Here is a 71,427-nt window from a genome sequence, read left to right as displayed (position 1 = left end):
GCTCTGCTTCCACCATATGAAGGACAATCAATTCTGGAACTAGGAGCTGGCATTGGTCGTTTTACTGGAGAATTAGCTAAGAAGGCTGGTCAGGTTCTAGCTCTGGACTTTATTGAAAGTGTGATAAAGAAGGTAATGGGATCCTAACTTGACAGACATCGTTGTACCATCCTCGTAAAATTGCAAAAGAATGAAGCTATTTATTATTTTATATATATATATATATATATTTTCTGTTTTTGCTTGTTCATGCCCCTTCCTTTCTTCTAGCATGGAGTGTTATGTGATCTTTAGTTTTCTACCTATGCAGAATGAAAACATCAATGGACATTTTAAAAATGTCAAGTTTATGTGTGCTGACGTGACATCCCCAGATTTAAATATTTCAGCAGAATCAATGGACTTGATATTCTCAAACTGGCTACTGATGTATCTCTCCGACAAAGAGGTGAATTTTTTTCTTTTTGTCAACCCATTTGTTTGAGGGTTTGATAGCATTACAATTTGATAAAGAAATAAGTTGAGTACGTAGTTGTTGAGATGTAATCATGAATGTTTTTTGAAAGAAAAATGATACAAGTATCTAATAGAAAGTGCTTAACCAACTTATGCATCCAATTGCAGCCGCACTCTGCACAGTTCTTATTACTAGTATTAGCTCTGCTTTAAATAAGAGGATGTGTCTGAGGCAGTAGACTAGGTAGATAAAATAGAAGAGGGGCCCCACTGTTTTTATCTTTGACCTCAGAAAAAAGTTAACATTACCCCTTCACCGAATATGCTTGTTCCTCCTCTTCTTTTTTTTTTTTCTTTTTTTTTTTTCCGTGGCTGGTTCGGCAGTTATTTATTCATGGTCAGCATCCAACATCAAAGCTTCCAATTTCTACTTGATCATTTTGTAATATGCTATAGTCTATGGTGCTATTCTTTGGCTTTCAGTTTGAAATCGTTAAAGTGGTGTGATACTGTTGGAATATAATAGCAATACTTCTTCTAATTCTATATTCCAGCATATAATTATGTATTAATGTTAAAACATGTTGTCTTAATGCATATAATTTATGTTTCGTTCCTTCTGCTTCACTTTTTACTTGCCTTTGCTTCACCTGTTGATGATTTTTTCCTTTTTCTACATAAATTTATCCTTTTCATTCATTGTAGGTTGAGAATCTTGTTGAAAGAATGGTAAAATGGTTGAAGGTTGGTGGATTTATATTCTTCAGAGAATCATGTTTCCATCAATCTGGAGATTGTAAGCGAAAGAACAACCCGACCCATTACCGGGAGCCTAGATATTATACAAAGGTTTCTACTTTATAACAAACCTTTTGTTTTGATATATGCTACTTTCAGGTTTGTCATAGTAAATTTGTTGCTGTTGGGCATATATATTAAAGTGACTAAAAAAGCTGCCTGTCAGAAACGGGTGATGACATTGCTGTAAAATAGTGACTATTTCCCATACTTTACATGTGGTGTTTAGATGGTCATAAAACAATCAAACTTATTTTGCTAGGTTAAACTTTAGTTGACTCTATTAAACTCAATTGGGGTAATTTTTCAGAGCGTATTCTTGACCTAACATGGCTCATTTTGAAGAAAATCTTGGTTCAAATTCCCTAATGTGTATTCCCTATTCATCTTGTTTCTTTTTGATTGCATCATTTTTCTGCATGTCTTTCCTGATTCATATTTTCGACTGCAGGTCTTCAAGGAATGCCATACGAACAATGGTTCTGGGAATTCCTATGAACTCTCTCTTATTGGCTGTAAATGCATTGGAGCTTATGTGAGGAACAAAAAAAACCAAAATCAGGTAATGCATTGGCTCTTCATCTTAATGTAGTTCTTTTCTTTTGTCTTGGTTTAAATGTTTGATTGAAGATGTAATTATGGAGTTTGTATGATGCAGATTTGCTGGATATGGCAGAAAGTCTGTTCCGAGGAAGATAGGGGATTCCAGCGTTTCTTGGATAATGTTCAGTATAAATGTAATGGCATACTGCGATATGAACGCGTCTTTGGACCGGGTTTTGTTAGCACAGGGGGGATTGGTACGTTATGATGTCCAAGTGCTTTCTAATTTGCTCGTATGATTCATATAATCTGAAAAGAATAAATAAGCAACAGTCTTGCAACTTCAGCTTGATATCAATTTGCACCATTAAATGTATCTTTTTGTTTTTATTTTGTGGTAAATTTTCTCCTTAGTAGTATGAACTCTCTCTGTTTAATTTTTTTTTTCTTTCTTGGTTTTCATAAGACAATCACTTTATACCAATTTAAGTATGGTTGTATTTGCTCAAATTGAAATTTGTGTCTTTGGGCAGAGACAACAAAAGAATTTGTTGCGAAGCTGGATCTTAAGCCTGGTCAGAAAGTCTTGGATGTGGGCTGCGGCATTGGTGGAGGTGACTTTTACATGGCTGATACCTTTGATGTTCATGTTCTTGGCATTGACCTCTCTATAAACATGGTTTCTTTTGCTCTGGAGCGAGCAATTGGTCTCAAATATTCAGTCGAATTTGAGGTTGCTGATTGCACCAAGAAAACATATGCGGACAATATGTTTGATGTGGTCTACAGCCGTGACACCATTCTCCACATTCAAGTAACCCACCTCTCTTTTTTGTTTGAGCTTTAAAATTGGATTATTCATATTCTATTTGTTTGTTAACTTTAATGGCTTTGTACTTGTCATCTGGTTTCCTAAAAAATTGAATTGAAATAATGAAAGTTCTTGAGAAATGCTTTCTCAACCATTCCAAGTATATGTAAATTTTTATTTTCCTTTCTTTATCCCCTAATTCCTTCTTTTTGTTTTGGCAAATAGTTTCTTCATTAACTAAGCTTGAACTATTTTCAGGACAAACCTGCATTGTTCAAATCTTTTCACAAATGGTTGAAGCCAGGAGGAAAAGTTCTTATTAGTGATTACTGCAAGAGCACTGGACCACCATCACCAGAATTTGCAGCATATATTCAGCAAAGAGGATATGATCTTCACAGTGTTGAAGCATATGGCCAGGTATTTTCATACATTTAAAAAAAAAAAAAAAACCTTCAATTACCTCTCTCTTCCTCTTGCATTTCCTGACACAAGCTCTATGCTTTAATTTGGTTAATCTATAGATGCTTGAGGATGCTGGTTTTGATGAGGTTGTTGCAGAGGATCGAACAAATCAGGTTTGTATTAGTCTATGTTTTCCTTGTTTGTGTCACATAAGTTTGTAATTAAGTGGTCTTCTTAATCTAAACAACTGGGATGTTTGTGTTCCAGTTTGTGAAAGTTTTGCAGAGGGAACTAAATGAAGTCGAGAAGGATAAGGAAGCATTCATCCAAAACTTCTCTGAAGTACGTTCGCTTCATCATTTTAATTTTTTTGTTGTTCTATGCACTCGTTTCTTTTTATTGATCCTTGTTTTTGTGGTCAATCTTCAGGAGGATTATAATGACATTGTTGGCGGTTGGAAAGCGAAGATGATCAGGAGTTCATCGGGCGAGCAGAGGTGGGGCCTGTTTATCGCGAAGAAAAAGTGATTCCCAACAACATTGTGTGTTCTGTTTGGTGCTTTTTTATGGTGCTTTAGGTTCAAGGAACTTGCGAGTAGAGTAAAATGGGAGCCCTTTCTACATTGGCTCTCTTGTGATAAAACACTAGTATATCTTAAGTAAAACTTGAGTTTGAGGTCATTATTGTTTTATGATGTTGTATTTTAAGTCCTGGTTGGATAGACAATAACCTTCTCTACTTATCATAAGTGTGGTTTGGTTATTCAATTAAAGCCTCACTATCATTAGGTGGCATTTTTTTTGTTGCTCTTGTTGTTAGTGTTTGTTTTTTTTTATTTTTCACAATGACATAGGTACGTGATTACATGAAGAACTTTTTTAAATTAAAAAAAAAAGAAGACAGACTGACCTTCGGTCGTCCTTATTTGTATCAATTGTCATATGTTGCAGGTTCAACCGCCCTTATTGGCTCTCCGTCCCCATTAAGAGTAAGCTAGATATAAATTTTGTTCTGAATCTTAAAAAAAAAAAAATGAAAATGAAAAAATTACAAAAAAATAAAATAAAATTCAATGTTTGATTCTATTAACAAATTAAATCAAACAATAAGCTAAATTGCTCTTTCTTCCTTAGTATACAAATGGATAGTTAAAAATTAGGATAAATTATAAACACATCTTCTGAAGTTTACTTAAAGGGGAATTGACGGTAAATCCTATTTTGTGAACTTATAATCCATAAGATCCTAAATATTTTTTTGGTGATTGAATGGTCCTTTAATTTGTTTGTTGATTATTTTGCCACTGCTAGTATTATTGGTTGATTGGCGTGGGTTTGTATATGTAAGGTGAATGGGTGTTTGTGTGTCACGTTGATCGGAAAAGCGCACTAATACCTTTTTAAATTTAGTAGGTTTGTAGCACGCGCAGAAATGAAACGTGGTTACGTCGTAGTGTTGTTTCGTACGTGATGTGAACACGCGAAATAAGGCACACTGAAATGGTTTCAAATTTCCGTTTTGGATTTTTCATAACCCGAAATCAGAACCAAAATCATGAGTTCCCATTTCCATAATTCAAGTTCATACAATCTTTTATTCCTAAACCTGGGAATTGCAAGGCTACAAGCTAAACACCAACAATCAAGATTAAACTCGCCAATTGAATCACAGACCATGTACTAAACTTCATCATTTTGTACTTTTCTGGATTTTTTTCTTTCCTATTCTTTCCTATATACAAATTTAGAATGATAAAATTCTTGTCATGATTCATGAACTAATGTAACGTCTTATTTTTGTAATTAAAAATAAATGCTAGGTTGAAATATCTATTAATTAATATTGTCCCCGTCGATTTCACTGCTTGCACCCAAAAACCCAGATTTCATCATCCTCTAAGATCTCTAATCTTGCTTCGACAGGTCCATCAGTCTAGACTTCGTCTTTGCATTCAACAACCCGACTATTCGGTGTACTGCGTCGGCAAAGTTGATATACCAGAATCCCTTCTAACATCGTTTACGTTGATTTTGTTTGCTTGGCCAGTCTATCTTCTGTGACAACCCGCCATTGCTGCTTCTAACGTGAACATCGTCAAGTCGGTGTACCGCGTCGGCAAAGTCGATCTGCCGAATTCCCTCCAAACATTGTTTACATCGATCTTATTTGTTCGCCGGTTTCCCTCCTAACATTGTTCACGTTGATCTACCATTTTTATTTTGTTTGCTTGGTCAGTCCATCTTCTATGACATTGTTCACGTTGATCTGCCAGATTCATAGTCCCCAACTCCGTCCATCTTCTGTGACATTATTCACGTTGATCTGCTGGATTCACAGTCCCAAACTCCGTCCAGTCCACTACCACTATGCTAAGACTGATTCACAGGAAACACTTCTGACCGACCAACCAAACTAGCGTTCTTCACACCACAACACTCAACGCCAAGTACAACCACACCACCTCTGATATAGATGGACTGTTGCACTATTGGCGTCAAACACAGGTATCAATGTTTCTCCATTCTCGTTCCACTGTCAGTGTGATAACAGCGACATTGATTTGTGCACTGGTGTGACTGTGTGGGAATGATGAGGGATGACTTTGTAATACAAAATTCCGGACATACCTGTGTTCAACGGTGGTGTCGACGTTAACTATTGCACTTCCTGACTATACCCCCTGAGAGGGAGATTAATGATATAGAGTTATGCCGGACAGATTTGGGCCGGACAGAGTTGTGCCGGACAGATTTGGGCCGGGCAAGTGTTGGGCCGAGGATGTGTGGCCCAGTTTGGAAAGAAGTTGCTCGGTTAAGGCAACGCTTGGTTGGATCGAGCTACATGTTTGACGGAGGCGAAGCAAGTCAAGTTAAGTGATCGACGCCCGGAAAGACGTGGTCAGCCGAGGTACCTGTTTGCTCGGCTTTGTCGAGATGTTTCCTAACCCGGTCCTTATTAAGCTTAGCTAGTGGAGTACTTGGACATGAAGCACAGCACGACCGTTGGCGGACAAGATGGTGCAGCTCAGCTGCCGAGCTCCCAATAGAGTGAACGGGCAGTTGAGATTAGGTGACACTCAGCAGGATTTGTGTTGACAGATGGGATAGCAGAGCCACATGTTGAGGGACCATTGGGAGCAGGTTTGGGACGTAGAAAGGTATATAAGCATGCCTGTGCCTCCCATACGTAGGGGACGAACACTTGGTAAGGAACTCCTACACTCAAACACTCTCTCTCTCCTCTCCCTAAGGTGTGTGCTAATTAGATCGTCGGAGGGGTTTTCCGGCCACACACCGCCGGGTAGCTCACCCTCATTGTGCTTTCAGGTGATCAGACAGAAACGGATCTAAGAAGAAAGGAGTACGGGCTTGCTGAAATCTTTGCTCCCCGCACAATTGGCGCCGTCTGTGGGAATCTTGTAGATAAAACCTTGTCTTCCACGCTCGTCTGACCACCGACTATGGCGAACAACGAAGAGTTTCCGTTGTCTGCCATAGACGGAGCAACCCCGGAGTTTACCCGACGGAGAGAAGGACCTCCCGCCATCCATCCAATGGCGGACTTGGAGACACCCACCGGAGGACAGTCGGGAGACGCGCGGGATAAGCGTGGGAGAAGTTATGGTCATTCATGAAGTCCGGACGGTCATCGGCGGCGGAGAAAATCACATGCCCGACGTTTGGAACACAAGTTGAGGGACCAAGACACTGTCATCCGGCGAATGGCGGTGGAGATGGAGGAGCTCAAGCGGCATGTCAAAGGGAAGGGTGTAGCTGGAGTGGGTGACCACAGTGAGCTCACCCCATCCCGCCGTTCAGGCGGTCAGAGTCAGCGACGCACTCCATCCATTTCTGTTACCAGAAGTTATCAGATTGGCCCTTACGTCCGGCGACGACGTCGAAGTATTCTCACTCCGCTCATTCAGAGGATTTGCGGGCGGTCTTAACGGAGCGGGCTTGCCGACGTGAAGCTCAGAGGATACCGGCGTTCCGGCAGCTATCCTACGGGGTTCACGCCAGCGAGGAGGTCGGAATGCCTCCACCCCGCCAAACAGCGCCGCTCCTAGTGGATTCAGATTTGGCCAGGCTAAGTGCCACCCCTTTTGCCCAGGAAATAGAAACAACACCGCTTCCAGCAGGCTTCCACCAGCCAAAGTTCACGCTTTACGACGGGAAAACTGATCCTTACATGCATGTGAGCCACTTCCGACAGGTTATGGCCGGACATAGGCGAAATGACGGACTTATGTGCCTGATCTTCCCGTCAAGTTTAGGCGAGCTGGGCTTGAAGTGGTTTGAGAGGTTGCTGGAAGGGAGCATACAACGGTGGCATCAGTTGGCCGAAGCCTTTGTGACGCGCTTCAAAACCAACACAAAAACACCAAAGGAAGTTGATCATTTACTGAGTGTCAAGATGGAACCGAGCGACACATTGAAGGCATACAACTCTAGGTATTGGGAGACCTTCAACGAGATCTTAGATTGCCCGGTCAACCTTGCAATCACTCAATATAAGCGTTGTCTCCCGGTCGGATATAGACTGCGGGACTCGCTTACCATGCACCAACCGACCTCCATGGTCCAGCTCATGCAGCGCATCAATGAGCACATCCGAGTCGAGGATGATGCGTCAGCATCTACTGTGAAGGCAACTCCGGTAGCAACAGACAAGAAGACAGCAGGCAAAGTGCACGCACTTGGGCAAGAGTCCAGCCGCTCAAGTGACCGCGCAGAGGAATCGGACCGTGGCTCGAATCGCAAAAACCGGGGTAGAGGACGTCGAAATGACCGGGATGACTACCCTCGAGATGACGTATCGGATACAAACAGACGGTTGAAGGCAAGGACTGGCATAACCACGGTCTTCAAGATTCCGATCTATCGCATCCTTAGTGAAATCCGAGACGAGGAGTATGTCCGGTTTCCTGCTAAGTTGGGCGATGGACAAAATGGCTACAATCCGCGGTATCGTTGCACGTTTCATCGGGAGTGAGGCCACCAGACATAGGATTGTTTGCCATTAAGGCAACACCTGGAAGAGCTAGTCGCGGCCGGGCACCTGGATCTTTACATTGATGGGGGCGTTACGGCAAATCAAGTTCCGGTTGATCCGCGGGGACCGGATGACCGAGATGCACCTCCTCAAGGGATTGTGAATGTCATCCACGGCATAGTGGAACCGGCGCGTGTTTGCGAGCTCCGTGGTATGATCAAGAAGGCAGAGCACATGAGGGAAGTTTTGTCAGTTCAGCCTGCGCTCAAGAGGGGGAAGACGGAAGTGAAAGAGGTGATCAGTTTCTCCTCCAGGGACTTGGAGCGCATTCAGACACCGCACAATGACGCCTTAGTAGTAACACTCCGCGTCAAAGATTTTGAAGTGAAACGGATCTTAATCGATCAGGAAAGCTCGGTTGAGATCATGTACTACGACGCTTTCCAACAGCTCAAGCTTCGAGATACGGATTTGGCCCCGGCGACATCGCCGTTGGTTGGTTTCAACTCACAACCGGAGTGGCCTTTGGGAAAGATTATCCTGCCAGTCAAAGCTGGGTCCGTGGTCAAACAGGTGGAGTTCTGGGTATTATAGGTACCATCTACTTACAATTTGATCCTTGGAAGGGGGTGGCTTCACGCTATGCAAGCCGTGGCATCGACTTTCCATCAAGTAATGAGATTCCCCTCGACTATGGGGCAATCGAGGAGATTTGGGGTGATCAGGTCATGTCAAAGCAGTACTTCGTGGCGGTCAACGAGAGCCGGGCCGCCAAAGGATTTGTTCAAATGATTGAAGGACCGGAGGACCAGAGTGTCTTGGATGATGTGGGCAGCAAGGCCGAAGACAAAGCTGTCGAGGAATTGGTGGAAATGCGAATTGATACAGAGCAGCCAGACAAGTTCTTCTTGCTCGGCTCAAGCCTTACAGCCACAGAACGGACCGAGATGGTTGAGTTTTTGATGGCCAACATAGAAGTTTTTGCATGGTCGCCTTACGATATGCCCGGCCTCGATCCTAGTTTTATTTGCCATCATCTTAATGTCTTCCTCGGAGCCAAGCCAGTCATTCAGCGAACAAGGAGATCGGCGTTACATCACGCCGAGGTAGTTGCGAAAGAGGTCAAGAATTTGCTGGAGGCACGAGCAATTCAGGAAGTACACTATCCTCGGTGGATCTCAAATACAGTGGTGGTACCGAAGAAGAATGGGAAGTGGCGAGTTTGCGTTGATTACAAGATCGTCAACCGAGCTTGTCCGAAAGATAGCTTTCCTTTGCCTAGAATCGACCAGCTTGTGGATTTGACGGCTGGACATAATAGGCTAAGTTTCTTGGATGCCTACCGCGGCTATCATCAGATTGCCATGCATGGCCCCGACTGAGAAATCACCTCGTTTACTACACCAAGGGGACTCTTTTGCTACCGAGTCATGCCTTTCGGTTTAAAGAACGCCGGGGCAACTTTTCAGAGGATGGTGACCAAGATGTTTGCTCCTTTGCTGGGCCGGACAATGGAGGCCTACATTGATGATATGGTGGTTAAAAGCCGGCATCAGGCAGATCATTTGTCCGACTTGGCCGAGATGTTCGCCATTCTCAAAAAGCACAAGCTACGCCTGAATGCGTCTAAGTGTGCCTTCGGCGTGGGATCCGGAAAATTTTTGGGATTCTTAGTCACGAACCGAGGTATCAAAGCAGACCCTACACAAATTCAAGCCGTGCAAAAGTTAAAACAACCTAGCTCGGCAAAAGATGTGCAGCATCTAGCCGGAATGGCCGCCGTGCTTAATCGATTTATAAGCCGGTCATCAGATCGCTGCCGCTCTTTCTTTCAGTCCTTAAAATCAAAGTTCTCCTGGGATGAAGAGTGTGATCGAGCTCTGGCCGAGCTCAAGGAGTATCTTTCTTCAGCGCCACTGTTGGTCACACCGGAGCCTGGAGAAGAACTTTATCTTTATTTGGCTGTATCACAACATGCAGTTAGTGCGGTGCTTGTCCGGGCTAAAGGAATCAAGCACCTCCCCATCTTCTATGTTAGCAAAACTTTGCTACCGGCAGAGTCGAGATACTTGCCGTTGGAGAAGCTTGCTTTGGCATTAATGATGGCTTCAAGAAAATTGGCGCACTATTTCCATGCACATACCGTCATCGTCTTGACCGAATTCCCCCTCAAAGCTTTATTCGAGCGGGCAGACTTCTCCGGTCGGATTCCAGCCGCGTACTGCCATCAAAGCCCAGACTTTGGCCGACTTTGTCGCCGAATTCTCAGCTGGAACTCATCCAGTATGCCCGGTCGATATTACCGTGGCAGATGATGAGGTACACGCAAGTGCAACCGAGATACAACCAGTTAGTGGAGGTAGCGACGCGGAGTTTGTGCGCACCACTGAAGCACCCTCAGTGTGTACGATTTTACCACCTGGTAATACGATGACGGAGTTGAATACCACCGACCAACCAGCTTTGCCTGGTCCCGCATCACCAAGGGCGGAAGAAATTGAACCACACAACTCAGAGCCTGAGGCCGGCATAATACCGCAACCTGGTGATTCGCCTACGGACTTGAGCATTGCGGATCAACATGTTGAGTCCGGTGTCAAATCATCAAGGGTGACTGAATTGGAACCGATCAACACAGAACTTGAAACCGCACAGCTGAGCAGTCGTGATCCCATCAACCTTCAAGCTTCTCAAGACCCCTCAGAATGCTGGAAGCTCTTTGTGGGGGGAAGATGTGGAAACTTTTTGTTGATGGAGCCTCGAACCGTCACGGAGCCGGGCTAGGTATAGTTTTAATATCCTCGGACGAGTTGATAATTGAACACTCTATCACCCTTGGCTTTCCAGCATCTAACAACGAGGCTGAGTACGAGACGCTTTTGGCCGGTCTCAAAAGCGCGCTTCAGATGCAAGCTTCCGAGCTAATGGTGTACAGTGATTCCCAGCTTGTGGTTAACCAGGTCGCTGGGATTTATGAAGCAAAGGATGACAGAATGGCAAAGTACCAAGCTTTGGTCAGGGAACATATCAAGCGATTTCAGGCAATCAGAGTTCAATAGATTGGCCGAGAAGAGAACAACCATGCTGATGAGCTAGCCGGCCTCGCTTCAATGGTTGATTGCGCATCTCCTAACCCCCTGACAATTGAATATCTTCCCCGGCCGAGTATTGAAGAAACCGGGCAGACGGAAGTACTCTGCGCCGAGCTAGGTCCTTCCTGGATGGACCCTATCGTCGTTTTCCTCAGAGAACGGACTCTTCCAACCGATAAGAAGGAAGCACACAAAGTGCGTGTAAAGTCAGAGCGGTTTTGGCTCTCTCCTTCAGGTGTCTTGTATAAAAAGTCTTTCCCCGGTCCATACCTAAGGTGTGTGCACCCAAGTAGCATGGAAGCCTTCTTGTATGAAATTCACGAAGGCATCTGTGGCAGTCACATAGGGGGCAAGTCCTTGGCCTACCGCGCTATTTCGCAAGGCTATTGGTGGCCGTGCATGCAAGCCGACGCCTAGAAATATGTTCGCAAGTGCGAGAAGTGCCAGAAGTTTGTGCACCAGCCGGCCAGAGAACTTCTTCCCCTAACCAGCCCTTGGTCTTTTGCAATGTGGGGATTAGACATAGTGGGGCCGCTCCCGACAGCTCCAGGCAACCGAAAGTTCTTCATCGCGGCAACCGACTACTTCACCAAGTGGGTTAAAGCCGAGCCTTTGGCAACAATCAAGGAGAAAGACGTGAAACAGTTCGTCTGGCAGAATGTAGTTACACGGTTCGGCGTCCCTAAAATTTTGATTTCTGACAACGGCACCCAGTTTGACGGTCGTCTATTCCGAGGGTTTTGTGAAGATTTGAAGATTGAATTCTACAACTCCACCCCGGCTTACCCACAGTCCAACGGTCAAGCCGAGGCGTCGAATAAGACCATTCTTGACGGACTGAAGAAACGGCTGGAAAAGGCGAAGGGGAAGTGGGCTGAGGAACTCCCCAGCGTCCTCTGGGCATACCGAACAACCCCTCGAAGGTTGACTGGGGAAACACCGTTTGCTTTGGCTTATGGCATGGAGGCGGTCATTCCATTGGAAGTTGGAATGCCCACTCTCAGAAGTGAAAGTTTTGAGCCCGAGCTGAATGCCGAGGCCATTGCTCTGGAGTTGGATCTAGTGGAAAAACGCCGGGAAAAGGCTCTTATCCATGTGGCCGCCTACTAGCAAGAGCTCTCCAGGAAGTACAACAAGACGGTGCACCCCAGACCGTTCAAGGTGGGTGATTGGATCTTGAGGAAAGTTATGGGTAACACCCTGGTGCCAGGTGAAGGCAAACTAGGGGCAAATTGGGAAGGACCCTACAAGATCACCGGTCTGGCGGGCAAGGGGGCTTACCACTTGGAGGATCTAGAGGGAAGAGCAATACCCCGGCCATGGAATGCGGCCAACCTGAAACTGTATTATTTCTAAGCTTTTGCTTTCTTTTCTTGTGCAAAGGAATTTTTTGGCTTGCACTTCAGAATGTAATTCTTTTTGTCAATATATAGAAGTAATTTTGCTTTAGCACTTGGACTGTTGTTTTAATGTAAAAACTGAGATGTTTTACTCCGTCTTGAAGAGTTGGTGTTTTGTCCAACTTAGGCCACCCCAACCGAGATGATTTACTCCGGTTGGAAAGGTTGGTGATTTGTTCAAAATTAGTTATTCCCGACCGAGATGGTTTATTCCGGTTGAAGAAGTTGGTATTTTGTACAACTTAATTATTTCTAGCCGAGATGATCTACTCCGGCTAAAAGGCGTTGCTGTTTTGTTCGACGTAATTAACCCAACCGAGATGAGTTACTCCGGTTGGAAGAGCTGGTGTTTTGCCCAACTTAGGATTCCCAACCAAGATGATTTTCTCCGGTTGGAAGAGTTGGTGTTTTGTCCAACTTCGGATTCCCAACCGAGATGATTTACTCCGGTTGGAAGAGTTGGTGTTTTGCCCAACTTAGGATTCCCAACCGAGTTGATTTATTTCGGTTGAAAAAGTTGGTGAGTTCAACTTGGGTGTTATGTTCAATTTTACAATTTATATCGAGATGTTTTGCTGAAAAAGGAATTGATGACGATCGTCCCAACACTTGATGAAATCAAAGCTTTTCATTGATAAAAAGTTAATACAAAAGGTGGGGAACTTAGCCCGGTTACATTCACAGAAACAGAAAAAAGAAACCTAAGCTAGGGGGAGAGATCAGGAAATTCCTCATCAGCCTCCAGGTTGACCGTGGCAGTTGGGTCTTGGACACCGGTCCCAGTCTGGCCGGCTTGCTCCTGTTCGGTTTGGTCCTCTCCTTCGGTGTCGGCCTCGCCCTCTTCTTCAAGTCCTTCCTCGGCCTCAGCTTGCAACGCGCTGAAGACGTCAATAGCATATGGAATGAGGTAGGTCGGTAAGAAGACAGCCGGTAGAGAGGCAAACACGTCAGTGTCAGGACCCTGACCGAGCTGTTGACAGGCAGCCTTCCATCCAGCCTTGAAGTAAATGTCCTGGGTAGCGAAGACTTGTTTCTTGTAGTTTTCCTCGGCTTCGTTGAAGCCGGCGTTATTGGCGTCCTCGCAGTCTTTTTTCCTGGACTTCTTAAGTGCGTCAAGCTCGGCCTGGAGCCCGTCTTTCTCTTTCTCGGCTACTTCAAGTTGGCCGAGCAGCCTGTTATTGTCGGAATTGGCGGCTTCGAGCGATGACTTTGCTCGGCCAAGCTCGGTTTGGAGGCTTTCGACTTGGCTGGCGGTATCACTCGCCTTCTGCCAAAGTCTGTGGATGCCCTCCATGACCAAGTGCTGCTTTTGGATGGCCTGCAAAATGAGAATTTGATCAGAGAAGAAACCGTGCAAACACTTGTGAAAATTGAAGCAGAAGATTGAAATTCTTACCCTGGTCATGGACTTCACGGCGGATTTGACCAGCCGGGTGTCAGGAACGTGGTCGCTGCCAACCACGTCGCTGGGCAGCAGCAGAGCCTTTGAGAGGTCGAAGGCAAGCAAGTGCTCCTTGTCGCCTTTGACCGAAGCATTTGCCGGGATCTCTTTGCCCCAGTGCTTCAGCTGCGGCCGCCATGTTGGGATGGGGCTGACCGTGACAGCAGGTTGCTCGGTTGTTAGTTCGGCGACGAGCTCGGCAGAGGGATCTGCCCGTGGTCTTTTGCCATCCCGACGTGTTTCTTTGCTAGACTGCCCAGCGGCTGGAGAAGCTAAGGCGACCACGGCGGCACTTGATTGACCGGCAGCCGGGGAGCGGGCGACGACGCTCGGTATCTCGGCCGAGGTTGCGGTGGGCAGGTTTTTGATTCGGCTTCGTTTGGCCATCTCTTGTTCTTCTGTCAACCGGATTAGTGGGACGTCTGGCAAAGTTGGATCTGGAGGAGGTGATGGAGCACGGAGGAAGTCTGTAACTTTACTCCGGCGGGGAGCGGAGTATCTGTAGGTGGGAGTGTAGCCGAGCAGCTCGTCGCAATCACGGTGGCGATGGCAGAGCACGGTCCGTATTGCCTCTACGTTGGGAAATTGATAGTTGGTTTGCAAGGCTTGGATTGCTGTAAAAGAAACAGGAAAACCGGTTAATTACAGAATAAAGAGGTAAGCTGACCAAGCAAGTTTGAGCGGCTTACATGAAGAACCGAAGTTCTTGCTTATAAACCAGCCCGGTACCTTGGCTGTTTCGTAATTGCCCGACACCCAGAAAAAATTGTCGTCGTGCAAATCTTTATTCGGGTGCCGGTTACAATTTTCTCCTTACCCGGTCTGATTTTCAAGTAATAGGCTAGGCCGTCACCGGTGTGACCCATCGTGTATTGCCTCAGTATCTCGGCTAGACCTAAGTTGGTGCCTAGCCGATTGTTCAGTTCATGGACGCCGTTGATAATTCGATAAGTGTTGGTGGACACTTGTGTGGGTGCCAGCCCGGTGCGGCGGAGGAACTCGGTGATAAGTGGGTTTAGTGGGAAACGGAGGCCTCCTTCGACGATTGACAGCACGGTGAAGGGGCATTGTTCTGTTTTACCCCAAGGCGTGGTCTCTTCCTCTGCGAGCTCCAGGTGGACATCGGCCGGGATGCCGTACTCCTCCCTAAACGCAGCTAGGGCAGCCGGAGTATCAACAAGGAAGCGGAATTTCCCCATTGACGACCGGCTAAATTAGCTCGGCTTTGGTTTGGCACTGTCAGGTGATTTGTGGCTGCTTGGTCTTTGGGAGCCTCAGGATTGGACAGTGGTCCCCTTAGACTCTGCAGGAAAAGGAGGGCAAGTGTAAGAAGGAGCGCGGTCGCGCAAAGCGAGCTTGACTTTAGCTTGGTCGTCCAGAGTGCCAAACCACCTCGGTCGTAGAGGCTGACAAGGAGCTCGGTCGCCCAAGCAGGCCAGATTTTAGCCCGGTTGAGCGACCAAGACCTTTGTTATCCCGGTTCTTGCTATGGTTATATCTAACAGGCTATTTGCTCGGTTGTTTTGGTTTTTTTGGATCAAACGAAGACCTGGAGCCCGGTCCGCCCCAGTTCTTCGAAGTTCATCAGCGAAAATGAAGAACACCATGAACAGTGGGAGGTTTGGGACGATTTCTATGGCCTACGTCCTAAGAACTATGTTATATTACCCTAACGTGTGAAATATTTAAGAAAATAGCAACAATAAAGGAGTTGGAGGACTTACCAGTGAAGGGCAGGGACTAATCCTTCGAGCACGAAGAATGGTAGACGAGGCTTGTGGAAAGGTGCTTGAGCTCTGAAGCTTCAGATTGCAGAAAGACAGTAGAAGCGAAATGAGGAAGAGGGGGCTTGGATGTTTATAGAGGAAAAGAGACCGCCCAAATTCAAATTCTGGCAAAACGGCGGGTTGGCTGCTCGAGAACCAATGGCAGCCCGCCACGTGTCCCCATTTATGGCGACGTCAGAACTGAAGAGGCAGGTTGAAGAGTTGAGGAGCCAACTGGGCTACTTTCAAAGAAGAGGACGTCAGCCGAGGAGTATAACCGGGCAAGTTTGCAGACAGTAATGTTAACTAGCCCGGTCGCCATTTAGCATTCTGAAGACCGAAGAAATGTTATCCCGGTCGAAATGAGTAATCCTAGTCACGCTTTCGCGGACGGAATTAAGGGGCAATTGAGAGGGAGATTAATGATATAGAGTTATGCCGGACAGATTTGGGCCGGACAGATTTGGGCCGGGCAAGTGTTGGGCCGAGGATGTGTGGCCCAGTTTGGAAAGAAGTTGCTCAGTTAAGGCAACGTTTGGTTGGACCGAGCTACATGTTTGACGGAGGCGAAGCAAGTCAAGTTAAGTGACCGGCGCCCGGAAAGGCGTGGTTAGCCGAGGTACCTGTTTGCTCGGCTTTGTCAAGATGTTGCCTAGCCCAGTCCTTATTAAGCTTAGCTAGTGGAGTACTTGGACATGAAGCACAGCACGACCGTTGGCGGACAAGATGGTGCAGCTCGGCTGCCGAGCTCCCAATAGAGTGAGCGGGCAGTTGAGATTAGGTGACGCTCAGCAAGATTTGTGCTGATAGATGGGATAGCAGAGTCACGTGTCGAGGGACCATTGGGAGCAGGTTTGGGACGCAGAAAGATATATAAGCATGTCTGCGCCCCCCATATGTAGGGGACGAACACTTGTTAAGGAACTCCTACACTCAAACACTCTCTCTCTCCTCTCCCTAAGGTGTGTGCTAATTAGATCGTCGGAGGGGTTTTCCGGCCACACACCGCCGGGTAGCTCACCCTCATTGTGCTTTCAGGTGATCGGACAAAAATGGAGCTAAGAAGAAAGGAGTACGGGCTTGCTGAAATATTTGCTCCCCGCACACCCCCCAATATGGAAACTTTAGAAACAAAATATACCCCTCACAATTCACGTATTATGGCACATTCCAAAACCATAGAACTTTTTGCAAATAAACTAAAGAGGGCATAGCCGTCCCACCAATACGAAGTTACATTTGAAACGGGACTTCTTGGTTACAATTTACCATTACAAAGGACTTGCCAATCAAACATTTGGACCGCGAGGCCAACTGGTGCAACATTTTTCAAATCAAGACTTTTCAATAATTTCTCCTTACTTAAATTATAAATTATTCCCTGTGGTTCTAGAAATTATATTATGACCATAAAGTTTTTAATTTCACAACAAATAGATCATTTTATTAATAAATCATCGAGTTAATTAATAGTTTTAATAATGTTAAAATTTTATTTCAATTAATAATTCAGATAATTTTATTATTTTATAGGTAAACAGTTAGAAATTTTATTTTTTCAATTAATTCTGTTAAATAAAAAATTCTGACGGGGAAGTATTTATAATTTTTCAAATCACAGGGAACAATTCGTATTTTAAACAAACTTCAAGAGGTATATTTGTAATTTATCCTAAAAATTATAACGTTCTAAAATTTTTAGTTTAAATTGAAACAATTAAAAAGTTAGGAGTTGATTTGTTACTAAGGTTATACATTACGATTTTTTTTTTTAATTTTCTCAAAAAATATTTACATGTAGGCTAGGCATCATAGGCTAGCTTTTGAAAGATTTACTTTACATTAACTAACTTTTGGGTAATAAAATACAATGTGTGTAAGCATATAGTTTACTTCAACATATCAATAATATCATTTCTGGAGCTGACAACAACTGGGGAAGTAGAGAGACCATTTTGCAGCTTTTGATCATCTGCTGAGGTCATCAATACATCACTCTTTCTAATACTCTCTTCGGATTCTGCAGATGATTTGCTGACAGAAGATCCAAAAATCTGCACTGTTAAGCTTCCACCTAACCATATTAAAACTCCATTAATATGATTCAGTACACAACTCTAGCACATGGAGGAGTAAATAAGCATCAAAAGAAAAACAACCTTGTTTGTTTCTCACAATAAATCAACCCTAGGAACGCATCAGGTTCCAAACACATAATAAACAGACGTGAGATAAAAAATATCTCTATCTATAGTTGCGATGTGAACATATATGTCACATCTGTGTGCATTGTGTGTTTAAAACTTTCTGCCTTCCTAGACTTTTCCATCAACCATTAATTATGATTTTTGTCCACGACTATGAGCCAAACCTAAGCTGTAATTTTCATTACAAAAACTACATATGTTTCCAAACAAGTGATTAGGAAGGAGAGTTCCTTTTTCTTTTCTTTTCTCTCCAAGTCCAAACAGGACTACAAAAGTTAACACACAAAAAGAATACACAAAATGTCAAGAAAAATTAAGAAATATATATACCTAGTATGAGAGCAGCCCCAATCCATCCAGCAACACCCCACCTTTCACCAAGGAGAAACCATGCAAAACCAGCACCCCACACTGGCTCCATCCCATAAATCACTGCTGTTTCCGTTGCCGAAACATCACGCATTGCAGCAATCTGTACACATAAATAAAAAAAAACCTAATGATTAGGCAGGCTTTATTTGTCCAAATAGGATTTGTTGAAAGAGAATAAAACTAGTTTTTTGATTTTTTTTTCTTTTCTTCAGAAAATAGAATTTAGAAACAAAACCTAACAAAGTGCGTGAGAACTGAGAAACAATACCTCGGCCCATAGGCATAATCCAGTTGAGAATACACCAGTATAAAGCGCGGGTATCCATGGAAATACAACCATCCAATCCCACACCATGGCCAGAGATACTTTATTGTAATCATGAACACCGTCGAACCATCCTCCAATGAGATACCAGATTGCGGATAACATAGCAACAACACTAACCTAAATGAAATAACAAAAATTCTCATCATGATCTGCAATTGAATGGTTGGACAACTGCATAAAATGACTTGTAAAAGGCAGTTCATTCAGAGAAAAAATAATAGATAAAATAAACCTCATATCCAAGGAGGGCTAAGAAGTTCTCTTTCTTTGTGCTTCTTGATATATGTTCTGTTCTAAGCATGTGAATGCCAAAAAATATGGCACTTAAAAAGTTCAAAAGATCTCCAACCTGAAGAGAATACGATCAAAATGGTGAACATTCATCAAAATCAGCCATTGCCATTTCTAATAATTTTTTTTTTTTTTTTGGTACGAGGTATTATCCACATTTTAAGCAAGAAAAAAAAATTTTGAAAGAAACAATTAAAGCAGAACTTACATTTGGAGGAGAACCACTGCACTCGAGCATTGCAACCCCAAGGACAGACATGAGAATACCAAACCAGGTGCGGGCAGGTACTATCGATCCTAACATGCTTTCAAGCAATGGAACCACAATTACCTGAGCAATTGAGCGGACTTAATAAAATTCATGTAAGGATCTGTTTTTATTTAAATTCAGAAAGTAAAACAATGAATAACATGTCATGATGCTAAATGAGATTAATTTCGTTAAGATGGTTTGGTGCGTTAACTAAATGATGCTATATATGAAGCGAATGAGCAACACTTGACCACAATATATATGTAGTCCTCTCTCTCTCTCCCTCAGAACAACTCCTCGGAAAAATACCAAAAAGTACAAAATTTTGGAGGATTGTTAGTTTGAAAAAATAGCAAAAAGTACATAGTTCTTTGATAATATTATTATTAATCCTTTCCATTGTATACTCTTCCTTTGTACCTAAAGCATCTAATAAATGCAGAAAAGATAAGCCATGGTAGATTAATTAACTGAAGTGCTAACCGTGAATAGTGAAATGAACGATGCTCGCCCAGCATCAGATGTAAGTAGTCCAAGTGCCTCAACAAGGTAGCCTAAGCTAACCCACAGTCCCAACTCCATCCCTGCATTGCGGGTTTGTACATCATTTCGTGCCCGGAAGACAAATGGAAAAAATGGGATGGCTGACATGGAAAATCGTACAGCGCAGAATGCGGCTGGATCCAGGAAAGCTTCAACCTCTTTCACCACTGGAATGTCACTGGCTAACAATATGAAACCACAAACAATTCTTAAGAACTGGACAGTAAGTAAGGGGCCGGTGGCATGTAAAATGACAAATTTGTGCGATGCAAAAGTATGAAGGAATAAATTCACCTCAGCACATGAATTTAGCATGAAAATGTTCCCACAGTTTCACTGCCATAAGTTCTCGATGTTGGGAATAAACCACGCACACAAACAATAGTAAGAAGAATAAATCACAAAGAAGAAACTACGACACACAACTTCACATGATTCGGCAAGATTGCCTATGTCCACGGCTCACACCAATTCTACTATATTGAAAGAAGAAAAGAGTAAAATGTGGATTCTGTGAAGACAACAATGCATTCTAGGGTTTACATCATCAAATTACATATAGTAATACCCTTAGCACAACCCCCGAACCCCACCTTAACCCAACACTAGATATGCCATACACATATGCCAGTTGGGTACACGACTGCATAGTGAAGTGTGCAATACTAATTGGCGTCCACAAGCTCAAACACTAGATACACCACACACATGCATACAAGTGAAACAAATTGGGTATGGTAGAAATGGTGGGAAATGTGAATAGTTGATCATTTGGATTGGGAATTGGGTATGTTTGAATGATAGACAAATTTACAAAGAATAGTTTGCAATAAAACCTTCTGTGTTAGATATGTTGGTTGAGTGCTCAATTCTGGAAAATCAAGTGCAATATAAGTTGTAATTCTTGGGCCAAGTGAATCTCACACATCAAAAAACGAAAAAAAGTGTTGAGATTTGTGTAGCTCTGTTTTCCCTAATGATGTGGTGTGCCCAAACATTAGAGCTTATATATAGCTAGGTAATGGTTTGTATAATTAAGAACAATAGTACATTAAGCTTCAATGGTAGCTTTAGAATATGAATTTGAGACAATCTACATAAATTTGGACCCCTTTTTCGTGTTCTTTAGTGGTGTAGACAAAATGATCAAAGCTTATTGTAACAATTTGACTGAAATTGTAGAATTCAAGAATAAAAAGATATATATTAAATCGCATATTTTAAAGATTCATATGCATATATTTTCTATAAATAAAAACAACAAACAAAATAATAATTCCTCTCATTCAATAGAAAGCATAAGCTAAATTATTTTCTGATAATTTGCACCAAATTTGTATTGAAGTGCTTTATATATATATATATATACAAATTGAATAGCTCAATCAAAGACAACCATCATTAAAAATCATCCCAGTATGTAACATAAGCAAAATTGAACGTAAAGTACCATAAACAATGGCGATGATGTTGAGCAAGATTATACTCCTCATCTTTCTGAACCTGATTGGAACACCCTTTTTTATCACAGTGATATCATTCTTCAATTCTTCCTTACAATTGACTGTGTCATTATGAAGAACAACTGGTAGAGTAGAATCATATTGATGGATTTTTGCATTTTTCAAAGATTTCTTGGGTAGTGTTTTTCTGAAGGAAATCGACTGAGAAGAAGAAGAAGAAGAAGAAGTAGAGGGATCAATGGAAGAGAAAATGGTGAGGTGGGTTATATTTGTGTGTGGACAACTACAAGGATTGAAAGAAGATGAGATTGTGGAAGAAACAGAGTGACTGTGTCTCTTCAATGTTGATGTTGCTGATGGTGGTGAGGGTCTGTATGCCATGATTCTCTTTGAGAGAGATTGGAATTGGATGGACCAGCTTTCTCTCTCTTATTAACCTCTTTCTCTAAGTGTTTTTTTTTGGGTAAGTAATGTCTCTGGGGGCGATTATTCAGTACTTCCGAGTATGGACACGTGGTGTTACATAATGTTTATGCGTGGTGCTCCATAATATTTTAATTGATGGAGAGACACAAGGGCCCACGATTTATGTTGGAGATGAGGGGACAACATGAAACTAATTAATTGGTGATTAGTTTGGAGTATGGACACGTGGTGCTCCGAGAGTATTAAATAATTTCCCATCTCTCTGTCTGTTGCTCACACATGTTTCACGTGTCAAAATGTTATTTTTGTTTACCGCCATAGTTGAAAAAAAAAAAATGATAAATTATAAGTTTACTTAAATTATAAATTATTTTTTATAGTTTTAAAAATTATATTTTATTTCTAAAATTTTTAATTTTATAATAAATAAGTCTTTTTATTAATAAATTATCAAATTAATTAATAATTTTTAATAATGTCAAATTTTAATTTTAATTAATAATTCAGATAATTTTATTATTATATAAGTGAATAGTTAGAAATTTTACTTTTTCAATTAATTTTTGTTAAATAAAAAATTCTAACAAGAAGGTATTTGTAATTTTTCAAATCACAAGGGACAATTCGTATTTTAAGCAAATCTCAAGGGATATATTTGTAATTTATCCCCAAAAAAAATGATTATCTAAAAATTAGAAATAAATATATATTTTTTTATTTTTATTTTGGGAGATTTATTAAAAAATCATTTTTTAAGTATTTATATTTTAATTAGTCCATAAGATATTTTTATATTTCAATAAGTCATATTATTTAGACATTTGATCTACCAAATCTTAATTCTCATATTTAAAGTATTTTATGAACATTTCTACCCTTACAAATATTTTTTAAATGGTTAGTAATTTGGTGATATAAATATTTATATTTTGCAATGTGAATATTCACATTGATGTGTGAATGTTTACATTGACAGTGTGAACATTCACAATGGTATGTTAACATTCACACTAATGGTGTGAACATTTGCATTGACGGAGTGAACATTCACACCACGGAATATTCATACTGCAAATATAAATATTATTAGAGGTATTTTGGTAACTATGTCATCCATTGGACTTATTGGAATATAAGAAAATAATGTGGACTAAATGAAACATAAGTAGGTGGAAAAAAAAAATATGAAAAAGTGTCCTTTTTATTTTTGGTTATCAATTTTTATTTTTAAAAAATTAGGAAAATGATTAAGGCTTACAAAAAAAATTTAGGAAATATTACATATCAGTGAAAATCTATTAAAATAACTACAAATTTGTAAAAAAAAAAATTATTAATAATTAAAGTTATAAATTTTTCAATAATTTTGTAGTTATATTTCCAAAAGTACACTGGATTGTAGTATTACTGGTATGGTTATGCAAGAGAGATGGTCGATACATAAGGACGAATATGTTGATATATATGTGGGGTGGAATGGAGAAAAAAAAGAGAGAAATATTCAACGTGCCCTTTTTGCATGGGACTCTTGAGAGTTTCTGTAGAATGATGGGTCCATTGCCCACATGTTTACAATGTGCAACATGCTGAAGAGGAAAGGGACAATTTTTTATTTTTTTTATTTTTAAAGTTTTGATTTAAAATGATGTAGTTTAGTGCAAATAGAAAGTAGTTTAGTATGTAATTTATGAGATGTTAATATCTTTATTCACATAACTTGGATTTGGATTTATTGACTTAATTATTAGTTTGGTCAATCGCTGTTAATTTATTTGACTAATATTTTTTATTGACTTGAAAAGTCCTTATAGCTAAATTATAAGAATATATACGGTCACACACTACATTTGATTAAATGGAATAATTTGTTTTGAAATAACAATTTTGAGATAAGTCATCCCAAACAAAGGCATTTTTAGAATTTTATGACAAATATTTTGTTCCAGGACAAGTATTTCACCCTCTTAGAATAAAATAATTACACGTATTCACATATATAAAAAAAACACTCTTGAAATTAGTTATTCTGAATCAAAAAAATTTAAACCAAATGCAAAATTATTTAATCCATCTCTCCCAAGGTTCTAAATCGCGGTATCGGATAACGTAACGGTATCGATCGCGGAGTATCGGTATCGGTAGTATCGATCGGTACGTATCGGGAATCGGGTGTCGCGGTGGTGAAATTATAAAAATCATTTCAAAGGTTTTTCAACTTTTTCTTTCCCGTACCGGTCCGAACCGGTGAGTATCGGCTCGTCGCGGCTTGTGTAACGGCTTGTGTAACGCTTACAAGCCGATACGTACCGGGACTCGGCCGATACTCCTGCGATTTTTAATCTCAGTGGTATATCGGCCTGTATCCGTCGCGGCACCCCATTTTTCCGATACGTATCGGCCGATACGTAGCGTATCGGCCGATATTTAGAACTATGATCTCTCCTCTTGTCTGCAAATCAAACATAACCCAAGTCTAGTTCTTCATTCTTGGTAATAAGTTCTTGGTAATAAGCAGGACAAGAGAAAAGAAGCACATGTTAAAATATACTAAACCTTTCTTGGATTAGATAAGTTATGCACTTCCAAGTATACCAGTTTTGCTCAACATAGATGAAAAAAAATTAAAATGAAACAGCCATTTGATAGAAGGTCATTCTTCATCAGAGAAGAACAAAAAAAACTAATGCATTAAATTTTGAGGATCATTAGGTGTTCAACCCAAAAAAATAAAAATAAAAATAAAAATAAAATTTGCATCCTTCACCACCAAGATCATCATAACATTTAGGAGACATAAATCTATTTATTTATCGCTGCGCAAAGCATACGAACAAGCAAATTAAGCGAACACCTTCAGTTCCCCGTACTACTACCACCATCATCATCATTATCATCATCCTCAAAATCACCATCATCCTCGGCCGTTGCATCCTGATATTGTTGATACTCCGCGACAAGATCATTCATATTACTTTCTGCCTCGGTAAACTCCATCTCATCCATTCCTTCCCCTGTATACCAATGCAAAAAAGCCTTCCTCCTAAACATAGCAGTAAATTGCTCACTCACCCTCCTAAACATCTCTTGAATCGAAGTCGAATTCCCAATGAACGTTGAGGCCATTGAAAGCCCTTTTGGTGGGATGTCACAAACGCTCGACTTCACATTGTTCGGTATCCACTCCACGAAATACGAAGAGTTTTTGTTTTGGACATTCGTGATTTGTTCGTCGACCTCTTTCGTGCTCATTTTTCCACGAAATAGCGCGGAGGCTGTGAGGTAGCGACCGTGGCGTGGATCAGCTGCACACATCATGTTTTTGGAGTCCCACATTTGTTGGGTTAGTTCTGGGACCGAGAGGGCTTGGTATTGCTGTGAGCCTCTTGAGGTCAGTGGTGCGAATCCCACCATAAAAAAGTGGAGTCGAGGGAATGGGATTAGATTTACGGCTAGTTTTCGGAGGTCAGAGTTGAGTTGGCCTGGGAATCGGAGACAGCAAGTCACCCCACTCATTGTTGCTGAAATCAGGTGGTTCAAGTCCCCAACTGCATCCACATAACAGAAGGAATGAATACATAAGTTAGATTTTTCAAGTCTTTAGGAATAGTACTACTACATGCATAGAAGTAACTAGATACAGAATATACAGATGTCAGATAAAAAATATACAGATGTTTCACATCTATACATTTTGTGTAAGTTCACAATTATAGATGAGAATATATTTTGTCTCACATCTGTGCATTCTTTGTCCAGTTCCTTGTGTACAGGTAGGAATGGCTTGCAATTACATGACAATTCAATTAGTCCAATGTATCTATATCCACTAAGAAACAATTGTGAATTGGTGACCAGCCTTCAATGGCTACAATTAGAGGTGGCAAACCAGTGCGATTGAGCGGATCACAAGAAGTTATGCATTAAGACAATTTATTCCAATTCACTTATTTAATAAACAGGTTTAATCAAATTGGATTGAATTGGATATGATTGCACAAATCAAAAATGGACACATTTACTTTATTGAATAGTCTGTCCAAGGGAGTGGGATGGTGGAGATCATTCCTTAATTGCTTGTTTTTTCTTACCCAAACTTAAATGGGTATTCATTTTCAACACATTTAAACCCAATTTTAATAGGGTTCTCGTTCTCGAAAATGCATACAAATGAAAATCTGTGAGCAAGAATCCCCATTTGAATGATTCAGACCTTACGAAGTTTTTATCTTTAAAAATTCAAGAAATCACATGGCCTTGATAAGATTTTGTAATGTCATCTAAGTAACATAAAGATAATGCATCCATATTTACCACATTTTATAGACAAATTTCAAACCATATGTATTTGTAAGTGAAATGTTGTTAATATACTTACAGCTAGGGGTGCTGAGCTTGAGAGTCCGAAAGCAGATATCGTAGAGTGCTTCATTGTCAAGTACCATACACTCATCAGCATTCTCCACCAGCTGATGAACAGAGAGTGTTGCGTTGTAAGGCTCTACCACAGTGTCCGACACCTTCGGAGATGGGAAGACTGAGAAAGTAAGCATCATTCGATCTGGATATTCTTCCCTAATCTTGGAAATCAGCAGAGTTCCCATTCCAGATCCAGTTCCACCTCCAAGTGAATGACACACTTGAAACCCTGCCAATCTCAAACATAACAAAATGTTGTCTTTGGAAACAAATTTAATGCAAAAAAAAAAAAAAAAAAAAAAAGACTTCTAATGACTTCTAGCTGTATCAATTTTATTGTTGAATTTTTCATACTTTGTCAATTGAATCCAATTGATAACAAAAATGCTAGAGGTCCCAAAAATTCTAGCAAAAGTTTTACCAAATGTCTCACATGGGTGTGGGACCCACATGGGACCCACATGTGGGTCCCACACCCATGTGAGACATTTGGTAAAACTTTTGGTAGAATATTTGGGGTCTCTAGCATTACTCATTGATAATGCTCCGTTAGAAATTAAATTGAAATTAAGAGGTAAAATAGTTCATTCATTCTTAAAGTGATTGAGGGATTGACGTTTAATTTGAAAGAATGTATACACTTCTAAATAGACCATTTTGCCGTTGATTTCTAATTTGTTAACATATGTAATCAATCAGAGTAAATTGACACATTTAGACAGAAGTAAAGAGCTAAATTATTACAAATGAAACTACAATGGCCAAATTGAGACAAGAGGTAAATTACAATGATCGTGAGAAAATGTTAATTTCATTTATGTTTCAAATCCCAAATTGGTTTAGGATATTTCAAATGCTGAGAAAATCATATCCAACATTATCATAAAATTAAGCACTGTGTACAGTTGGCTAGACAGAAATCAAACAAGATTACCTGACTTGATAAAACATTTTCTTATTTGTATTACTTGATTAGCAACAATAAATTCTTTTTCTCTCTATGTAATCTAAAACTAGTTAGAATGCTAATGAAAATACTGATTAGAAACTTTCATTAATCCTATATAGTACTTAAAGAATACAAAAAAGTTAAAGGTTGAATATGCAAAAAACACAAACCTTGCAAGCAGTCACAGTTTTCAGCTTCTTTCCTAACAACATCAAGGACTGAATCAATAAGCTCAGCACCTTCAGTGTAATGTCCCTTGGCCCAATTGTTCCCAGCCCCAGACTGCCCAAAAATAAAGTTATCGGGCCTAAAAATCTGCCCATATGGGCCAGTCCTAATGCTGTCCATAGTCCCGGGCTCAAGGTCCATAAGCACGGCCCGTGGCACGTACCGCCGACCACCATCGGCCTCATTGTAATACACATTAACCCTCTCTAGCTGTAGATGGGAGGTTCCAGCATACCGACCAGTTGGATCGATGCCGTGCTCATCACAAACAACTTCCCAAAACTTTGATCCGATTTGATTCCCACATTGCCCTCCTTGGATGTGGAGAATTTCTCGCATTTTGGATTGGAAAACGGTCCGGGCTTGGCGGCAAAATTGGAAAAGTGAAGTATCTTGTACCCTTTCTTTTCCTTGGAAGGGTCTGAATTTAGGGGAAAGGAGTGTGACAGTTATTTGTACTACCATGTAGTGTGGCCTGCAATTGATCCAACGGTTGTGATTGAATTGTTGGGTGTTGTGAAGTTACATAAATGCCCTTGGAGTGGTTATGGATAGAGGGTGGAGGATTGGGTTGGGTTGAGATCCAACGGTGGAGAAGCGTCCGTCTAGTGTTGTCTATATATGAGGTGGTGGTATGTGTGGACCGTTTGCCACTTGTGCTGTTTGATTCGGACTCAGCCGGCACACATTATGGGACTGTTTTGATTTCACAAAAATGCACCGGCATAATTTTTGAAATGCCATTATACCAATTTCTTAGGCCATTCTATACTTTTGTCATAATTATATTGACCTCTATTTTGCAATGATAAAGCGAAATGTATATGTTAGGTATATATTGAAATAAATATACATATATCATTTTTTTGTAATTTATACAGCTAACGAATTACTGATGAAAATATTTACATGTAATGTCAATTAAAATCTCAAAAGATACTAGTGTAATTTTATCAAAAGTGTGAGAGTAATTGCATTTTTTTCAAACTTCAAGTCAAGTGAGCTGAGTATAATTTACGCTTCATTTTATGTGTATGCTTCACTATATAATAGTTGAATTTGAATCATATCACTTTTTAAAATAGTTTTGTATGTATGAGTTTTGAGTCTTTAGTATTACTGAATTAGTTTTGAGGATAAGATTTAAGATTTTGAGTTTGAGTCATCCTAAGAGGTCACTCGAAATTTGACTAGTGGTCAATTTCAAAGTCCCGAACACTTAGTTATAAAATTTAACAAAATATAAAAATTCCTGAGGCCTTGGAATTATATAATTTTTGTACACCCGATTATAAATTTTTTTTCTTGTTTGTTAATTTTTGGTACACCCAGTTATAGCAAAACGTAAAAACTCCAAGACACCTGGTTGTACACAATGTAAATTTTTATTTTTATTTTTTTATATATAATAGGTGTAAACTTATTCGAACACCCGATTATAAAAATTTAAAACAACAATGTTAAAGGCGTTGATAAGTAGCCCATTCCAAGATTTTGTACGTAGTGTACAAAAACTCAGTGTCAAGAAATTATGTACTTTTGTTGTTTTGTAAAATAATTTTCAACAACCCACAACTTTAATACACACCAAATAATAGTTAACACTACTGTGGTATGCTCTGGCTAGTCCCATGTTAAAGGCTTTCGTTTTCTAATTTACCTAAAAAGGTAATGATGAAATTAAAGAAGACCAGACATGAAATAAAGGAAAGCATTTAGAGAGAGAGAGAGTGAGGAATGTTGATGGGAAATTGGATTCATTTATGTTTACTAATTGAAACCTCCAAGTTTGAAATTTTGGGCTTTGTTTGAGTATAGATTTTTCACAGATTTGTTCAATGGACAGTATTATTATGATAGTTGTTGAGATTTTGAATTTGACTAGTTTAAGAATAGATCATGTTACACTAAGGTTGATTTGATGTACGAGGCCTTACTAGGCGTGATATTTGAATTTTAGTTTTATCATTATGAATGTAGCATTGATTACTCTCCTTTTAGTTGTAACCAAAGAAAAAAAATTATGGAGAGAGGCGTTTTATGATGCAGCCTCCACTGGTTCTTTTAAATTATTCATCTGATAGGATTCTATAGATTTCTATCTCTTAAATTCAAGTAATCAAATCATAACATACCACTACAAGAAAATACACTTTTGGCGACTAAAAAATTAGTCGCCAAAAGTACATATTTTAGTCGCCGAAAGTATTTCCCGACTAAGTAATTTGGTCGTTGGATTTGTCGGCCATACATAGTCGCCGAAGGCATTAGCGACTAAAATTCATTTCGTCGCCATAAGTAGTACAAAATACCGACTACCATGTTAGTAGGCAAAAAAGAAGGTATTGGCGACGAAAACAGTCTTAGTCGCGGATAACAGACATTGCCGACTAAACCGTTAGTCGCCCAAACCGTTCATTAAATATTTTAACTCAACTATTAGATACTAATGTTTTTGTCGCTAAAAAATACAATATCTACGGCGGCAATGTTTTTAGTCGTTAATAGTGCAACTTCAACGACTAATGTTTAGTCGCCCATGATTTTTGTTATGTTTTGGCGACTAAAGATTTAGTCGCCAAAATTGGTTGGGGTTTTAGCTACTAAAATAGGTTGTCGCCATAGATGTTTTCGAGTTGTTTTGGCTACCAAAAATTTTGTCGCCAAAAGTCCTTTCAGCTTCAGCCACTACACATTTAATCGCCATAACTATTTTCCAGTTTTTTTGGCTACTAAATTATTAGTCGCCATAACTATTTTTATTCGTTTTGGCTACTAAAAATTTAGTCGCCAAAAGATTTTTCTTTTTAACTACAAATTGATTTCTCACCAAAAGCATCATTTAATATTTTTGTTTTGTTTGTTTAATTTTACTAAATTTCGTCTGAACCTGTATGTATCCACCGCAACCTGTAATACGTATACAACCTGTATGTATCATCTACATGGTTCACTTAGAACCATAAAACAAAAATGAACACCTGCTATAAATATTCCAATTACAAATAATAATGTAAACTTATGTACGAACGAACTATATATATTCCAATTACAAATAATAACATCATACATTCCAAATACGTTACCAAAATTATGTCCTCTATACACAACATTTTTACTATACTATGCATTGTAATGACCATTTGACAAGGTACAAATTACTATGGTAATATGTACCACGACAAAAGGTAATACAAGCTCCAAAAATATTATGTACCCCACCATAAATTATATGTACGATGCATCCAAATTCCACGGTTCATTAATACAAGCTCCAAAAAATACTTTCTACCCCGTCAAAAATTATATGTTCGATGCATCCACAGTCCACAGCAAAAAGTATAGGACGACAAAAAACTTCCCAACTTTCCCAGCCTGTGTATCTTCCGATAAAAAATTAGAAGATCCACATGTCAATGCCAAAAGCCATCTACACAACAAAAATTACACCCATTAGTTCCATTGTCACATACATGAGAAAACCTACAATAAAACCATCATATTATAATATTATTAACCCGTAATATCATTATTTAATAATAAAATATCAAGTAAGATGGGTAAATTTCACAATACAAATGTAACTATTAGATTTAATGCATCCAGTAACTACCACAGTTACGTAGTGAGGTTCACTCATCCAACTAAATACCTTATCATAAAATAATAATGTGATAGGTTAATAATAATGTGATTTCATCGTTATATTAAAATTTTCCAACATAAAGGGTTTGTTCATTGAACAATAGTACAAACTCTCTCTTTCTCTCTGTCTCTAGTATTCTCAGAAAGGTGTCTCAGAGTTCTTGTTTACTCAACCTCTTCAAAAACCATTTTAGTCTCCCAGATTTTCTGTCATAACCCAAAAAAATAAAGTTACAATGATTAAAAAAGCCACCACAGCCTTCATAGCTATAGCCACCTCTATCTCCTTCCTCTTCCTTTCATCCCCTCCAAAATCCTCCTATCATAACCTACTCCTATCCATATCAGACAATACCTCAAAATGGGAATGAATATGTCCGGCACTGTTGCACTAGCAAAATATGGACAGATATTTAGAGGGGACATTGTGGCGAATGCTTATGATGCAGGTGCTGTAGGGGTATTAATCTATATAGATAGGAAGGACTACGGGGGCGGGGGAGGTAGTGCAAAGTGGTTTCCTGATGACAAGTGGATGCCCCCAAGTGGAGTCCAGGTGGGATCAGTGTTTCGTGGGACTGGTGATCCTACCACACCCGGTTGGCCTAGTTCCCGGGCATGCGAGAGGCTATCAGATGATGAGGTGGAACAAAGAGATGATGTTCCACACATCCCTTCATTGCCAGTGTCCTGGGCGAATAGCGATGCAATCATGAGATCTATAGGTGGGCCCGTAGCCAATGATGATTGGCAAGGAGGCATTGATGCACCAGTTTACAGAGTTGGACCAGGACCTGGAATTTTAGAGCTTAGTTATATGGTAAGTGTCCATAGTACTACATGGGCAGGTTAACCATTATCATAGGTAGATGGCTTTTGGCCCTCGAAGCCCTCTTTTCGGCTCAGTTTATGGCGTTTTTCACGCTAACTCCCAACGTACACGTGGTAATTACGTCCCGTCTGTGCCCACAGGTCCTATTTGACATGAGGAAGCTACCCGTGCCATCCCCGTAGTGCTTTGGGGGCTGCTCTCAAATTTCGGCCCTCGAAGCCCTTTTTTCGGTTCAATTTATGGCGTTTTTCACGCTAACTCCCAACGTACACGTGCTAATTACGTCCCGTCTGTCCCCACAGGTCCTATTTGACATGAGGAAGCTACCCGTGCCATCCCCGTAGTGCTTTGGGGGCTGCCCTCAAATTTCGGCCCTCGACGCCCTTTTTTCGGCTCAGTTTATGGCGTTTTTCACGCTAACTCCCAACGTACACGTGCTAATTACATTCCGTCTATCCCCACAGATCCTATTTGACATGAGGAAGCTACCCGTGCCATCCCCGTAGTGCTTTGGGGGCTGCTCTCAAATTGCGGCCCTTGAAGCCCTTTTTTCGGCTCAGTTTATGGCGTTTTTCACGCTAACTCCCAACGTACACGTGCTAATTACGTCCCGTCTGTCCCCACAGGTCCTATTTGACATGAGGAAGCTACCCGTGCCATCCCCGAAGTGCTTTGGGGGCTGCTCTCAAATTTCGGCCCTCGAAGCCCTTTTTTCGGCTCAGTTTATGGCGTTTTTCACGCTAACTCCCAACGTACACGTGCTAATTACATCCCGTCTGTCCCCATAGGTCCTATTTGACATGAGGAAGCTACCCGCGCCATCCCTGTAGTGCTTTGGGGGCTGCTCTCAAATTGCGGCCCTCGAAGCCCTTTTTCGGCTCAGTTTATGGCGTTTTTCACGCTAACTCCCAACGTACACGTGCTAATTACGTCCCGTCTGTCCCCACAGGTCCTATTTGACATGAGGAAGCTACCCGTGCCATCCTCGGAGTGCTTTGGGGCTGCTCTCAAATTGCGGCCCTCGACGCCCTTTTTTCAGCTCAGTTTATGGCGTTTTTCACGCTAACTCCCAACGTACACATGCTAATTACATCCCGTCTGTCCCCACAGGTCCTATTTGACATGAGGAAGCTACCCGTGCCATCCCCGGAGTGCTTTGGGGGCTGCTCTCAAATTTCGGCCCTCGAAGCCCTTTTTCCGGCTCAGTTTATGGCGTTTTTCACGCTAACTCCTAACGTACACGTGCTAATTACGTCCCGTCTGTCCCCACAGGTCCTATTTGACATGAGGAAGCTACCCGTGCCATCCCCGTAGTGCTTTGGGGCTGCTCTCAAATTTCGGCCCTTGAAGCCCTTTTTTCGGCTAAGTTTATGGCATTTTTCACGCTAACTCCCAACGTACACGTGCTAATTACGTCCCCTCTATCCTCACAGGTCCTATTTGATACGAGGAAGCTACTCGTGCCATCCCCGCAGTGCGTCGGGGGCTGCTCTCAATTTTCGGCCCTCGAAGCCCTTTTCTTGGCTAAGTTTATGGCGTTTTTCACTCCAACTCCCAACGTACACGTGCTAATTACGTCCCGTCTGTCCCCACAGGCCCCACTGCCATCCCCGCAGTGCGTTTGGTGTACATAAAGGTGCACTATGGAGAAGAATTATTTGCAACAAATATATATTGGATGTGACTAGGTGGCATTGTGCCCATTGCAAACCAGAGTAATATCCTAAGAAAACTGCTTTTCAAAAATCCAAACAAATTTTAATTTTGTTTTACACATTATTCAGTTCAAATTAGTGTTGGTTTTATTTTTACAAATTTATTATTAAGAATCACATATTCATTCTTCACAGTTAGCGTTTTGAAATCAAAGCTCCTTTGCAGTAGTTATTGTGAGACCCCTAACTTTTGTAAACCTTATTAGGTCCCAAAATTTTGAGTTACTATAACAAAGCCTTTAATTCGTTGATTGCTCGCAACCTAGAGCTGAAAACGTATCACGGACGAACCCATACAAACCCTAATCGACCCTATAAGCTTAGAAATCATTTATAACACTCTAATATTAATTATTTAACTCTCAAATTTTAGATTAATTGCTCTAAACCCTAACTTCTGATTTTTACAGTCTTCATTCAGTTATTTACCTTTAAATTCAAAGCAAGATAATACAAACCGAATTATTTTTCCTAAACACTAATTTATTAACTCTTCACTTGAAATAGATATTTTAATTGAGCCCAAGCCCTCACATTTTTATTAAATCACAAATTGACCTCAAACAAGTACCATTATATATTTATATATACACTTGTACCCTAAAATCTTTTTTTAACATTATGTTTTACAATTTCCAAGATTTGTACACAAAATAAATAGGGAAATCTCCCCAAATCTCAAGGACATGACTAGCCGTCATCATTATACTTTAGTACAAACAAATCCCTTGAATCTTGGAGCAATAATGACTTTGGTACCAATAAAGATTTGCTATGAGTATTTAAATTAGCCCTAAACCTAACTAGATCATAATTAAATACATAAGTAAGGTTCCAATACATGAGTTTAATTCCAAGCCCTCATTTTTTTTATTAATTTCAAGAATTACCCAAAAAAATAGTACATGTACCCTAATACTATTAGTACCATCAATCAATTGAAATATATATATATATATATATATATATATATGCATACATTGAGAACTGTGCCCCTAATACCTAAAATGATTAAAATAATAACCCCATCACCCTTCCCAAGGGCCAGCCACCATAGGGAAACGTGAAGAGACAACTTTCAAGATATATCATCATGAAATTCTAGAAAGAAACACCACCTAGTACCCTAGACCTAGGATGCTAATTCCTAAACTAGTTTTATTTTAACTAAATCTTGCCAAATCCTTGAGTAAGCCTCCCAAACCATCCCTTTTCCTTTAACACTTCAAACAAATCCTAAACTTTCCATCCATTTTCAACTAGTGGGCTTTTAGGACATTTTACATCATGAATTGTCTATAAATATCAACCTCCCCTAGCTTGGCAAAGCACAAACACCACACCCACATACACACATTAGGTTAGAGAGAGGGAGGAGAGCAAGAAAGAGAAGTCTAGAGGAGAAGAAGGAGGAAGAAGAGAGCTTCTTGTGCAAAGCTTTGTAGGTAAGCCACAACACAACCTTCTCTTCCATTTTCCTTTTTTAATACATATTCCTAAGTGTTCTAAATAATGTTTTCAGATCTGTTGTTACTGAGTTCTTATGTTAAAAATGCTAAGGGTTGAGTATTGATTCCATCTCTCTTGTATTTCCTCCATTTTGGCACAAAACCATCTCTTTTTATACCAATCTCTCAACTTTCCAAGGGCACTCTTTCAAGAAAACTTTCTGAGTTAAATATATGTTAGTTAGCATGTTTTCTTCACAAAATAAACGAAAACTTTCCCTCGGTGGAACCCTTTTTTCTTGTTTTGGACATTCCACCTTAGAATCTGTTTTTGCAGCCCACTTCCAGAAATTCTAGAAAAATGTACAAAATTATTCTGGACCTCTATTTTATATCAAAACCTTCCTCAAGATGTTATCTTTCAACTAAAATTAGTTTCATCGAAAAACATCAAGTGGTTTGCAAGAAAATCAAATTTTCGTAACGGTCGACGGATCTGGACAGATTCTGGACAGCGCTGGAGTATTTTCTAAATAACTTAAAATCTGGAAAAGCAATCCCATTTCCGAAAAATGTTCTAGAAACTAGATCAAATTCTCTACGAACTATAGGAAGACCGAGTCCGGTGAGGGATCTGAAATAGTCCTTTCATTTTAATCTTTATGTGATATTAAAACTGGAAATTTTGTTATGCATGAATGTTTTATGCCTTTGTATTCATGAAAATGTTTAATTGATTATGATCATATCTTGGCATGATATTGTATGTGTTATATTATGCTATTTATCTTTCTCATCTTAAGGATGCATGCTTATGTGGATATTATTATCTTGTAAGTTGGACTAACCTTGTCTTAAAACATTTAACTCAACGGGAAACCTAATTGGAAGGGTATTGGGTTTTCGAGTACTTGAGTAATGAAAAGATGAGAATATGTGATATATGGTTTGTTGGGATGCGTTCCCTATTTGGAAGTTAAAGTCTTGCGCAAGCAGTTGTCGCGTAAACCCTGGAATGGAACGGACGTATTCGGACTCCTTGCGACGGTTTGAATGGTGAGATAAGGTTGGGTCCGGATGGGACATTCAGGATGATAAAACTTTTTCTGGAAGGATGAGGTTGGATTCAGGAGATAAAACTTTTTCTTTTCGCTATCCCTTTTGAGGCCCTGCGGTTGGCGCTACGCGGTATATAACCGTTGGTAGGCATCCGAGGTTAGTTCTGCAACAAAGCAGCAAAAGGGGGAGTTCCGAATAGTCTGGTGTCCAATTCTTGTGGTTGGGAGGACGAAATCTCTTTGGGGGATTTCTAGTTTACTAACATCTAACTTGTAACCCTTTGTTTATTTGGTTGAGTATCATGCTTTACTATTTGATGTTATATTTGTGATTGTGTATTGGACTGGGAAAAAGGGATGGGGTGTGTGTGTGTTTACTGGGCATTCAAAGCTCACGGCGTGTCATGCCAGGTGCCGAAGAGGAGCTTATAGCTGGAGACGACAAACCTGAAACCTTCGAAGACTTTTGGCCATCTTCGGAAAGTTAGGAATCCCTTTGGATATTTTGTAAGGCTCCTGTGAAGATTTAAATTTTCCTTTTGGGATGTAATGTAATGGAACAAGCCTTTGGAATTAAGAATATTCGAGGTTGTTATGTACTTATGTTCTATATATTTATATGTATGAACCTTATCGTTGCTTATGAGACCTTGTGTCAATACCTTTTAAGATCTGTCAAAAGGGTAGTGCGCTGCCTAAGAAAGCCGGACTTAGAAGGGAGGCTAATTTGACTCCTCCGGCAATCTGGGATCTTACTTGGTTATTGACCATAGGACTCACTAGTGACTCTCCCTTGACTGCAACCAATAGTGTAGATTCGGGGCGTCACAGTTATATTGCACTCGTTATATTGTACTAAATCAAAATTCATTCTAATTTCTCTTTAGCCTTAAATCTCAAATCACATTCAATTGGACTTGGTTACCTTATAGAAATCAGAGTACGGCCCTTTCTGTAATGTATCAAAACACCAGGTCGGCTGCTGCAATGTCTACTCACATTATGCCTCATAACCTATTCGAAGCACATCACAAAGAAAATATTTGCATACCAACTTTAGAAAACAATTCTATGTCAATATGATCCATATTTTTTGTAGTACAACTTGTAGTGCCAAGAAAATTATGTTTACCGAATAGTAGGATGACCATCTGAACCTGGCAAGAGGGTTGTGAGCCGTGACACCACGTCGTTTAGATGATTGAGTTGTACTTGTTGTGCCTCCCGTGCTTTTTTTTCTTCATCAACTTGTTTGATTAGCTGCTCTCTTTCCCTCGTAATTTCCTCCCAATCTCTTTCGCGCGCCTCTTTCTCCTTCAATAGCTCTTCTCGATCTCTTTGCCGCTCCTCTTTCTCCTTCAATAGCTCCTCCCGATCTCTTTGCCGCTCCTCTTTCTCCTTCAGCAACTCCTCGTGATCACTTTGACGCTGCTCACGAAGAACCTCCAGTTCCGCTCTCATTAACTCCATATGTTTATCACGTGCTCGTGCCGCACTAGAAGCTGTGGAAGAGGGTTGTGGGCCTACCCCACATCCACGCAAGTAATTTTTTTTTTCCCGAGCACTTGCCTTGATATTTCTTCGTGGGTCAATGGCAACCCCGCAACGGTGGCTGTCACTTGTAGATTCACCATATCATCCTGTAATGCCAACAAAACAATAAAGTCAAGATGGGAGAAGGAATTTAAAAAAACTTTATTAATTGATATGCATCACACTTGGTTTCAACATTCAATACTCACATGTAGCTCACCACATTTGGGGTCAATCCAATCTCCCGTCTTCTTAGACTTGTGTGCTTTCTTATAAAATTCGGGGAAATCTATATCCCCATCCTCATTTGCCTGTTATGTTCGGGAAAAATCCAATGACGAATTAGTACATGGTAATATTCACAATCAAGAAGAATTAATCATCCATTACATGTCTAAATTAACTTCTCACCATTAGCGACATTGCTATAGGAAATGATCGCGATCCACTTGTATGATTATAGGGGAGCATACCCCTATTTGCTTTACCAGCCGTAGACCGTTTCTACAAAAATATTAAAAAAAAAAAAAAAGAACATGCTTTACTAAGTTTCAGTGAAGAAGTTCTACATCTATTAGTCAAGAAGTTTTACATATTAACACATCAATTAATTTCAATAATGGGCTTTCTAATTTATTTGTTACCAGGTGAGATTCGTCTTTCCAAGCAACATCAATCAAATATTTCCAGTCCTCCAAGCTCACTCCACTAGGCAGACGACTATAGGGGTCATCAACACCCTTTTCCTCATGTTCGAGGAACTCTTGCTTTAGATTGTACCTCCAATCCTTGTATAGCAAATATGTCTTCCTATCGAGGATCTGTTGAGCTTGTTCATCATTATCAAAATCATCGCCGATAACAAACTTGTCCTACAAACATAGATACAGAATTAGTTGAACAATTAATTTAACCAATTACAAATTATATAATAAAGACATTATGGCAAGATGAATCTCATACTAGCACCGCTTGGATGACCGCATCTTTGGTACTTTGATCAATTTTTATCCATGACTTCACGCTCTGAAGAGGGCACAACCGTCTAATTTGAAGGCCCAACTCATTCGTCGCTGGGGTTGCATTCCCTCCTGTGATTGCGTTCAACACCCGATTGACGTAGACATGTAATTTCTCCCCCTTTTTCCTAGCAATTTTTTTCTACACGCCTTTGCCTAATGTAGGTCCTCGAACACGAGTTGACCTCGTTTGCCCTAGTACAAAAAGGGAACGTAGCCATCATTATCAAACATTGCTAATGGAGTACAAAAAGGAAATGCTGCATGTAAAGTCCTGTCACTTTTTTTGCTGCCTACTGTTGCTGCCAGTTACTGTTTGCCTGCATAAAATCGGACGTAAATTATGACTACTGTTACTGCCAGCTACTGTTTGGCTGCATACAATCTTGGAAAATTATGCGACAACTTGGATAAAGTCTTGGTAAATTATGCATAAAGTCTTCGTAAATTGTTATGCCTACTGTTGCTACCAACTTGGAAGGTTGTGTTCCTAATATTTTATTTCTTGTGTAAGTGTCCTTGTTATGTGTATATTAATGTTTAGTTTTTTTTTTTTTGTTTTTATTTGCCTTTATGGGGTTTTCATTGCCTTACTTGATGACTTATGCACCCCCCTCCCCCAAAAAAAAACCAAATTTTTTTTAAACAACTAAATAGTATGCTCTTACCCACTCCACCTGGCTGCGTCTCTTCCACCACAGTTTGTGTATCATCTGGTGGTTGCGTCTCATCAGACAACATCATCGGGGTGCCACTCTCCTGTGGACATGCTTCAGATGTTGATAGTACGTTGTCACTTGTTGCTCTCTTCCGTCGGCCTGTCTTGACTCCCGGAACCATTGTACCTACATTACGTAACAAACGTACATGAGTAATAAACATCGCATAAATTAGTAGTGTAATTGCTGCAATAATGACACAACACTGTCTACTCAATAATAAAATGCTCGTTAAGCAATGGTAAACTAAGAGAACATGATGGTGATACACATTACTAAATTTGCGAATCATGACTCCCTGCTGGCATTACAAAAATTATCAGCACAACAATTTCTCCTTTGTTTAAGATGTATTTTATACCTTCAAATCATTGATATGGTCTCAAAAGTAGTGTTTACCCTTAAACATGTGATACCCATATGACGTGGTATTTTTAAAATATGAAATACTATATATATGATTTGTTATTAATAGTTTCCTATTTACATAAAGTTCTAATATAATATAGCCAATAATGAACATTCCCATATCAATTAATCTAGCAATTTCCTTCCTACTCAAACCCATTTATTAAATTAAAATTAATTTTTTTTTATTCTGAAATTTTTAAAAATAGATTTGTAATTATTTTTATTCGGTTCCCATAGCTATACATGTAATTTTTTTTTTTTTGTATATTTGCTTATTGTTTAAAAATAATTTTATTAACTAATCAATTACATAAGTTAATAAATATATATTTTTTACTATCTTATAATTTCATATTAGTGGAAATCTCAAGGAACAAAATAATATCAACTCAATCGGAGAGAAAGGATATTATGTCAAGTTACCCGAGGAAGCTGCCCGGCAAGAACACCGAAAAAGCCTGTTGTCCCTACCACCATAAACAGAAAAGATGCCTGCATGACGGAATGAAATCAAATTCATGGAGAATATAATATTTACGAATTATGATGGTTTACATCTTGCAAAATAAGAAAAGAAAATCAAATGGAAGGCACAGGTGTCATCACATTCTACTCTTCATTCCCCAAAAATACAGAATGAAATTTATGCAATGGAATGTATGCTCTTTTATTGTTACAGGTTAAACAAAACATTTAGTGTAGGGCAACTTACAGCATTTCTAACACTTGGGATTGCAAGGTTCTCCGCGTTTTTAATTCCAAGAGTAGCACCTTTCCAAAACTTCACACTTGTTATGGACACTGACCATACGACGTGATACATATGGTTAAGAACTCCATTTGTCTGCCCAACCAACTTCACAGCATCACTACATGAAGCTTCCAATAAACAGGAACAGTTTGCTGTTCAGCCATAATGTTTCAGAGCTTTTGACTATTATTTTCTGATAAGAAAAATTTACAGTAACACAAAAGTGAGCCACCTAAAGGGGAAGAACATTATACACTCAACAGTGTTTACCCTATAGGATGTACAAATCATGAATTCATGGCAACTTAGTAACGGCAGTGCCAGATTTGCTGCACAGCCCCTAGTAACAGTTGAGTAAAATTAATCATGAATTCATGGCAACTTACTTCTTTTACTTTTGTAAAGAGACTAAACTCACATTTTTGCCAGTTCTTCTTCAACAATGAAACCAGAAAATTAACACTCAATTGCACAGTTGGAAAACAGCAACTCCCATGCAGAGAACCTTCTTCAGTTGGAATTTGACTGTCGCTTTAGTCTCATTAACTTTAGACTTGACAGGTTCTTGATGTGTGACAAGGGTAGGAAACTTCCCTGCATTGGAAGAAATGGAACTCGTCAGATACGAGGAATGGTAACTAACAAACTGAGACATAATAAGGAAGAACGAAAAAAAAAAAAAAAATTCTAGTTTATATATCAGCAGCCCAAGTAAAGAAACAAATCTTCTTTATAAATTATGTAACTTCATTCTAAAGAAACACATAAATACAACATTCCATAAATCACATCCCAAAACATGCAACTATACAATCACAATACACCCCAAAATCAGGTCATACACCTTTCATTGAGCCTGAATCTGCTCCAGCAGCATTCATAGAGTGTTGTCTTCCTAGTTTTTTTAATGGTTTGTGATCATGTCAAATACGAACAAAAGCAAGAACAAACATGAGCAACATACTCCCCTTACAAATGATCTCATCCAGCATATTGGTTTAAAGTGGGTAATGGGCAGAACACTTTTCTTTGTCTTCATAATTGGCATCTTCTTGGTCCTTTGAAGGAAAGATTTGCAGATAGAGTTATTTATGATGTAGGCTCTCTAGCTTAGGCTAAGGTTGCTTCCATTATAGATGATGGGAGATGGAGATGGCCTGTGTGCCAGACCTGGGAATTAGATGACATTAAGGCTAATGTTCAGGGTAACCCAACTAATATGGAGGATAAAGCTATTTGGCTGGCATCCTCTGATGGGTGCTTCTCTATTCAATCTGCTTCGAATTTGTGGAGAACCCAGCACCCTAAGGTGCAGTGGGCAGCCCTTCTTTGGCTCAAGCAATCACTTTCCCAGCCACCATAGCAGATCCTCAAACATGGAGAGTTCAACTAAAATCAAAGCAAAAGTGGGTATGCTCCCACGCTACCAATAAGGGTTCGATTCCCCTCCTGTTTACCTGGTTCAGACTTGGCGGTAGCCTACACCTAGCACAAATTCTCAGTCATTAGCCTTGAAATTTATATTAAGTTGTGACTGCAGCCCCGCGCAATTTTGGGACACATCAATCTAATTATCATCCTGTATTAGAGCACCACACATAATTATGCAGCACCATTCACAGACCACTGGTTCTTGACATGAAGGCTGCATTTTCAGCTTTATGTACAGTTCTGGTTTCCTGAGCTATCCTTTGAAGGCTTGTTGACTAGAGCACCACACAGAATTTTACATAATAGTAATAACAATAATTATTATTATACTAATATCTAAGGGAAAACCACTCTCTCACTATTTGCATATGATGTCAGTAGATCCTCACACTTAAACCATTTCATTAGAAAATTCATAGATGGGAACAAATGTGATGTTTGCAAAAACACATTTAGTACTTGGTGGGCAACTTAAAAGAAATGGAAGTTTGTAACCCTGCAAACGCAATTATCACAGATTAAACAAGCATGAAGCAATTAGTCTTAAGAACACATGATTTACTATAACTTGTGATTTACCATTGAGATAGTATATGGTTCATAATTTCCATTATGGCTAGTATGTAGTAACAATATAAAGAACTTAAATTCTATATAAGGGACCTAGCACCTAAGCATATCAGTGAAGCATGAAGCAGCCAAAGTGGACAAAAACAGCGGCGAACTGTCAAACTCAGCAAACAGAAACAAAGCAGATGTGCAAATCAGCACAGATTGTGGGAAAAGCAGCCAAACAGCACAGGTGTCCGACTGTAAAAACTGAACTGAGTATGAATTTGATTCTCAATTTGCTCTAACAGTTCATACAAAGTGTAGAGGAAATAAAAATTAGAAGGTTCAAATTACATGAAATTCAAGAGTAGGCATGAAATTCAAATTACAATTTCTTCAATATTCTTAATTGCCCTCATGACATCAACAAAACAAGCCAAACAAAGAAACAAACGGAGTTAAAATTCTAGGTCCGTATCTGCATCAAAATCACTTTCCATCTCATGTTCTTCGTCATCACCCGAGATTGTTAGGTCATCGTCGTCATCGCAGATGAAATCATTGTCCATAACACCCTCCGGTCGTACACGCTTATTGGACTGAGAAACTTCCATTGAAATAATTTGCGGTTCAATGTCATCACGACGTAAAACAACAACATCATCAATAGGCTCAGTTGGTACAACAGTACTATTTTCACCATCTTGCAACACTTCATCAAATTCTGGCACATCCAACTCAGCACATCCCAAATTCGTCGATGTTGAAACTTTTCTACGACTCGCCAATTCGGCCCTAACTTCGTATCAGGAACGTAGAAAACTTGTTGAACTTGGCCTGGGAACACAAAGGAGTCATCTTTATACCATCGACTTCTTACATCAACAGTTGTCACATGTGGTTCGACACGCAAAGTTCGAGTACTACCGGTGTTATACCATTCACATTGGAACAAAACAACCCGGTGTCCAAACAAATATGTCAGTTCCCACACTTTACAAAGGTAGCCGTAGAACTTGATCAACTGGCCTTGGTGGTCGCCTTCCACTACCAACCCACTATTTTGACATTTACGACGGTTATCACGGTCGATAGTATGGAATCGGACGCCATTACAAACGCATCCCGAATATGTATTGACTAAGGCATTAGGTCCATTGGCTAATGCCCACATCTCATCGGTTGCTTCGGGTGAGTTTTCATTTCGCAACTGGTTCATCTACAGAAGAAAGTATGTCATGTCAATTCAAAGTTAGAATAATTCAACGTTAGCTCCACACTTTACAGTAACATGGTACATAATCTTACGCGAGCTTTGAACCATTTAGGAAATTCTTTGCATTGTCGCGTTGCAATGTTGCATGAACTTCCATATTTTTGTTGCAACACGAGCTTGTGTTCCCTAGTTAATACGAAGTACATCATAAGTAATTGGAATAATGAAGACTTTAAAAAATAAAAACCATGTAGGAAATGTATGTTGCATATATGATGAAGAAGCATACTCTAGATATTCATCCACTTCCAAACTATTGTGTAGGACAAACCAATGAGCCAATTCGCGGTCAGCTACGGACACATCAACTGCCCTGGGGAGTTGACCAAAAGGACGAAGATTTTGAGTGAAGATCGCCAACCCCGGGCCATTGGCACCCCCATCATAGTTCCTTTCTTCCCGGTTAAACACTGTTTCAACTCCATGCAAATACATTGAACAAAACATCGTACACTCTTTGGATATGTAGGCCTCCGCAATGGATCCTTCTGGACGAGCTTTATTGCCCATAAAGCCTTTAAGAAGTCCAAGTATCCTACACGTAAACATCGGCGTGATCGTCAGTATGTTCATATTGAACTATAATTACAAGAAAAAATTCCTGACTCGTTGTTATACCTCTCAATAGGATACATCCATCGATATTGGACAGGCCCTCCAAGCCTAGCCTCGTAAGGCAAATGAATTGCCAAGTGGACCATCACATCAAAAGAAGCTGGAGGAAAAATCTTTTCAAGCTTACAAAGTATAAGTACGATTTGTTCTTGCAATTTCTCCAAATCAGTCACCCTCAATGTCTTCGAGCACAACTGTTTAAAAAAAGTTCCAAACTCAAACAATGTGGTCCCAATCTCGGTAGGAAGGTATCCTCGCATCCCAGTGGGAAGAAGTCGTTGTAGAAGGACATGACAGTCATGACTCTTGAGGCCAACTAACTTACAACCATTCGCGGTGACACAATTGGATACATTTGCCGCATAGCCATCAGGAAAATTAATTGATTTCAAGAAATCAGAAAACCCTATTCGTTCTGCCGGGGACAATGTGTACGATGCCTGAGGCTTTAGGAAAGAGCCATTCGCATGCCTTATCAAGTGTAAGTCCTTTCATATTCGCATGTCCTCTAGATCCAAACGTGCTTTGTCGGTGTCCTTGTTCTTGCCATCAATGCTCAATAGTGTCCCAAGCAGATTGTCACATATATTCTTCTCTATGTGCATGACATCAAGGTTATGTCGAAGCTTAAGTGTTTTCCAATAGGGTAGGTCGAAAAGAATGCTTCTTTTTGTCTAGTTCGGAGTTGGATTTTCAGTCCATTGTCTTTTTTGGTTGGTTGGATGCTTTCCATATGGCCTGTACGTGCCCAAATTAACTTGCTCCAGTATTTGTTCTCCCGATAACTCGACAGGTTTGGACCGATTCTCAATGTCACCGTTGAATAGCTTACTTCTACGCCAATTATGGTTCTCAGGTAAGTACCGCCGAGCACCCATAAACCCTATCTTATTGCGCAAACGCTGAGATGATGCATCCACGTTACAATTAGGGTAGGCCAAGTAACCTTTTGTACTCCAACCAGACAACGAACCATATGCAGGGAAATCATTGATGGTCCACATGACTGCTGCATGCATTGTAAATATTTGGCCGGTAGAGGCATCATATGTTTCCACACCATGCTCCCACAAGTTAGTTAACTCTTCTACTAATGGTTGCAAGTAAACATCGATGTCCCTTCCAGGTGCGGATCGTCCGGGAATAAGCAATGACATCATGAGAAATGGATCTTTCATACACTTCCATGGGGGTAGATTGTAAGGCATTAAGATTACGGGCCACATGCTGTACGAGGTACTCATATGTCCGAATGGATTGAAACCATCCGTCGCAAGCCCTAGCCGTACATTCCGAGGATCCGCAGAGAACGTAGGATGCAACCTATCAAAGTCCTTCCATGCCTCACCATCAGCTGGATGTCGCAATACTCCATCATCCACACGCTTATCTTTGTGCCATCTCATATCTGCAGCTGTTTTTTTCGACATGTAAAATCTCTTCAACCTCGGTGTCAAAGGAAAGTACCTCAGTATTTTCTGTGGAATTTTTTTACCCGTCTTGTCGTTCAACTTGTATCTAGACTCTGTACATGTAGAGCAATTCTCCAATGTGGCGTTGTCCTTCCAAAATAAAGTACAATCATTCTTGCATGCATGAATGGGCTCATATCCCAAACCCAACTCACGTAAGAACTTTTTCGCTTCATAAAGGGTCCATGGAACATTTTCATGACACTTTGGGAGAATGTCTTTGAAAACTTGCATAACCATATCGAAAGATTTGTTGCTCCATTTATTGTACACCTTCACGTGAAGCATCTTAATTACAAAGGACAAGATGGAAAACTTTTCACACTCTGGATATACTTGACGTTGAGCATCATCGAACAACTTCATGAACTTAAACAAATTGTGCCTCTCCGAACTAGTACGTTCTCCGTCGATATGATCATCCATGAGACCACTCATGTAAATCTCTTGTAACATGGTTGGAAGTTCATCCACATTTTCGTGATTGGTTGTCATTCCAGCTCGGTCGGTTTGAGTATCATCGTTTCGCATAGTAGGATGACCACGAAATAGGGGGACACGTTCCCCGTGGTGGACCCAAGTGCGATAAGAACATGCGATTCCTCTTCGAAGCAAGTGCAACCGTACAACATGTCGAGGTAATTTCGTGCCGTTCAAGCAATCAACACAAGGACAACGGATTTCATTCTGCGGCCCTAAATTCTTCGTAGCGAACTCCAAAAATGACTGAACACCTTGTACATACTCTTTGCTTTTTAGCCTATCTGTTATCATCATCCAACTCTTGTCCATTCTTGGAACAGTACACATCAAGCGAAGATGAACCTGGGAATCGACAGGGAATTGGAAAAATACTCTGTAATGGAAGAAAGCTTAAGTAAGTTTAGGGGCTCGATTAGCATTGCTTTTTGAAGTGAAGAAAATAGTAATAACAGATCGGTCTCATGGATGATCATAAGAAATCATTAATCTTTTTCAAATTTTCTGCTCACTTTAGCTTTTTCAAATCTGTGGCTCCTTTTCTCTAGAAGCTTGTAAAATGTAACCTTTTATCCCTTTCAGACAAACCAAATGTACACAACTTTAATCTGAACCATCAAGATTTTTCTTTAAAGAAACAATAATGCACTAATGTCAAGTACATTTGAGGTGTATCTTGCAAATAGAAGGCTTGAACCCTTGATACATTTAGATAGGAACACCAACAATGGCCACTGTCACTCTCTTCTCATTATAAAATGGGTTTATTTATTATGGCATAGCTCATATTCTCAATTTAGATTGCCACAAAAAAATTACAAAAAGAGAAAAAACAACATATTTCATCAAGCTCAGAAACACTTTGTCTTTAACTTTGAAAACTCTTTCTCACATTTTTTCAAAACATTTTCACTTTGATTTTGATATTAAACAATATCTCAACAACTAGAGTTTAGCATTTTTCACTCTAATTTTGACATTAAACAATATCACAAGAGCACTCAAGAACTAGAGATGGCCCAAGCCTATTGAGGGCCTAGACAAATGAAATGTAGTTAGAATATGGTTTGGTGCCTTACATTGGCCATTGCCATTCTATTATTGTTCCCATTCTATAGTAAGATAGTGCAACTTCTTGTGCAACTTAGATTGTGAAGTTAGGTGCTTCCAGAATCAACAGTATGGTTGAAAGGGTACAGATATCTCGGGAGATCGGAGAGATTATTTTTCATCTGTTTTCAACAAATTATGAGTGAAAGGACGACCATGTTCTGTAATCGTCATATTGACCAGATTATCGTCTATTGTTTCTATGGAGTTCCAAAGGTTTGCAGTGCAAAAATGTGAGAGTAATTAGGATATTGAGTAATCATACTTTGTAATCCTAATTTCTTATGTGATGGCCACATATTTCTGAACTAAAGTTGACTTTTAAAGAAATTATTTTCAACTATAGAAATGCACGACAGTGTAAACCTCAAGTTTTTCGTAGTGTGTTTCTTGATTGGTCATTAACATGCCGTGATGGGGTATGTGTTCATAATGTATATGTTTCTCCGTTGCGGTCATCAAAGGTAGTTCTATATTTTTTTAACTATCTTTGTCTTACTCTTCTTGAAATGTGTAGAGAGAAGTACTGAAATATCTGAGTTTTAAGTCAGACAATAATCTAAGGGTCATGAAAAGTATAGACTACAAAAACAAACGAATGTGGATGTGTCTAATTGTTTTAAAAGGAGAATGCAGATAGTTTATAATTTCAAACTTGCAATTCTTTAAGGTCCAAGAAATATATATTGAATTGAGGTGTTTCAAACAACAACTACCTAACCCAATGTAGATGCGGAGCTGAAGTATATCACTTGTCTTTCGTCTCTTGAATAAAGTGGTCAGGGGCTTATTCTGAAGTGTTTTGGTGGATAGGAATTGGGATAAATGATCTCATACTATGATCATCAGGCTTATTCTCAACTGATTTGGTGGTTACGATTCGAGTTAGGGGAGAGCAAGGTTGAATTTGGTTTGGTTTTGAAGTAAACTAACATCGAATTATTAGCTATGGTTTTATGAAATTTGGAAGCAAACTGAATCTTGAAAATATTGAAAGTTTTCAACCAAACTATGAAAATGGGATTCATTTCAATTTGGAACTACGATTTCTATAAATATATTTACATAAATGGAACTAAATTTCAAATAAAAATCATAACTATAAAATCATGGACCTAACTGTCAAGAATTAGGATTGAATCGAACCGATTTGTGATTTTTAAAAAAAAACAATTTCTTTTACTTAATTCGAATTTGAGTCACACCATCGGAACGTTTGAAACATTTTCGATACAAAAAACAGAGGCACATTTATAATGATAAGAGTAAATCAGGAAAAGCATCTAAAATCAACAAGTGTGTTAAAAAAACAGAGGCACATTTCGAACATTTTCGATACAAAAAATAGAGGCACATTTATAACGATAAGAGTAAATCAGGAAAAGCATCCAAAATCAACAAGTGTGTTCAAAAAACAGAGGCACATTTCGAACATTTGCGAACCGATTTGGAACATTTCTCCAAAACAGAGGCACATTTAAACGATACAAAAATAATCCAAATCCAAAATCCAAATGGACAATCCGCAATGTCAACCACACCCATTCACGAAGTCGGGAAAAGCCCTAAAAATTTGTGTACGAAATAAATGGAAAATGAAAGGACAAAAACATGTCAAACCCTAAAATTAATCGACAACCAGATAGAACCAGATCGACAGAGAGGGAGAGAGACGACAGAAACATACCTGCGATGGTGATGATCGCCGACTTGCAGTGGTGCTGGTGCCGAGCGCCGGTGGCCTACGATGGTGATGATCGCAGGTGGTGAGCGACGGGTTTGGTAGGGACGGGTTTGGTATGTTGATGTCGATGTGTGAGAGGGAGACAAAAGAAAACAAAAGACTGTGTGTGCAATATATATGTACTGGGCGCGAAAATTATTTATTTTCCCTCTAAAAAAAAATTTGAACATTTGGCGACTACACAACAATTTGTCGCCAAAATTGATGTTTGGCGACAAAAAATTCGTCGGCAATACTGAATATACAACGACTAACCCATATTTGGTCGTCATAAAGTAATCACAAAAATACCATTTTTTTGGCGACAAAAATTTTTAGTCGCCAAATTAAACCATATGGCGACAAAATGAAATATTGGTAGCCTAAGCGGGTAACAATAGCGACTAAATGGAAATTTGGTCGCCAATGATACTATATGGCGACGAAAACACTTTAGTCGCTAAAAGGTTTCACTCAATGCCGACCGAAGCCAATATTTAGTCGATGAATGCGGTGTTTTTGGCGACTAAAATTGGTTTGGTCGCCAATTGTAGTCGCCAAACATGCATTTTCTTGTAGTGTACAATCGATTTCACTCAATTTTGACCAAATCAAACCGATTACCCCTATTTGATCAATTAAATCAACATTCTAAAATTGCTGGGCCAATGAAAATGACAAGTGAGAGATGCAAGCTTTGATGGACAACGAGGGTGTTTGGTGCATTTTAATAAGTTGCTGGTAGCTCATTTTAATTCAGGAGTAGTGCAACTGTTGCTTACTATTTTTTAAATAGAAATAGTTTGAGTGAATTGAAAAAAATTAAAAGCTAAGAAATAAGTGTTTTTAGTTTCTATTTTTTATTATCAGTTTTCAATTTACAATAAATTATACCAAATATACTCAACATGTAATGATTTAGTGGAAATGGGGCCGGGACCAATAATAATGTCATTTGTGACATCTGAAATTATATTTTGACGTATTGTAAAATTAAAATGAAAAAAGAAAAGTAGTCATTTTATTTGTACATAAAAATAAATTAATTAATGTTTTCAAAGGAAAACATGACTCCCTCCATCGGTTACTTTGTAGCATGGACTTCATTTAGTACCATCATTATTTACACATTACAATCCGTAATGAGCAACACTACAAACCTAGGGGGGAGAAATCATAATTTATCCAAATTTAAATTGTGTAGATGAGATTAATTTTAAGTTTGGCTCACAACACAACAACTCTTCATCACACCACACAATTATTTTTGGACAATTTTCATGGTCCATAAATCTAGGATAGTAGCATTTTTCATCCATAAATGTCGGATTGAGACTTCAAAAGATGAACCATCTATGCCCACCATACGAAATACATCAAAACAATAATCTTATAGTGTAGTTAGCATTAAGTAAATTCTAATCTTATACGAAAGTCATATAAAAAATTTATCACAATAATGTAATCTTGTTGTTTGAAACATTTTTACAGTTTTTGACATTTGAAAAGTGAAAGTCAACACAATACATTTCTTCGTCACCAACAGAAAAACATATATTATTTAAGTGAAAAAGATTTTCAACATTTGAAATATGAAAAATATTTTTTGAAATAAATTCTTACCATCATCTTACAACCACCACTACACTATCACCATCACTACCACATTAGTTTCAAGGTCACAATCAAAGATGGAAAATGATTTTTACATAAAATATTTTTTGTCAAAATAAATTGAGCGTAAATTCATCTTGACAGTGTTTCATTTTTAAGGTAAATATCCTCTACTTAATTTTTAAAAAGGAAATTATTGATCAATCACTGAGATTAGCCTAGTAGCTTGTCACGACCCAAACCCGCCCCTATAGGTTTAGCATCGTAACCGGTCAGTAATCCTTGGATTACCGAAGGCCTCTGTACAGATTAACAAAATTTAGGGGCTAGCGGAAGCAAATACGTGAATATAGTTGTCCAATGAGCTGTGCTGACTTACATGAAGCAGAGTATTAAAAACTTTATATACATATCCGATAGTCTACCACACATTATACCTACACACATTACAGTATCTTAAGTACAGCCAACATAATCAAATCGAGTCTCATACATATACAGAATCAACAGGACTGAACACAGGACACTTCGGGAACCTCCACGTGAGGCGCAATGGTTGGCTGACAACAGAAACATAGTTCCAAACAAAAGCCTTCGAGCTCGATCTCCAGAATACCCACCTATATATATATATATATATACAAACAGTGAGGTAAAGCCCAGTGAATAATAACAGAGTAAAGGATTTAATGAATGATGTCCATTACAGAGTTAGAAATCAAATCCTTATCAAAAACAGATTCATATACATATTCGTAATCATTTCCATATTCAGATTTTGCATATAATCATACGTGGTACATCCCTTAGCGTTAACAAATCTGATAGCCCATAAAAGGACGGCCTTGAAGGCATTCTGATGACTCATGTGCACAGAGACCTTTCTGATGACCCATAAAGGGACTTGATGACCCATAAAGGGACCTGATGACCCATAAAGGGACACATATCATATGATGCTAAGGATACCACGAATAACTTTCAGAATCTTGGACAACCATTCATTCATTTCAAACATAGCATGGCATTTCAGAGAACTAATTACTTCATATCATAATATTCAGAAAATACTTAACATTAAACATAACTTTACAAAGTAATTACTCACAGATGATTGGTAGCCCTAACTAGATAGTAAGGTGGCCTTTCACTTGTTCTGAGGCGCGTGACCTACATGAACATACATACGAACACACACTTGAAACAAACGTTCAAATTGTACATAACTTATATCGTTTGCTCTTAGTGTGTTTCTAATCCTTAATTCTCATTACTATGGCTTAAGTAAGGCTTAAGAATGCCCAAAATGCAATGAGGATGCCAAAACATGCATTGGGACACTTAGGCAAAATTTCTGAAAATGAGGTCCCCGCTCGAGCATAGTTTTTCTCGCTCGAGCAGACATGCAAAATGAGAGGGGTCGCTCGAGCATGACTTCCTTCGCTCGAGCGACCTGCAAACTTGGAAAAAGTACTGGTTGGTTGTAATCCATGCTCGAGCTACAACTCCCACGCTCGAGCGGATCAACAACATGCAAAGGGTTCGCTCGAGCATCCAAGTGGTTGCTCGAGCGGAGAGCTCATGTCTGAAAGAAAAATACTGAGAGTTCGCATTCTCCACTCGAGCGCAGGTTACCTCGCTCGAGCGGACTGTGAAATTCTGGGTTTTTCAAAATAGAGCTTAAGCTTAAAAATGTGATTTCTATGGCTATACTCATGCATGGCTTGTTTTTAATGCTCGAAATCCTTTCTAAAACATGAACACTTGGTTGTTTACAAATTCTTTTGCTCAAAGCTCATGAATTTACCAATTTGAACTCAAAAACTCTTGCATGGAAGATTTTCAAACTACGTTCTTGATTTTCTCAAAACATGCGAATGATGATCAACAACCTCATGAATTCTGAAACTATGAACATGCCCAAAAACTTACGTGCATGCAAAGACTTCAAAAATCAAACTTAAGATAGTAAAATCAGAGGTGTTCTACCATGAATACATATGCAAATCATTTACATGGCCAAAGACCTACTTTTCTTGCTAAATTCATGAAATTGGTTCCAAGATGAGTTGAAATCATGATGCATGGAGGAATAGCTACAGAATTCAGACATAAAATCCTTACCCAAAGCTTTGATTTCAGAAACATGAGATGAATCTCCCAAGTTTTCTTCTTCTTCTGCTTCAAACTCTTGAGCTCACACTCTCACTCTCTACCTAAACTCTCTAACACAAGGGACCAAATGAGCAAACTACTACACTCCCTCAGTCAGCTGAATATACACAACACACACCTTACTTTGAGCACACTACACGTGCACACACATGCAAACTTCCAACACACACACACACACACAAGGGTTTTAATCCCCTACACTCAACACCACAAGATGTCCCAACACATTATACACTCAATCACATCTTTGATCATTAATAGGATTAGATTAGGTACCAATCATGCATTATTTAAATCAAACATAAGTAACCTTAACTTATTCAGATTAACACGAAATTCAATTAATCCAAAATGATCCCCACCAAGGCTTGACTTAATCACATGCGATATATTTATTTATTTATTTTATATATTTTAAACCGAATTAATTTTTAATAAAATTTGCCATGGTGTTCTAAAAATTCCAAATAACACACAAATGTAACTAATTCCGATTTCAGATGCCGATAAGGCTTTCAATCTTTATACTAAAGCAGATTTCTAGACAGATATTCCACCAGTAACAGATAGGAAGCCAAAGGTCATGCAAATCACATAATATACCCATAATTTATCTTATTCACTTAATTAGCATCCTTAATTACTGATTAGTAGTTGATCACGAATCGGGGTTGTTACAGTCTCCCCACCTTAAGAAGTTTGGTCCTCCAAACTCAAGTTAACATATGCCAAAAGAAATGATGTCCATCATAAATGTAACTTTCACTCTTTATAACAGAAGCGTAACATAAACATGCTCATGACCCAATCTCGGTGTTATCTCAGTACCAGAAACAGAGTCATAAATCATATACAGAGATTAGGGTTCAAATTTAAACAGAGTCTTATACACATTCAGATTTTAGTCAAGAACAGATTCAGATACGTGTTCATATTCATATTCTTGCCCAGATCATACCTAGATGTCACAAGCCTTGCTTAAACATACGTGGTGCATTTATTAGCACTAACAGAGCAGATACAGAGCAAATGTAGACATAGCAAATATAGAATAAATACAGACACGTGATGGTTATGAATAACCAGTTCCATAAAGAAACCTCCGAAACCGGGTACAGAGAACAGATAAGCTGAGCCCCCATGACGGGGCCTCCAGTACAGGTAACAGAGTGCAGACAGATATAGGTTCCTTAAAGGAACCTCCGATACCAGGTAACAGCCAACAAATATCACATAATACTAAAAGTCACACGAATACATATCAGAGATTAGACAATTATTCAGTATACAGCATATAGCATTTCAGAAAGCAAAACTTATTTCGTCACACAGAAAATAAATACAGTTGAACATAACTTTATTACTCATATTACTTATATCAAATATTTATCGGACGTCCTAAATTCACACTGTTCCCATTTTCATAAGTCATTTCCCCCGTTAAGTTACAGAGATTTGATTTATTCATTTCCGAGTCATTCATTCGGTCTTTGTTCAATTTGGTTCTCAACATCACAGTCAGTCCAAGTCATTCTAAAGTTATCAGGAATGCCAGGCAACTTCGTACATTAACCCCTTAGCAGTAAACGGAATTCCGACGTAATCATTCCTATACTATTCATCAGCCTCAGTTTCCACAGATTCGATCGCACTATGTGTCAATACAGAAACAGTCATACTGATTACATATATTTCCAGATAGTCAGAGTTTATAATCAAACTAGTTTGTTGTTGAAGATTCACATTCTTCCTGAGTGTTCGAGATTGATTCAAATTTTCATTCGGTTGGTTCACTTAACAACACAGCCCTGTCATTCGGTCATAAGTAATTCACAATCCCCCATAATGTAATCAAATCAGATAATGGTTCTCAATAAGGGTCTCCTCAAATCAAATCAATGAAAGTTCAACCAGGTCATATCAAGTCAAGGTTCAAGCATGAGTCGTCAGACAGAAGTTCTCTCAGATAAACAAAGGTCTCATCAAACCATAGTTCTATCGGATTAGATCAAGTAAAGGTTCTAGTTTATACTTCATTCGCTTAGGTGCATAGTCAGTAGTTCTACAGTTGTTCTAAGTTCCTCGGTTCTCAAATCACATCAGAGTTATGTTCCACAATAGTTCATATTGAAGAGTTCAGGTCATATACAATGTTACATTCTTCAAGTAAGTTCACATGTGGGTGCACAAGTATGTAATTGTTCATATTAAGAAGTAAGCATCACAGTCAATATAACAATTTCCCAGAGTCATGGTTCCAACGGTCAAGTTATCAACAAATAATCATATCAATCATTCTGGGCAACGGTTTAGTCATATATATGCATGTCCAGAGTCTAATAACATTCCCAATACAGATTCACGAGTTCAATGTACGGATGAACACAAAACAGCTCTTCCAGATACGATAGTAAATGCAACAAGTCATAAGTCTGCTCAGTCTAGATACAAATACAGCGGATAAAAAGAGTGTGTCGGGTTCGATTAACTAACATCTCACGCAAAGGTATAGATCTATGTAGGTCCAAACATGTTCTATAATAATATAATTTCAATAAATTAAGTCTTACTTCTTCAGATATCAAGTAGGAAAATTTTCATTGGCTCAAATCGTTTAGTCTTTAAGTTAGTTCAAATCTTAGCGATACTCTAATAATAGTTTCCTTTTTAGCAACCTCGGTTGAGTTCTAAATGATTCCAACAAATGGGTTCCGTCTTAATCAAATAACACATAACATAACTGGTAACAAAACATGGGATGAATTGAGTTCATCAATCAAAATCTTTCAAAGCCTCGAGGGCTGTTTACTAACATATACATAACACAAAGGATGACATTCTTGATAGAACAGAGGAATAACCGCCCCGGAATCAAAGCACACATGTTCATGACCGTCGGTGGCCAACCCAAAATCAGTTAGATAACCCACCCGTACAAGACTGTCGATGGCACCATCCGTACATGACCGTCGATGGCAAAGAGATATCTCAACAAAGGTGCTACATAAGCTTAACGTCTCCTAGCACGAAAGGACCTTTCAACAATGTCATCAAAACAAAGCTAACACTTGATATAGAAACTAATGGATAATCATTCATACTAGATCAAATACTCTTCCAAAACAAAGTAAAGCAAAACTTTATCAAAACATTGTAACACAACCTTATTTAAAAAAAAGAAACACCCACACATAAACTGTTAACTTCAAGTAGTTCTATTTGTACATAAGTACTATCCTTAACCAATTAAATTATTTAAGCTTTCTCTTAGGTTTTGGGATAGTCTTTTATTTAATGCCTCAACTTCTCACATTTCCAGTAATTCGACGACACAATCCCCGATAGATCTTGTGACATATAACATACTAGGACCTTACAACTTTACCTGGAATTGCTCGTCTTTCCTGCCACAAAATTCTTAGTTTTCTCCTTTGGTTCACTTTCCACTTCCATACTTAATTCTCCCTTTGATCTTGCTATGTACGGTAGGATTCACAGCTTTCATTACGTTCTCTAGTACTTCTTCTACTTAACCTCATCACTCTGATAAAGACTTAATTTCCACTTCATTCATACTTTTTCACCACCTCCTCCTATTGACGGAAGGGAAGGGTTAAGCACAAGAAAATGGTTGACAATACTTGGGTTGATTCATTGACTTAAATTATATTACGAAGCACACATTGTATACAAGTAGACATACATAAATAGACATATAAGGACGCTGGTAAGGTGACCTATTCATTCCCAAGGAATTTGCCAAGAATTTCTGATTCGAAGCACGCTGGCCAAACGTGATTCCAATCAGACTTTCAAGGTCATTCTACAAAGGCATGAGACTCTACAGTTTACTATTCCACATAATGGGTTCCCACTAAAATGTACTATCTTACATATCAAATGACTTCTCTCGTCCTTAATTACCATAGTTCCACGCATCTCGTTGATCATCAAATTCCTCAATTTTCCAAGTGTTCTCATAGTCCAGTTTAACATATAACGCATATAGCCTCTATGACCTTCATTGAAGATTCTAATTTTGCATAATACTATGTTTCCACAAATCAACATGCCTATTCTCACCAATGGTTTAGTCAAGACTCTTGATTCCCTTATAACATTAGATATTTCACAACATTTCTTAGATTTTAGCCTCATCGCTAAGCTTGTTAAACACATTCGAGTTTCCTGTATAACTATCACAAATCCTTGACAACTCATAAAACTTAACTTCAACACCTAAACATATCACACAAATGTGAATACATAATCCTGAATGCACAATTAACTACTTATTTCCCATATGCATGAAACTTAAATTCGTTCTAGACGTTCCAATGCTCAATGGACACGTGTGTGAGGTATTATCTCGTGCTCTGATACCACTCTATCACGACCCAAACCCGCCCCTATAGATTTAGCATCGTAACCGGCCAGTAATTCTTGGATTACCGAAGGCCACTATACAGATTAACAAAATTTAGAGGCTAGCGGAAGCAAATACGTGAATATAGTTGTCCAATGAGCTGTGCTAACTTACATAAAACAGAGTATTAAAAACTTTATATACATATCCGATAGTCAACCACACATTATACCCACACACATTACAGTATCTTAAGTACAACCAACATAATCAAATCCAGTCTCATACATATACAGAATCAACAAGATTAAACACAAGACACTTCGGGAACCTCCACGTAAGGCGCAATGATTGGCTGACAACAGAAACACAGTTCTATACAAAAGCCTTCGGGCTCGATCTCCAGAATGCCCACCTATATATACATATATATATATATATATATATATACAAACAGTGAGCTAAAGCCTAGTGAATAATTACAGAGTAAAGGATTTAATGAATGATGTACATCACAGAGTTAGAAATCAAATTCTTATCAGAAACAGATTCATATACATATTCGTAATCATTTCCACATTCAAATTTTGCATGTAATCATACGTGGTACATCCCTTAGCGTTAACAAATCCGATGGCCCATAAAAGGACGGCCTTGAAGGCATTTTGATGACTCATGTGCACAGAGACATTTCTGATGACCCATAAAGGGACCTGATGACCTATAAAGGGACCTGATGACCCATAAAGGGACGCATATCAGATGATGCTAAGGATGCCACGAATAACTTTCAGAATCTTGGACATCCATTCATTCATTTCAAACATAACATGGCATTTCAGAGAACTAATTACTTCGTATCATAATATTCAGAAAATACTTAACATTAAACATAACTTTACAAAGTTATTACTCACAGATGATTGGTAGCCCTGACTAGATGGTAAGGCGGACCTTCACTTGTTCTGAGGCGCGTGACCTACATGAACACACATACGAACACACACTTGAAACACACGTTCGAATCGTACATAAATTATATCGTTTGCTCTTAGTGTGTTTCTAACCCTTAATTCTCATTACTATGGCTTAAGTAAGGCTTAGAAATGCCCAAGATGCAATGAGGATGCCAAAACATGCATTGGGACACTTAGGCAAAATTTCTGAAAATGAGGTCCCCACTCGAGCGTAGCTTTCCTCGCTCGAGCGGACATGCAAAATAAGAGGAGTCGCTCGAGCGTGACTTCCTTCACTCGAGCGACCTGCAAACTTGGAAAAAGTACTGGTTGGTCGTAATCCACGCTTGAGCTACAACTCCCATGCTCAAGCGAATCGACAATATGCAAAGGGTTCGCTCGAGCGTCCAAGTGGTCACTCGAGCGGAGAGCTCATGTCTGAAAGAAAAATACTGAGAGTTCGCATTCTCCGCTCGAGCACAGGTTTCCTCACTCGAGCGGACTGTGAAATTTTGGATTTTTCAAAACAAATCTTGAGCTTAAAAATATGATTTCCATGGCTATACTCATGCATGGCTTGTTTTTAATGCTCGAAAACCTTTCTAAAATATGAACACTTGGTTGTTTACAAATTCTTTTGCTCAAAACTCATGAATTTACCAATTTGAACTCAAAAATTCTTGCATGGAAGATTTTCAAACTATGTTCTTGATTTTCTCAAAACATGCGAATGATGATCAACAACCTCATGAATTTTGAAACTATGAACATGCCCAAAAACTTACATGCATGCAAGGACTTCAAAAACCAAACTTAAGATAGTAAAATCAGAGGTGTTCTACCATGAATACATATGCAAATCATTTACATGCCCAAAGACCCACTTCTCTTGCTAAATTCATGAAATTGGTTCTAAGATGAGTTGAAATCATGATGCATGGAGGAATAGCTACAGAATTCAGACACAAAATCCTTACCCAAAGCTTTGATTTCAGAAACATGAGATGAATCTCCCAAGTTTTCTTCTTCTTCTGCTTCAAACTCTTGAGCTCACACTCTCACCCTCCAGCTAAACTCTCTAACACAAAGGACCAAATAAGCAAACTACTACATTCCCTCAGTCAGCTGAATATACACAACACACACCTCACTTTGAGCACACTACACGTGCACACACATGCAAACTTCCAACACACACACACACAAGGGTTTTAATCCCCTATACTCAACCCCACAAGAAGCCCCAACACATTATACACTCAATCACATCTTGGATCATTAATAGGATTAGATTAGGTACTAATCATGCATTATTTAAATCAAACATAAGTAACCTTAACTTATTCAGATTAACATGAAATTCAATTAATCTAAAATGATCCCCACCAAGGCTTGACTTAATCACATGCGATATATTTATTTATTTATTTTATATATTTTTAAACCGAATTAATTTTTAATAAAATTTGCCATGGTATTCTAAAAATTCCAAATAACACACTAATGTACCTAATTCCGATTTCAGATGCCGATAAGGCTTTCAATCTTTATACTAAAGTAGATTTCTAGACAGATATTCCACCAGTAACAGATAGGAAGCCAAAGGTCATGCAAATCACATAATATACCCATAATTTATTTTATTCACTTAATTAGCATCCTTAATTACTGATTATTGACTGATTACGGATCGGAGTTGTTACATAGCTAGAACTTAAGTGTGTCAATAGAAAGTTACAGATACGTCAGCCATCCCCTTTCAATGTACCCAAAAAATAAATGAATGCCTTAATTATTACTTTGACAATAATTTTGTATTTTTATGTCTATTTATATAACATTAAAAATATAGCTTAAAATGCAAATATAGAGGTCCAAATCATTCCATAATGATGGCCAGGGTGGGGGACTAGGTTACTGAGCAAAGATAGCATGGACATATAGAAATGGACACAAGAAAAAATCAATGTGAAATTAAGGACTCTTCAACGGGCAGCAGAGCAGAGGAAGATTCCAAGGGAGACACAGTAATTGTGATAGCACATAAAAGTGTGTATGTAAATGCAAAATAAAGGACAATAATATGTTTATATATGAAAACAGACCATATAATATTCCCATGTACCCAAATATAAATCCAAAATCCACGTACATGCATACATATGTATGTGCAATAGATTGTTTGGGCAGGAATGGTAGGTGTGATCAAAGCATCTATACACATTTTTATAAATGAAAAAGTTAAGGCTAATTATATCGACCATCTTTAAAATATGCATTTGTTATACTTTAATTTTAATAATTTGGTCTGTTAATTACAAAATTCGAGTTTCAATGATGGCAGCACTAACACTATCAAAATTGATTAACGAAGTTTTTGAAATTTTACATCAACAAAATTAAAAGGACCAAATACGTATATTTATTCACAAAATAATATATGCACTTTGTTATGTTTTTATTTTCAAATATGCACTTCGTTGCATTTTGAACCACAATCTTTTAGTTTATTACCTTTTTTATTATAAATGTTTGAAAATACATCAACTTCTGTAATTTGGATAGTATAGGGACTATCTAAACTCACATTTTATAATATAATAAAATTGACTAAATTAAAAAACTAATAACTAAAATATTAAAAAAAACATATTTGTAGAGATTATAAGTACAATTTTTCTAAAAATTATAAATAATTCTAATATATTATACCAAACATTTACAATATATAAACCAAAAAAAAAAAAAACGAGTACATCAAACAATCTCATTTCTTGGACCAATGATCACTTCTCTTCAATTATTGTTGTTTCTCATCACAGAACACTAATAACCATTACATCATTAAAAATCTCAAACAAATAAAATACTGAAAAAAGTAATGTATAAATTAGATTCAACACCAGAAAGCCTAAAAATCCAAAATAATTTGTCAAAAATTTGCTTAGAAACTTGATGTGTGATTTAGATTTGATTCACATTTGAAATAAATCTCAACCATTCAAAATCTTTTTTGGATATTTTTTTGAACAAAGTTTCTGAATTCTTAGGGTTCGTTTGGGATGTGAGTTGGCTTTTTAACTTTTTGACAATTTTAGCTTAGGGCTAAAAAGTCTCGTTTGAGATGAGTTTTTTTGACTTATTTGACTTTTGTGGGAGAAAAAAATAAAATGAGTAGTGACATTTTATCAATTCAAGCACTCCTATTATCAATTTTATCAATTTATTTGACTTTCGAATTTGTTGACATTTTATCAATTTTTTGGCTTATTTTTTTTCTTTTTCAATTATCAATTCAACTAAAAAAAAGGTCAAAGTTTATTCAAAACATAACTTTTTAATTAAGCCAAAATAATATTGAAAAAAATTAATATAAATTAGTTTTTCTCAAACGAGGACCAACCTTGCTTATCACTTTAATTTCTACCCAAGCACTCCTGTCTCAAATGCTTCATAACGCGGGCGGGGGTGGGTTCGTTTAAAATAAAAAAATGTTTTGAATTTTAATTTTTTTATCAAATAGATAATTAAAAGCACTCTTGTCTCAAATGCTTCATAACACGGGCCAGCGGGGTGGGTTCGTTTAAAATAAAAAATGTTATGAATTTTAATTTTTTTATTAAATAAATAATTAAAAGTGTTAGATGAATGTGAAATGTAAACTCCACACTTTATTTGATTATTTATATAATAAAATCTCTAAAAATAAAATTAAAGAGACAGAAAATCTCATGGGATTTGATGATGTGTAGTGATAAGGATAAAAAGGGAATTTCAAAGAGAGCCGTACAAATGCAGAGAGAGAGAGAGAGAGGGAGGGGAGTAGACAAAGAAAAGGGTAGGAAGCAGAGGGAAGAGAGGGGCAGTTCGGATTGAGAATTAGTGTGAAAGGCACGAGACAGAGTGAGACCAACACCAATAAATGAATGAATATAAGAGAGAGAAAGAGACAGAGAGTCTGTATCTATCTGTGTGTACACATACATACATACATACACACACAAGTGTGATGAGGCTTATGATAACCCTCTCATGATCGTCACGTCGTTTTTGATGCGCTCCTCCCAATAACCCCCTCTTCTCCCTCCCAGAATTCCACGCCTCTCTTTCTCTCTCCAATTGCTTTCTCTCTATCTCTCTCTTTTGTATGTCTTCCAATTTGAGAGATTGAGGAGGAGAGATTGATTGTAATAGGAAGAAGCCCCAGTCAACCTCATGTCTTCCTCACTTTGTTCCATTTTAAACCAACACCATTCCCTCTTTCTCTCCCTATTCTTCTTTCTCTTTCTAGTGTTCTATCTCTTTCCCTGAATTACTCACATACCCACAAATCCCCACTCTTCACTCTTCACTCTTTCACACTCACTCACCCTATATATAAATATAAACCCTTTTCAACCAAAACTGTCTTCTATTACCATCATCACACTAAACCCTTTAGTGACTAGCAAATAGCTCAGACACAGAGACACATATATATATATATAGAGAGAGAGAGAGAGAGAGAATGTGGATGATGGGTTACAGTGATGGTGGAGAGCTCAACTTCTCCGATTCATTCAATGGCAGGAGGCTCCGCCCTCTGATTCCGCGACCAGCTTCTTCTATCTCCTCCACCACCACTTCCACCACCACCAATCCTCCATGTTTAAGCCGTCTTCATGGCTCTGATCTTCTTGCATTCAATCACCATCTTTGTAATCTCTCTCTCTCTCTCTCTCTCTCTCTCTCTCTCTCTCTCTCTCTCTCTCTCTCTCTAATATGACTCAACCATTATGCCACTTAGTCTGTCGCTTAAAACCCACCAAGAAAATTTAAAGAAAGGCCACAAATTTTCAAAGACTAGTTATGAAATTGAGTCTCATTTTGATGTTTATTGTGTGTAGCATATGGGTTGAGCTTATAGATGCTTTATATTCATGGGTTTGTTGAGAATTTGTTGTTTGTTTCAGCCACTATGACTGATCAAAACAAGAGAGACTTCAATCCACACCAGGTTGTAGTGAGTTCGCGCTGGAATCCAACGCCGGAGCAGTTGCAGACACTCGAAGAATTGTATCGGCGTGGCACTCGAACGCCTTCTGCAGACCAAATTCAGCATATCACAGCACAGCTTCGCCGATATGGAAAGATTGAAGGGAAAAATGTGTTCTACTGGTTTCAAAATCACAAGGCTAGAGAACGTCAGAAGCGCCGCCGTCAACTTGAATCTGTCTCCTCCGATGACCTTTGCCTCGATGTCGAAAATACCGAAAGGAAAGAATCAGGTAAAAAAAAATTACATCATAATCACCAATATTTCCCTACAAAATGCCATAGTTTTAAATAACAGTATAGAAATATGTGTTAGTGTTAATACGGTGACACATCAGTCGATAACAGTATCAAAACTCTAAGATCCTATTACGTAATTGTCAATTTTTAAAACTTTGCATAATGCTATCACTTGTGCAAAATATAGAATCAAAATTTTAAATATATCAATATTGGCATTCGTGGGTTTGGACCGACTTGTATTCATCCGGAGTTATCAATATTCACTGATAAATGAATCAATATTGTTTGATATTGGCTCATATATGACATTATTACAAATAATGTTACTTAAAACCATGTATATAGGATACAAACGAGAGAGAGAGAGAGAGAGAGAGAGAGAGGGGGTGGGGGAGAATGTTTGATACGTGTGGTTTCTTTTTTCCATCTTCTTTTTGTTTGTCGTTTGAGATGTGTAAAGTTGTATGTATTGATGTTTGATTTGTAATGTGTGGGTGTTTTAAATTTAAATCTTATATTGGCCATACTGTTTGTAGTCTGAGATGTAAAGTTGAATTCTTTTTGTTTTTGTATTTGTCGAGTGATAACAGGGGCAAATAGGACAGGTTATGAAGTTGAACAGACCAAGAGCTGGGCACTTCCTACAAACTGCAGTACACTATCAGAGGTCTCTCTATATTTACCTTCCTTTGTCTTTCTCTCCACACAGCTCTCCATACATACATACACACATACATACATACATACGTACGTACATATAATAATAATACAGTCTAGTCTAGTCTAGTCCTTTTTAAACATAGAGAGAGCATGCCAAGCCAAGCCAAGCCACTGACTTTTTTGTGAGGACAATTAGAATCAACTAATCATGTAATAATTACACATATGATTATCATCAGTTCATGAAAGTATATACATTTAAATATATATTAGAAAGATAGATAGTAGATTGATTAAAAGGAAAGGAAGATTTCCAGAAGAAGCAAGAAAAGCTATGTATGTTTGTTGGGAAATGAAAAGTGTGTTCAAAAGCTGCATTCCTTCCTTTCTGTCGGGGCTGGCTGCTGCTGCTACTTGCTGCTTGCTGCTGCATGATGTTGTTATGAATCAAAGCTATGGTTTTGGGGGCTTGTTCTTGCTTATAAGTTATATTCATCTCATTTTGTTTGGACATGGGGCACCCAAAAGTTCATCCCCATTAAAATTTGGAAAATGGTTTCCAAAAAATTTCATCTAATAAATGGTGTGGTAATAGTATTTTCAAAATATGGATATAAATTTTTCATATTATTATGTATTTTTTTTGTTTATATAGTATTACTCTTGGTTTCTTGAGAAGCCATTATTTCTTACTAGGAAAAATATGTTCTTACAAAAATATGTATACAGAATTCATGACTAGAATGATGTGAAAGTATCATTTGTGAAAATATAGATAGCCATTTTCGGTCTTTTTGCTTTAAATGATATAATCAACACTTCACATATCATTCTGTATCATTTTTTCATGTTTGCATAAAATTACTATTTTGATTAATTGATTTAGGGTAGTCATTTAGGCTCATGCGAAAATAAGGGTTTGCCCAAAGTAGTACTCATAGATACAGGTATTTGCTATTAAGTGAGATTAGACACACAAATTTATGTAGTTATTTATTTATTTATTTATTTTGTTGGCTCTAAATTGTATCAGAAAACTGTTTCAACAACACAAAGGGCAGCACCAAAAGCAGCGGCAGCGGTACCAGAATGTGGAGCAGAAGATGGATGGGTACAGTTCGATGAGGAGGAGGGAGAATTACAGCAGAGAAACTTGGTAGAAAGGAATGCCACGTGGCAGATGATGCATTTGTCTTGTTCACCACCTCCCACCCACCTCATAAACCCTAGTACTACTACTACTTCAATTGTCACCACTACCACTACTACTAATACTATTCCTAATTCAGAAACAATAACTATGGACCCAAACCTCATAAAGACTTCTCGAGAAGACCTGAACATCTTTGTAGCACCCTACAGAGATCAAACAGGCCGTGGGGCTTCTCAAACACTCCAACTTTTCCCTCTCCGGAGCAGCCGTGACGGTGACGAAAACACCGACAACGAGGCCAAGATGTCGGCAGCAGCCGCAGCGGCCATGAACCCTAACTTCACTCCTTACCAGTATTTTGAGTTTCTCCCACTAAAGAATTAAATTATGAATGAAAAAAAGAAAAAGCATGAGCCATGTGGGAAGCTGAAAAGAGTGAGCTTTCAGTTTGCTATTTATGTAAAATGATGGATTGTGTTTAGATTTTGTATTGTTGTTGGAAAACAAGTGATGCTTTAAATGTTGTGGATGTAAACATTTCATGAAGGGGGGTGAAATGGTAAGTATGTGGGTATGAAAGAAGGTTGCCTTAAAATGCATTTGGACCATGTTGGGTTGAATCAATGAAGAACTTAGTTATAGTAAATATCACAGGACCTATATAGTAGAAGGCATAGGCCTCGTTTGAGTAACAAGATGTGTCATGTTTGCTTAGAGAGAGAGATTGAGAGAGAGAGAGAGAGATTGATTTTTCGAATGAAATAGGTCTGAAATGGAAATTAGATATGAGGGTTTGACGTTGAAATATGGGATCTGAAGTTGGATGGTGAAGTGACTTGGTATGTGGGTTGAAGAGTTCTATGTTATCCTACCTCATTATTCCTTTATTTATTTGTTTTCTAGTTAAGTTTTGCCCTACTGTTAATCATAGGGGAAAGCTTATGTATAAAATATAGTCTCAACTAGCATTCTCTCTTTTCAAATTTATTTATTTCAAAACACTAATAATAATTGGATTATTCAAAATTTAGAGTGCACTAATCTTAAAATATGATTTGAGAGTATCATTATCAAACTCATTAGAATTTTCTTTTGGCTATTTTATAGTACAAAATCATAAAAATATATTTTATCCAACTCAATTATTGACTAGCTAGTTTAGTTAAATATCAAACCACTAGCTAGATGTAGTAATGGAAAGAGAACTTAACAAATGAAATAAAAAAATAGAAAATTTGTCGAAAATTGTATTTGAAAAGATAGATTAGCTAAAATAGAAACAAAAAAAAAAAACTTTTAGTTAAAATTGAACTAAGAATTTGACTATTTTGATGAAGAGTACTAACAGTTGCAAATGTTTTGAAACAAACAAGAAAAAATTGAAGATATACGATCCTGTGTTAGAATAGTGTATGATAATGAAAACTCTACTTACAATGAAATGTGAAGTGTAGTTAAAATTTAATTAGTGTATTATGAAATTTATGTATAGAATGAATTTGAATCATCCATTCATGTTTTTCGATAAAAATCTGGGTATATAAATATTACTGGTATGATACATACATACATTTGGTACCTTGTATAGAGTAGGAAGGCTAACTCTCATAAATGTTAATTTAACAATTGATTTTCGCCAATCAATATATATATATATATATATATACATTTCAACGAGTGCTAAGAAACCAAAATTGGCAATATAGTGACAACGTATAAAAACATAGCTTAGCTTGTGAGTGAATACCCAAAGAATAATATATAAAACTTGCAGTTATATATTTATTTTCCTAGCAAAAAAGGGTAAGATGTTGATAGTAGGTCAGAGCAAAGTGTACAACTAAAAAAAAGTTATAATTAATTAATTAATTAATTTAAAAAAGAAAAAGAAAAAAAAGAGATGAGATGGTGAGCAAAGGTGAAACATAAAAGAAGAAATTCATATGGCTTTCATTTTCTTTTTTTAGCATTAAAGACATTTGTGTGATACTAGAAAGACTTTGGAAAATTTAAAACCAGTCTCAAAGAAAGATGAGATATCTGCTCAAATGGTCCGGTGATCTGTTTGGTTTGGGTGGATGTATGGCTTAGATGTCTAGCTGTTTGGTGTTTGTTTTGTGTTGTCTCTTCGTTGGTCTCTCACCAACTCTGGGGGTGCTAGCAAATAATAGGATGAGCTTTTTGGTGCCAACCTAGTTGGGATCAATTAGCTCATTGTGATACGGTGCACTTCTATTCCTTTATTGATGTAATGTGCTTGTTACTTTGTACTTGTTTATTCCATCAATAAAGTTTCTTTTGTCGATAAAAAAAAAAAAAAATTTGCTCAAATCAATAGAAGCTTGGGATGTGTTGCTTTCGCTATGATGTGTTTTTTTCGAGTGCTCTTCCCGTTGCCATATTCTTGCTGTTTTGAATTTTTAAAGTAATTATTGAGAGACAATTTTATTATTTGTATTATATTTTTAACACATTTTTTTATGAATGGTTGAACTTTTCTTCGTGTCTTGAATTTTTAAAACTCAAGCCAAGTTTGGCTAACCTAAAAATGTGCACTTATTTTATCTTTTTATCTTTTTTGAGTCACATCAATCAACATCTGCTCTCTACTTTTTCTACACATAATACAAAAAAAATCAAAAAGTGCACTTATTTAACCTTCCCAATCTTGGCCTCAAGCTACTAGAGAGAAAGAGAGAGACAACTTTATTATTTAGGAAAATGTCTCGTAGCTCAAATTTTGTGGCTCAAAAGTGGCTCAAATGGCCAAAACGACGTCGTTTTGGCCATTTTTATGTTGTTCTGTACTCAAAACGACGTCGTTTTGGCCATTTGAGCCACTTTTGAGCCACAAAATTTGAGCTACGTAGCATTGTCGATTTATTTATATTATATTCTTAGCACATCTCTTTACGTGTGATCAAACTTTTCTTCGTATTTTGAATTTTTAAAGTTCAAACTATTAGAGAGAGATAATTTTATTATTTATATTATATTCTTAACACATCCCTTTATGTATGGCTGAACTATTCTTTGTAGCACGCCAAATTGAATTTTTAAAGCTCAAGCTATTAGACAGAGAGAGACAACTTTATTATTTATATTTATATTCTTAATACATTCATTTATGTATGGCCGAACTTTTCTTTGTAGTGGACCAAATAGTGCAAACATTTTTTAATTATCATGTTCATGTAATCGGTGAGATTCGAACACAAGATCTTTTACCTACTCCAATACTCTATTAAACTATTGACTACCAATCATCATCTAATAATCCAAAAATGGCAATAGAAAAGAAAAAGAGAGGTTTGTGATGATTTTTAAATCTTTTCTACTAGGTAATCTAGTATCCTTATGCAGGAAGATAATCAATTCGCTCTGCTACGCTTTGTTTTGCTCAGTTGTGGATGCAATTCTGTTACTCTTGTCTTGTTTGTTGGTTTCTCATCAACTAGAGTTTGGAGCTTCAGTTAATTTCAAGTTCTTCTTTATTGATGTTCTGTATCTTATTTTGCATGCTTTTATCAATAAAGATTTTTTTTTGCCAATAAAAAAAAAAAAAACTCATATACAAAATTAAACTGTTAAAAGGAGAATCAATTTTATTATCTCTATTATACACTCAACCTAAATCAAATAATAAATAACAATAAATCATTGCTGCAATTTACACTGAAAAAAATCCATGTAAGGTCAGATTTGATTTTGATAGCAATCAGCTTTGCTGTTGTGGTAGATTAGTGATAAAACCAATGTGAAAAACAATATCATAGATAAGATTTAAAAATGAGAGTTAATGAAAAGGCATTGGAGATTCCCGCTAGTTTAATCATTGATGGGATGAAAATATTAGCGGTGAGTTTGATTGAGGGATTTAAAAGGTAATTTAAAAAAGAAAAAAAATATATACTAAGTGAAATATAAATAAAATATATCTATATTTCGTACAATTTCATATATTTTTTTTCTTTCTCTTTCTAAATTCTTTCACAAATTTCTCAACCAAACATAACATAAAGAAAGATTTACATATCATCGGTAAGAAGAAAAAAAAAATTAAAGTGACAAACATTAATAATTAAAATCATAGATATTTTTTTGTAATTTTTTTTTCTGCATCCTACTGGATTGTAATTCCAGTATACATAATTTTTATATATAAAAAAAATCATACGAAAAATGATATAACAATGGCATTTATGCAATTATGGCCCCATTTGAAAATAGGTTATTTTAGTTAATTTTTTGGTTTTTTAACCATTTTAGCTTGGCTAAAAGGAGTTGTGTTTAGAATGATAGTTGGTTTTTTTTTTTTTTTTTATTTGATAGTTGCAAGAAAAAAAATAAAATACTTATAATTTAAATGTGACATTTTATCTAATTAACCATTTTAACTTATTTAATTATTTTAGCCCAAATCATACTTACCAAACAGAGCCATGACTTATAGTGGTGGACTTTATTATTTGCAATGAATAGAGTTTTCCTCCAATGAGTATATCATTCTCTATTAGAAAATAATTGTATAAAAATTTTATTTATATAACATTAACCTTGATTCAAATAGAAAAGAAGTTCGACTCTACCACGGAATGTGCTGTAGGATATTTCTTTCAAATTAAAAATTCAGAAATTTTACACCAAAAACATCAAAAAGAATTTATAAATAAAGATATAATGGCTAGGATTGGAAATAATTAGACCTACAAAGGAACTGAGCTATTTTTGGATTGTTTGTGTCCAACTAATTTGAAGTCTATTTGAGTTTAACGCAGTTGTTAAATGAATGAATTTTAACAAACAATTTTAACTTGTTTAATAATCGAATTAAGGTTAGGTAGACCAAAACTCAACTCAAGTAGGTTTGCGAACACAAACATATATCAATTAAATATTTATTTTAAATAATATATAAAAATATTTTGACTAATATATTTTACTTTTGTTGGAGTTTAGTGTTTGTGCAAATTTATATACGCGATTGATGAAACTTATTCATAATATGATTTTTATATTTTGTTCCTTTTTTTTTTTTAATGTGCAGGTTGATTTAAGTAATTAAATTGAAGAATTTAAGTTTCTTAAGTATTGGTCTAACACTCTTCACTTGGTCTAATAATCGAGGTGGCAACGCTTTGGTTCGGGAGAGATTGGACCGTGGGTTAGCTAATGATGCTTGGCAACTCTTGTTTCCCCATGCAAAGGTTTATCCTATGGCTTGCACATCCTCCGATCATCTACCTATTTGTGTTGACCTTTGTCGGGCTAAGGAACAATGTCAATCTCATGCTAGTGGTCATCGCATGTATCGGTTCAAAGCTATGTGGTTATGGAATGCAAGTTGTGAGCAAGTAGTTGTCGATAATTGGCTGCCCCCTCCTACTGCGGATGTTCGAAGTTTGGTTTCTAATATTTCACATGTAAGTTCTTCGTTGAGACGGTGGGAACGTAATGTGTTTGGGTGTGTCAAGCGGCAGTTGAAGGAGAAAACCGATCACCTATAACGGTTGCTTACGCTGAGTTCCAATTTTCCAGAAGATGTCGCAGAAGTGTGTAAGCTACGATGTGATATTGATGAGATTTTAGAACGGGAATCTATTTTTTGGGGTCAACGTGCTCGAGCTAATTGGCTAAAGGATGGGGACCGTAATACTTCTTTTTTTTCATTCTAAGGCCACCCAACGTCATAAGAAGAAAAAGATTGATGGGATTGTTGATCCTAATGGAATTTGGCAGGAGGATCAAAAAGTGGTGGAGGACAACTATGTGAATTACTTTTAGGAGTTATTTTCGACAGGTGAGGGACTGAATATGGGCCCAGTTTTGCAGTTGATTCAGGTGAGAGTTTCAGATCGTAGTGCATCTCAACTGAATAGATCTTTTTCTGAAGTTGAGGTCCATCATGCGCTTTTCCAAATGCATCCAACGAAGGCTCCCGAGCTCGATGGTAAGCCTGTTTTATTTTTCCAAAAATTTTGGCAAGTGGTGGGTCTTAGTGTGAGTACTGCGGTGCTTGGGTGTTGAATGGGGTTGATGAGATTTCACAAATTAATCATACTTTTATTGTGTTGATTCCTAAAATTAAGAATCCCAAGCTAATGTCAGAATTTCAGCAAATTAGTTTGTGTAATGTTGTCTATAAGATAATTGCAAAAGTGTTGGCCAATCGTCTTAAAGATATGTTGCCATCTGTTATTTCAGACACTCAAAGTGCTTTTATACCATGCCGTTTGATTACAAATAATGCGTTGG

At 38.1% G+C, this 71,427-nt stretch overlaps 6 protein-coding genes, 1 long non-coding RNA gene and 1 pseudogene across 8 annotated transcripts in view; 4 read left to right on the top strand and 4 right to left on the bottom strand.

The window, feature by feature from the left end:
• The window catches only part of LOC114264680 (phosphoethanolamine N-methyltransferase 2), a 6,526-nt gene extending 2,718 nt beyond the window's left edge, over positions 1–3,808 (top strand). For both annotated transcript variants that reach the window (XM_028205379.2, XM_028205378.2), the window contains exons 3-12: positions 1–132; positions 311–448; positions 1,162–1,305; positions 1,706–1,816; positions 1,913–2,054; positions 2,331–2,611; positions 2,867–3,028; positions 3,133–3,186; positions 3,281–3,355; positions 3,443–3,808. The exon at positions 1–132 is cut by the window's left edge and continues 6 nt beyond it. In XM_028205379.2, coding sequence (XP_028061180.2) covers positions 1–132; positions 311–448; positions 1,162–1,305; positions 1,706–1,816; positions 1,913–2,054; positions 2,331–2,611; positions 2,867–3,028; positions 3,133–3,186; positions 3,281–3,355; positions 3,443–3,541 — 1,338 coding nt within the window. In that variant the 3' untranslated portion in view covers positions 3,542–3,808. The remainder of the gene's footprint in view (positions 133–310; positions 449–1,161; positions 1,306–1,705; positions 1,817–1,912; positions 2,055–2,330; positions 2,612–2,866; positions 3,029–3,132; positions 3,187–3,280; positions 3,356–3,442) is intronic.
• Positions 3,809–17,441: 13,633 nt separating this feature from the next.
• LOC114264681 (uncharacterized) lies at positions 17,442–21,641 on the bottom strand. Its single transcript, XM_028205380.2, has 7 exons — positions 21,150–21,641; positions 19,640–19,881; positions 19,112–19,234; positions 18,845–18,961; positions 18,553–18,729; positions 18,243–18,384; positions 17,442–17,779 (listed from the first exon to the last, which is right to left on the bottom strand). The coding sequence occupies exons 1-7, from the start codon at positions 21,541–21,543 to the stop codon at positions 17,595–17,597; spliced, it is 1,380 nt and encodes a 459-aa protein (XP_028061181.2). The 5' UTR covers positions 21,544–21,641; the 3' UTR covers positions 17,442–17,594.
• Positions 21,642–24,133: 2,492 nt separating this feature from the next.
• LOC114264682 (tubulin beta-5 chain) lies at positions 24,134–27,602 on the bottom strand. The gene is made up of 3 exons (XM_028205381.2): positions 27,124–27,602; positions 25,964–26,233; positions 24,134–25,133 (listed from the first exon to the last, which is right to left on the bottom strand). The coding sequence occupies exons 1-3, from the start codon at positions 27,518–27,520 to the stop codon at positions 24,442–24,444; spliced, it is 1,359 nt and encodes a 452-aa protein (XP_028061182.2). The 5' UTR covers positions 27,521–27,602; the 3' UTR covers positions 24,134–24,441.
• Positions 27,603–31,187: 3,585 nt separating this feature from the next.
• On the top strand, positions 31,188–31,679 carry LOC114264714 (putative glutamate carboxypeptidase LAMP1 pseudogene; annotated as a pseudogene).
• Positions 31,680–36,804: 5,125 nt separating this feature from the next.
• Positions 36,805–38,582, bottom strand: LOC114264700 (uncharacterized). Its single transcript, XR_014356819.1, has 4 exons — positions 37,824–38,582; positions 37,622–37,723; positions 37,012–37,519; positions 36,805–36,893 (listed from the first exon to the last, which is right to left on the bottom strand). It is a non-coding gene; the product is annotated as an uncharacterized LOC114264700 (long non-coding RNA).
• Positions 38,583–42,753: 4,171 nt separating this feature from the next.
• Positions 42,754–46,450, bottom strand: LOC145813345 (uncharacterized). The gene is made up of 7 exons (XM_082908629.1): positions 45,896–46,450; positions 44,945–45,748; positions 44,190–44,380; positions 43,843–44,106; positions 43,604–43,697; positions 43,162–43,514; positions 42,754–43,090 (listed from the first exon to the last, which is right to left on the bottom strand). Exons 1-7 carry the CDS (start codon positions 46,448–46,450, stop codon positions 42,754–42,756), a joined length of 2,598 nt encoding a protein of 865 aa, XP_082764755.1.
• A 15,594-nt stretch (positions 46,451–62,044) lies between these two features.
• LOC114264683 (WUSCHEL-related homeobox 1) lies at positions 62,045–65,692 on the top strand. Its single transcript, XM_028205383.2, has 4 exons — positions 62,045–62,779; positions 63,035–63,349; positions 63,950–64,026; positions 65,053–65,692. The coding sequence occupies exons 1-4, from the start codon at positions 62,590–62,592 to the stop codon at positions 65,554–65,556; spliced, it is 1,086 nt and encodes a 361-aa protein (XP_028061184.2). The 5' UTR covers positions 62,045–62,589; the 3' UTR covers positions 65,557–65,692.
• A 5,294-nt stretch (positions 65,693–70,986) lies between these two features.
• LOC145813344 (uncharacterized) overlaps positions 70,987–71,427 on the top strand; it is a 1,705-nt gene continuing 1,264 nt past the window's right edge. Inside the window, exon 1 of the mRNA XM_082908628.1 lies at positions 70,987–71,122. Coding sequence (XP_082764754.1) covers positions 70,987–71,122 — 136 coding nt within the window. The remainder of the gene's footprint in view (positions 71,123–71,427) is intronic.

The sequence above is a fragment of the Camellia sinensis genome, chromosome 15 (assembly GCF_055761805.1).
Source record: "Camellia sinensis isolate YWXY chromosome 15, ASM5576180v1, whole genome shotgun sequence".
NCBI classification, from domain to species: domain Eukaryota; kingdom Viridiplantae; phylum Streptophyta; class Magnoliopsida; order Ericales; family Theaceae; genus Camellia; species Camellia sinensis.
The sequence above is the reverse complement of the archived record's forward strand: the minus strand, read 5'-3'. Positions and strand labels throughout refer to the sequence as shown.

Bases quoted from the DNA above. Each gene is read 5' to 3' on its own strand.
- LOC114264681 (XM_028205380.2), bottom strand. From the start codon at position 21,543: ATGGCATACAGACCCTCACCACCATCAGCAACATCAACATTGAAGAGA. The intron at 18,385-18,552 runs GTATTGTTTCTC...TTATGTGTACAG, and splicing joins GATTATGCCTATGGGCCGAG to ATTGCTGCAATGCGTGATGT. The intron at 17,780-18,242 runs GTATATATATTT...TAATATGGTTAG, and splicing joins TGGGGCTGCTCTCATACTAG to GTGGAAGCTTAACAGTGCAG.
- LOC114264682 (XM_028205381.2), bottom strand. From the start codon at position 27,520: ATGCGAGAAATTCTCCACATCCAAGGAGGGCAATGTGGGAATCAAATC. The intron at 26,234-27,123 runs GTTTGTGTTTTT...TGAGATTGGCAG, and splicing joins AAACTGTGACTGCTTGCAAG to GGTTTCAAGTGTGTCATTCA. The intron at 25,134-25,963 runs GTAAGTATATTA...ATGTGGATGCAG, and splicing joins CAAGCTCAGCACCCCTAGCT to TTGGGGACTTGAACCACCTG.
- LOC145813345 (XM_082908629.1), bottom strand. From the start codon at position 46,450: ATGGACAAGAGTTGGATGATGATAACAGATAGGCTAAAAAGCAAAGAG. The intron at 45,749-45,895 runs GTTATGCAAGTT...TTATTTTGGAAG, and splicing joins GCAACAAATCTTTCGATATG to GACAACGCCACATTGGAGAA. The intron at 44,107-44,189 runs GTATAACAACGA...GTTTACGTGTAG, and splicing joins TGGATGTATCCTATTGAGAG to GATACTTGGACTTCTTAAAG.
- LOC114264683 (XM_028205383.2), top strand. From the start codon at position 62,590: ATGTGGATGATGGGTTACAGTGATGGTGGAGAGCTCAACTTCTCCGAT. The intron at 63,350-63,949 runs GTAAAAAAAAAT...GAGTGATAACAG, and splicing joins TACCGAAAGGAAAGAATCAG to GGGCAAATAGGACAGGTTAT. The intron at 64,027-65,052 runs GTCTCTCTATAT...AAATTGTATCAG, and splicing joins ACTGCAGTACACTATCAGAG to AAAACTGTTTCAACAACACA.